The following is a 63,453-nucleotide window of genomic DNA, read 5'->3' as shown; positions in this document are numbered from 1 at the left end:
CTTTTCTGCAAAAAAAGTTGCATTCTATGCAGAAAATTGCCTTATCAATCTTCACGCTGTGCAATTCTTGTTACAATCATCCCGTTCTAGTTTCTTGCAAGCCCAATCATATCCTTTCTTAACTATGTCGATCTTTGCTTGGTCTTACCTTCATTGTAATAGGGACGACTCTCAATCATGGCTATGGAGACAACGATATGAGAATCTTGGCTATGGCTACAGAGATGACAAGATGAGGTTAATCGCCATCTCAAACAACAAGTTCATGCTCAAAGGAATGTTATATCGTGAAGCTACATGGTTATCACGAAGTTGTATGGTTAATTCATTGGATGATTAGAGTCTTCAACCAAGTGAATTCACTATTTCTCTCAGCACACTTGAATAAAGTAAATGACTTTATGCATATATAGACAAGTATGTGTTGTGCAACACACTCCTCTATGCAGCTAGATATGAGCAGATTTATTAATTATGGCTGAAGGCTTACACCAAAAAAGGTGGAATTTCTATAACTTTTCATTAAACTTTGAATCATGACTTATCATTTTATTTTCTTCAAGATTTATACTATAAAAATAAAACCTAGATTCATTCTTCATGTACCAGAGAGCAACTTCTATTTATCAGAACTATAAAGATGTTACTTCTGAAAACTGTACCTTTCTGTTTCAGCTCTAATAAATCATGCTTTGTAAATTCTAATTCTTTCATACCACAGATATATTATCAATATATACATAAATATACACACACACTAACTCCCCAGCTATGCTAAATTACCCCTAATCAACGTACAGCCCATTAAGTGAAATTTACAAAACGGAAAATATGAACATCACATATCACAAGAGAAAAAGGAGAACATAACATAAAATATATTCAAGATTAATTAATTAACTAAGCACTAAATTCTTCTCTCCTTCAGCCTTAACTATGCTTCCACCAGCTCCTCTTTCCTCTTGGATGAACTGGGCCCTATGGTTAAATAGAAAGGAGGGGTGAGATTCAAAGAATCCCAGTAGCAGCAATCATATTTTATATATTATGCATAGTATAAAACTAAGCATGCAAAACAAGCCATAGAGAACACCACCTTACAAAATAACTAAAATGAACTAAATAACTAACTGAGACATATTCGTTGCACATAACTGAATAACTAAGCAACTACGTTAACTAATTAACTAAACTGTATAACTGAGTAGCCACTGACTTATTATCTGAATTGTATAACTAAATAACTGACTAACTATGCAGCTGCTATCTGATTAACTGCTAAATGTGCATATGCTGGACAGTGAAATGCATGTATATAGCCATGACAATAACTAGTAAGGCAATTTACATGTTCTCATGCTTAACTATAGTATTATGGCACAAACATACATGCCACCAATACAAAACATACAAAATAATGATTAAAGCTACCTTTCCTCCTGCTATCCTGTGCTACTATCTTGGTCTGAGTTTCTTGTTCGTAGACCGGCCACCAATTAAATCCTAGCAGTGCATATATATATATATATATAAATAAGATAAGTCCAAACTGGATTATGGTTAACCCATAACTAACTAAATCTCTCTATGACCCCCACTTAGGCACACTCTGCTCTCAAGGTGGTTGGTCATCTTATACAAAATTCCTATGTTTCATCCTTGTATTCCAAGAGTCTCTAAAGTCTCTCCTTTTCTTATGCTGCTCTTGACTTCTTTATCCACTAGAATTCAATTAAAGAAATAAGATTCAGCATAGTTATTAACTCTTGATGCTTCTTGAATAATTGATTAGCACGGAGGAACACAAAACAAGCAAACTTAAATCATCATTCAAATTCCCTTCAATTATATAGCTATATAGAAACATTGGCCTAACCTATAGGGACATTTAAAAAGAATTTAATCAGTCCCTAATGTTTAATTTATTCTTTATGCGTTTCACACACATGGATACTTACATCAGTATCGACACATACATTTATTTCATATACACATATTCCTTTATGCACAAGCATTTCCACATTCTTCTACCTTAGCTTCTAAGTCCTGAGGCCAAAATATAAAATTTCAGTATTTTCGAAGGTCATTTCCATCCCACAACTCAACGTGAGTAACATACATAAGAAACTAAATACACACATATATACTTGATTTTAGTTAACTACATAAGCCCTCCAGCAATCCCACGGGCTCCAATAGGAAATCTAGCTTCAATTTTTCACTTTAAACATTATAAAACTGTCGCTAGCGTTCTAACCATTCAAAGCATAATTGAGATGGCTAAACAATTGACTAGTCAAAAGAGGCATCAAATAGAAATTTAAAACTGATTTTCCAGTTTCAATTTTGAACTCATAGGCTTTAAAACAAACTAATTCAAACAGCCACCATCGTAATTCAGCATAAATCAACAAGTCTTACTCAATCTCTAACTTCAATAACCATGATTTCAATCAGAAAATCAGATTATAATCATTTACTGCCTATATCTCAACAGCCCCAAAGCAACACTTGCTTATCTTTCACCTTTACTAAGTGTTTTAATCAGCTTTAGCTTTACAAACATTTAGACAGCAGCACCGTCAAATCTGAAAGCATATTTCCAGTTTTCATAACGCATACACACACATATATAGAGTTCTCAATTCCATCGTTCGAGTTTGCTTCACCAAGCTTCAGCTTCATCAATTTGTAAATATCAAGTTCCATAAACAATGACCTTCACAAACACTTGAGAGTGTAAGCTATGCAAAATAAATTGAGATATACACAATGAAATTCGAACGATTCCTCTGGACCTTATAAAAATAAGATTCGAAAATCACTATATAGCATCTTGCAATTACTTACATCTCATCATTCACAGCCATATATGCATTCTAGCCTCAAGGAAATATTCCAAACAGCAGCACCCATATTCAAGTTCAACATATGAATATACATACATATATATTTTAAGTTTCATTGAAAAGTCCTTGAGCATCCTTTTACCAAGCCTATAACAGATTCTAACTTCACAGCCCAGACACCATAGTCAAAAACTTCAACAATACCAACAACTATATATATAAGCCTCGGGTTCTTCTATGCCATCCTTCTTTAAATACAAAATTAATCATCATAAATTTAAGAACCCATTTATATGGTAGTCAAAGAACCCAAAAAAAAAAAAGACAAGGAGTTCTCGGTCTCGAATAACAAGAACATAACGAATGCATCTGTCTTGATTAGCAGCAGGCAACCACATTAATAACTACTCAAGCTTAAATCTTCACCAAATCGGCGATCTCTCCTCATTCCTTACTGTAACCCGACACTCCACAAACAGAGACAGCAACAACATGATTCAAAAGCCACAAAGCAGAACCAATAAATCATATGCAACACCAATTATTAACTTAATCTATCTCTAATTATAGTTTTAGACCCTGAACCATTATTTTCCCTAACAGTGACCTTTGGATTGACTCACTACCCCCAAATCAGCACCCCAATCGGCAAAATAAGAAATAGAGAAAGAACAATGAGATTACCTTGGTCCAAATCACCGATTAAATGCATAGTTTCCTTCTCGTACTCCCTCTTCGAGACCACCTCTCCCGGTCTCTTCTCCTTCTTCGCATCCAAGTAGTGTGGAAGAGGAAGAAATAAACAGAAGGGAAGCACAGGTGTCAGATGGTGGTTTCACCACGTGTATTTTGGGTGCTGACTAATGCTTTTATGCTTTTCGAGCTTACCCAATAAGCCTACTTGCCCAGCACTCCTCAGCTCCCATAGTCAAGGCGCACGTGTTGGGCCCCTTCCTTGCTAATTAGAGAGTCAAATCATAGTTTCAAACATGTTTTTACGGTTTACGAAATAAATATATAAATATGTGGAGAAATTTGTTTTGTTTTACGAAAAAGTGCTTGTAAAACTATGATTTGGAAGTTGTCAAACACCCCCTTAAAATGTGTCCCCCTCCATTTTGAGTTTGGAGTATTGAGTTAACTATTTTCTACTCTTTTTGTTTGATATTTCCTTATGAAGCAACTCTCAAAATTAATCTTTAATATATTAGAATAATTTTCTTCTTCATTTAGCTTCCATAGCCTGTAAAATAATTTTTTTAAAATTTTCGAGCTAAAAATTAACCTCTAGCTTCTTTCTTCTTTTTTTTTTTTGAATTTCTCAGAAAAATAAGCTTTTAATTTAAGAAATTAGCTTTTAAACTATCTTTACCCCTTTTTATTCCAGGAAATAAACTCTCGTAGACGCTTTTATTTCCCAAAGTAATTATCTACAACTTTTCCTTAATTATTCTGAGCATTTATATTATAAATAATTATTACTTTTTGATTTTTTTCTTGAATTTCTTACTCAAAAATAGGCTTTTATTGAATAATTATTTTTTAAGCCCTGACTAATTATTTAAACTACCCAGGCATCTTATAAATTTCTAACTCTAAAATTTGGGATATTACATGCTGGACAACAGAAACATGCCTATAACTGATCCAAAATAGTATAAACATGCCTCTGAAAATTGCGAGTCTGTTGGATCAGTTATGCCCATTTAGTTGTGAGAGCGATTCTAGCATAAAAGTTATACAAACCTTTGCCCATCCTTTATCTGGTTAAAGAGTGCAAGTCATTTAAAAAAAAAAAAAGGTCCATGAACAGTGAAGATCGCTTGAAGAGATGAAGGAGAATGGTTCACTGCCCATGGTATAATCTATGCAACTTCAACTATGAATGAGTTAACAATGGCAAGCTGCTTTCTATCCATCAAATTGAGGAGGCTTTGGGAAAAGATGTTGATTTCAAGGTGCTGCTGCTTTTACAATTCATGTTAAATGCAGAAGATGGATTCAGCTATACTAGCTTTGAGACAGCAAGGTATGATCTGAAAGTCTTGTATCTACTAATGGAGTTTTCAATACATGGAGATATTTAAATGGCCGGCTACAGTCACAAAGATGAGTGTCGTGAAGATTACATGAGTAGATAAATTTGTGTGAAGAGAAACTAAGAAGAAAGTTCATGAAGCCAAGAAGATGATATTGTCACAATTACCATCATTATGTTAAAGGATATGGCTAAAGCTATTTCACACAAGGTGGATTTGTATGTCGGTGAAAGTCAAAGAGGAAGTTGTCTCCATGAAAAAAAAAAAAAAAAAAAAAAGGAAGATGTCTCCATGCACGTTTTATTCACAAAGTTTAAAATCAATACAATTTTAATTCTCTTCGGCTCCCTGCTTTGTGTTGTCAAGATGAACACATGAATTAAGAGGTGTTCAACCTAAGGGGCATGTTAGAGAGAGGATAAGTGAGTCATTAGTTAAGTGAGATAGACCTATATAAAAGGTCTGGTGTGATGTGTTTAGAGTGTAGGATGTGTTATCCTCATCAACGAGAGTGAGGATAACTTGGGTCTCTGATCGGACCTAAACATTGCCTTCTAGGTCATCAAAAATATGATTGTACCAGATAATGTAGTATAGAGCACAACCTATTGTTCTTCATGAAGAGCGCTCTTATTGGAAAACCTAGACTAAATTGACTATAAAAAACATATTGACTTGGGTAAAAAAAAATCCGGGGGGTTTTAATTGATGAAAACAGTGGTGCAATAAAAGTAAAATGCAAGGCAGTAAATCTTTTTAGTCTTTTTGGATTAATAAAAGAATGCTTTGGATTAAGGGAAAAATATGATGAGATAGGCTATTGGTGATGAAAACTTTGTTATCATTGCTCTTAAAATGATATGGGAGTTATGAAAATCTCTAATTCTAGATAAAAACCACAAGCAATCATTTAGGTCTAATGTTTTAATTAATGAAAACTTACTTTGTTCAAAGTTAATTATCACCTCTCAAAACATTGTTAGAAACCACTTAGAATGTAATTAAAATAGATGATGCAAATGCCCTCAATGATTAGTAACCAACAATCATAGAAACCAAGCAAGCAAATTAACTATCAATAATCATTGACAATCAACTAACCAACAAGGAATCAAAACTAAATATATATATATTTATATAATCCAACACAAAACATCATCCAATTTAATTACAATAGTCTAATCACAAGAATTCAGAAATCAAGTCTTACACAAAGAGTAGAAATTCCTAAATCTAGAAATATCTAACACATGTTCAAGCACAAAAGTAGACTAAGAAAACTCCCATAATGTGTCCATAAGCTCAAGCTTTGTCCTCCATCACCAAGAGACTACAGATTTAGTCTCTCATAGCTTCCACTTTGCCATAATCAGTCCAAGAGATTTCTGCCATGAGGAATGCCCAAAAAAGGATTGAAAATGTGGAGAAGAAGATGATGGAAGTGGTTTAATCAATGTAGAATTGAAGGAAATGGTGGAGAAATGGAGAAAAATGAAAGATTAAGGTAAGCGTTGAGTGGAGGCTTGGGAGGGAATGTTTAAGACTTCTTTTCTACAAATTTGGAAAATGAAGGCTTCTCCATTTCATGGCTACTGGTTGCATTTCATCTAACTGCAAAATGACCTAGTTCAAAATGCATAGTTTCACTAAAAATGCATCTAAGTCACGACTTGGGAGCAGTCTACGTCGCGACTTGGGAACACAGAGGCACTTCGAGTCTTGCATTTTGGCTCTTCTCCTTTTGGCTTTTTTGAACTTGTGGCTCCTTAAATACTCCATCTTGGGTCTTTAAACCTCCTCCAAATACCTCAAATGAAAGCAAAGAACTTTGTAAAAATTAAACAAGTTAAAAATCAAGGCATTTATAAATTGGATAAGATAATTGACCCTTTTTACCCTTATATCAGTAAAATGCAATGCATCAATCAACATAATCAAAAAGGTATAAATGCATGCAAAATGAGGACAAAAGTGTTGCAAAATACTAGAAAATAATTTAAAAAACCATGTAAAGATTAGGTTCTATCAATCTCTCTCTTTAATCCTTATAGTTTTGGGTTGTTAGTTAATCTCTCAAGTGAGGAATTTGATTAACTCTAAGAGGATTCTTGTACTTTATTCATCATTAATGGCATTTCATCGCCTTTATTCTCATTTCTTTACAAATCAAAATTAAAATAAGGACATACTTGAGATACCAAAGATTATATTAATCTAATGAAAAGAAAAAATATCCTTTAGAAACCAAAATTGACGAAACTTAAACTTGCAAATATAATTTTGTTCAAACAGTCTTGCAGCTTTTGTTCCAACAATCTTTATGGACCTTTTCAAAACCATAATATAATTTATCTGAGAACTAAAATATCTCTTCCTAGAAAGATGGGTAATATTTGTATCCTAATTCTTTATCAACTGGCACGGTAATAGCTGTAAAAAATTAAAAAAAAAAAATACTTGAACGACTATTGAATTATTTGAGCTTCTTTGATCAATCTCCATGTGTACTTACTATTAAAACCAGATAAAAACGTTCAATATGCCCTCTTTTAGCTTAAGAGCAGGTATATTATATATAATAAATAAATTATAATTTAAAAGTTTTAAAATATATTTACATTTATGGGTGTGTGTTGTTTTCGATTGTTCATTTTAATATTTATTGTCGATATTTATTTTATTAAAAACCTCCATTTTAAAATATATAAGAGACAACTCGACAAATAATGAATAATTAGATTAATCAAAATGAAAATAGCGCATATATATATAAACAAATAATAGTTTGACACATTAGGAAAAAAGATAGAAAATGGGAGGCGGTTATAGGGGTTTGAAGTAGAGGCTTGGGATTTGTCTTGAAAAAAGGTTAATTTCGGACTATATTTCACAGCTTTTAATAATACTTCTTCACAAAAATGACAATATATAAGAATATATTATTCCCTCCTGCCCCTTCTGTCACGTTATCACTTTATTATAGCGTTATTTGTTATTGAGAAAATTACATTCATATCTTAAGTAAGAGATTTTATTAGAGCAAGGTTCCTTGAGATGTTCGAATTAATTTCAAGTTCCAAGGGACCTATGGGTAGGAGATTGCAATTGTAAATTGACCATCTTGCCTTCAACACTATCCTCTGTCAATTCCAACTTCTTGTTAATTGTGTCTATACTAGTTGTCATTTCGTGCTGCACCCTAATTTGTCATTTGGATCATAATAAATTGTCATTTAGAGTACCCCAACTTTTCAGGCCACAGTAAATTTTCAATGCATGTCTTTTCACTTGACAATAGAGCTGGGAATCAGGGCCGGCCCGGCCCTCCAGGGCCGGCCCTTCAGGGCTGGCGGGCTTAAAAGGGCCGGCCCTCCAGGGCTGAAATTTTAAAAATATCCCAATTTGCTAAGCCCGGCCCTTAAGCCACAGGGCCAGGGCCGGCCCACGGGCTTTTGGCCCGTTTAAGAAAAAATACTATTTTTTATATTTATCATATTTTTTTTATAAAAATATAAAAATAAACCAATGAAATTATTAATAAAAGATATAAATATGAATAAAATTAAGTCACAAATATAAAATATTATCATATATAAATATTCATCAATATCTAAGAACATCTAAAACATTCATTAACAAGATAACAACATCTAAAAGTTTTATCTATAATGCAATTGTGCAATCAATAAACACTATCATTAATATTTTGAAACTTCATCATCACTATAATTAATTATTTTTCTTCATAAGTATGCTTTTCGTTCGTAACAAAAATATCAAGTTTTTCTTCTTTATAAGAATTTTATTTTTAAATTTTGCTATCTAACTATTATTTTACTTTAATGTGAGAAACATTGTTGTTGAAACTCATGAATTTCTAATTCAAATTATAGAATCACAAGTTATATAAGTATAAAAACATTCTATTATCAAATATATATATAGTTTAAAAATATCAATGCATATAATATAAATCAAATCATTATTAAAGTCCAAATTAACCCATTTTTAAAAAATTTAATTGGATAAATTATTGTCTAAAACTAAATTTAATTTTAAAATGATAATAATAACTAAATATTTGAAATATTATTAACAATGTAAAAAATTAATAACATTAATATTATATAAAAAAATTTTAAAAATATAAAAAAATATAAAAGGGCTTAAAAGGGCCGGCCCGCGGCCCTCCAGGGCCGGCCCTTTTAAGCCCTCGGCCCTCCAGGGCCAGCCCTCCAGGGCTTATTTCTCATTTTAAGAGAAAAATATCAAGCCCGGCCCTCATAATTTCAGGGCCTAAAAGGGCCGGCCCGACGGGCTCGGCCCGTTTTCCCGGCTCTACTTGACAATTCTGCAGCATGGAGTAACAATTTATATAGGTACAGTTGATAAGTAAAAGAGTTGGAATGGATAAGGAATGGTGTTGAGAGCAACAACCTACATATGAATGAGGGCAAGTAGATGATCAATTAGGAGTGAGATTAACTTGAACATTTCAAGGGATATCTTGTGGTAATAAAATCTTTTGTTTGACATCTAATTGTAATTTTCCCGTTGTTGTTTCTCTTTCATTCACAAATTTTAATTTTAATTAAATAAATCAAAACGTGCTAATTTTAAGATTGAATATCCCACATCCTTGAATTATGATAGCTAAAGCACGAAGTCTCAAATTTAAATATGTCAAGCGTATTTTTAAAAAAAAAGATATTCGGAAGAAAGCTATTCTTATTTGGACTTAAGAATGCTTGAATTTATTCCATAATGTCATATATCATATATTGTATGAAAAATGAGACTCTTTACGGAAGTCAAAATGATATTAAAAGAGGATAAGCTTACATAATCCCTTCATAATATGAACAAACATAATTAGAAGTAATGGAATAAAAAAGGGAGGAGGGGCTAAAGAAGAGGAAGTATTAGAAAAGTTAGACAAAGCATCATTCTTTGATCTTGCCAAATGACTGATTGATGATAGAAAGATGCCAGATTAAAGCTCCTCTTATTGATGCTAATGATTTCCAAGAAACCTTGAGTAGTGCCATGAAGGCACCTTTTGCAAATAATTCAATAAAGAGCTCAATATTGATTGTCCTGAATAACAAATGATAATATGACATTGAATTTTTATGTGAACTTTGCTCTTCTAAATCAATATGGACCAATCTTTCTTTAAAGAGTTAATCATTAGGGAAGCAATTGGTCTAGTAGAAGTAAGCAGTGCCTCTGTTTTCTCGCTAGAGAAGGTTGTCGATGAAAACGCTACATGCCAACGACTTTTCTAATGACATGATGTGGTGACTGAATGATACTGTAATGAGCAACAATGTTCCTCTTATGCCAAATGACATTAAATAAGATAATTACTCCCTACATAATGCTATTAAGTAAGATAATCGTTTTGCTTGCCAACTAGGTATTCATCAGCTGGGAAAAAAAGTCTTAACAACCTGCACCAATGGTTAAATAACAGTGCTATCGCAGCTCAATTAACGATGTGTGACAACATGGTTAGTTGAAAATTATTGTGGATTGATGGACCTTTTTTCTCAAAACTGACTAATACCTTGTTGGTGTGGTAATGTGGGGCCTAAACATGATGCCACTTGTTTTAATAAGAAAAAAAGAATAAAGGTGTGGATTGCTCCACATTAATTACTGAACTTTGGAATACCAAGTGAACACTTTAGTGCAAAAATGCATTTAAACCCAAATATTTTTATATGTAAACATGACATATATAATCCAAGCCATGTTCTTTCTCACAGCTTACTGGTATAAACTTCAATGTTTGTTAGCTTAGAAGGGACATTGCAATGATTTTGACACTTGAGTAACATTGCTCTAATATGTTCTTTGGGATGACCAATATTTGGGGTAAAAATGCCCTGTAGCATCATTAAATTTTAGACTAAGTATTTTATGAAACAAAATATTATGAATAGTGTAATTTTTTTAAAACTTAATTGTAATATCACGTTTAAAAGGCTAAGATTTTCTCAAGCCAATTCATTAGGACTGGTGAGCTAGGTAGGGAGGGCTACCTAGCCCCTCATCACATAAAGAAAACATGTATTTAAATAATTTAGAATTGAGTAAATTTAAAAATGGTTTTTTTAAATTTTTTTTAAATTTCTGATAACCCACGTAAAGAATGTATATTAATTTTCATATTGATATCATTGTTGTGTCGTTGACTTTTTTGGTTGAGCTTGTTATTCGATTTTAAAATCATTTTTCATAAATGACAACGTTTTAATGTGAAAACTAACGACCAAAAACGTTGAAAACAAGTCTCAGTAATTAATCAATGTACTTTCATTAGTCTACCGAAAACTGCATCTAGCTAACCATCTCCGAAAATGATTGGTAATGCATTTATTATTACAATGTCATTCATGAAAGCTCTATATAAACGGTTCGAATTTAATTAGAAGCACAATCATATATCTCATGATATGGCTTCTCAACCAGGGATTCTCACAGATTGGCCATGGAAGCCCCTTGGGAACTTCAAGGTTTATTCTTTTCATTTGCTTTCCCCATAATTGTCTCTCAATATCTCCCTGCTTTTCTTCCTTTTTTTTCTTTGTTTTTGTGTTTTCTTTTAATACTTGAAAATTGAAATATACTCTCCTCTGTTTTTGACAGATATATACTCTCTTTTCATCTTAATACTTTGTTGTATATTATTGTTATGTCCAAGATATACCGTTTCTTTTGCCTACTTGCCTTACAGAATTTACTACTATATTTATATCAAAATCAGTATAATCTTCTAGTTTTATTTATAAGGCAAAGAGAATTTTTTTTAGTCTTTCATAAATATTACAGCATTAAATTTATTATATGAATTATACACTTTTATTCTTAATTTATTGTTTTATTGACTATTATTTTGAAAAGTATATATAAAGTAAAGTTATTAAATTTTAAAACAAAGTTGATGAAATTTAGGATTCTCTTAATTTCAATAGAATATGTTAGAAGTCTCTTATAAATAAAACTAAAGGAGAACCTCACATATTGACAAGTTATCTTGATGTAATGAGTTTTGGTAGTAAATTCAATTTGTATTCATTAAAGTTGAGTTATTAATCGGTTTCTTTTCTGTTTTTGCATGACGATGGATGAACATTGATCAGTACTTAGTATTGGCCCCATGGGTTGCCCACAACATTTATTCTGTGGTGTTCAATGATTATGTAGAAGAACCATTTTACTATTTGGTACTCCCATTTCTTTTGGCGAGAATGCTTCACAACCAAATATGGATTTCTCTTTCTCGTAATCAAATTGCTAAGGGCAAAAACAGGATTGTTGATAAAGGCCTTGAATTCGATCAAGTCGACAGAGAAAGCAACTGGTTCTCTGCTCTCTCTCTCTCTCTCTCTCTCACTTAATTATTTATATGCTCTCTCTGGTTCTTGACGAATATAACTAGGAGAATCAAGGAATTTGGATTCAATAAATATGTTATGAATATAAACTTCTACCCCAAAATAACCTCAATTAATAATTGATGGGAAGAGTAACATCTAACGCCCTGATATTATTTCTTATTAACATCTAGCAACTTAATCTTATTTATGATATATCCAGCATCTCTGATATTGTTCAATTACATTCAGCACCTTAATTTTATTTATAGTTTTGGGTGCTGGATGCACTAAAATTAATATTAGGGTGTATGATGCAATTTAAAAATAAATAACATTTGGGTACTAGATGTTACCTTACCCATAATTGATCAAATACTTCTCTTTTAGTGAGAATAAAAAAAGAAATTTTTTTATAAATGCTTTAGACAAGTGATTATTATTTCTCATAAATAGCATTAAAGTGAACCCTTGGAAAAAATTCTCTTATAAAAAAGACCAAGATGAGTAATTAAATTAATATTCGATGACTGACTTAATGATCTTCCTTCTCTTACAAATCATTATATATGTATGTATGTATGCATAATATATGGCAATCACTTGAAATCAACAGGGTTGAAACCAAATTTATTAAAAGCCTATTCCGGAGTCTTTTTTATTATAACACACTTGTTAAACAATTCTTGTAGGGATGACCAGATTTTGCTGCATGGACTCTTGTTATACATAGGGTACATGACATTACCAGGGAATAATTCTCCCATGCCTTTATGGAGAACAGATGGTGTAGTTCTCACAGCTTTATTGCATGCTGGTCCTGTGGAGTTTCTCTACTACTGGCTTCACAGAGCTCTTCACCATCATTTTCTCTATTCTCGCTACCATTCTCACCATCATTCTTCTATTGTCACTCAGCCTATAACTTGTAAGATATTTTTCTTCACTTGTACTGTCCATTTATTGATCACATATTGGGGTTCTATGCTTAATGTAAGTGCGTACATATATATATAAAGATACTTATATTAATAAGTTTTTGAAACTAAATCTTTTTTTTTTTGGCAGCTGTGACTCATCCGTTTGCTGAAATTGTAGCATATTTTCTTCTATTTGCAATACCAAATATGATAATAATAATGTTCACAAGAACTACCTCTATGGCCTCCATTTTTGGTTACGCATTTTATATCGATTTCATGAACAACTTGGGTCACTGCAACTTTGAGTTCTTCCCGAAGAAGCTCTTCTCTATCTTTCCCTTCTTCAAGTATCTCTGCTACACGCCAACGTAAGTCTCAATTATGCTACCTTCATGATATATATAATTCCTTAGTCAAAGTTCTATAATTGTAAAAATATCATCATTTTACCGATAACATCCCAAACAACTGATCATAACTGAAATATCAATTGTTAAATGATTTATATTTTATCATAATTAACTTGTAGGTACATGAAGCAAAAGGAGGATTAGGAAGTGAATATTATTTTTTTTTTAAAAATTTCGATATACGTGCCTATGCATTGGTTGAAGATAGTTAGAATATTTTCGGAGAAATAAAAGTGGAATGTAGGACAGTTAAAGCTTTCCCTCCCTTTAACCTAGTAAATATCTCTTAAGATATCATTCTAGAACCATGTCAGAAGGTTACAGTGAAACAGTGTTTAATTGCATAGACAATGTCAAACTGTCCCAAGAAATATAATATATATTGAGTCTCCATAATTGATTTTGTATGAAAGGGTGGTAACCTTGCAAACTTTACCAATTAACGGAAGTTGATAATTTTTCTCCAAATCCTCTAAATCCAAATGTGAGGTCGTTTCTTTTTCTGCCATATCTATGAATTACTTTTTTAGTCATTAACATCTGGTTCCTTAATTCTACTTCTTCACGGATTTTCATTCATATTGAATGAATATAATTCTTTCTGCTATATATTCTGTTTTCCATAGATGTGTGTGTGTGTGTGTAGAATGCAGAATAGTTAACTTAGGAAATCATTGCCGCAGGTTTCATTCACTGCATCACACCAAATTCAGAACAAATTACTCTCTTTTCATGCCAATATATGACTACGTTTATGGCACTTGGGATGAATCCACAGATGATACTTACGAAGCATCATTGAAGAAAACAAAGGACTTGCCAGATGTGGTTCACTTAACTCATTTAACAACATCAGATTCCATCTACCATCTTCAATTAGGCTTTGCTTCTTTGGCCTCAAACCCTCAAACACCAAAATGGTACCTTTATTTGATGTGGCCCTTCACATTTGTTTTTAAGCTAATGGCTTGGATCCTTGGTCGTACCTTTGTCTCAGAAAGGAATAATTTCGAAAAGCTCAATTTGCAAACATGGGTTGTAACAAGATTTACTCAAGAAGTAAGAATTTGGTTCAGCTCAACATAAACATTGTTGTAACTTATATTGCATTTTTATCATTGTGACCTTCTTAATTCCTCTTTTATAATACAGTATCTCTTGAAAAGGAAGAGCAAAAGACTTAACAAGATCATAGAAGAGGCAGTTCTTGAGGCTGACTCAATGGGCGTTAAAGTTCTTAGTCTAGGGCTTCTAAATCAGGTTACTTCACATCATTTCCCTCTTTACTTTCTTTTAATAACTTTAATTTGCTGAAATATTTAAACGCTTTTTATGCATATGCAGAAAGAAGAGCTCAATGCCTATGGCCAATTATATATTCAAAAGTTTCCAAAACTAAGGGTAAAGGTTGTAGACGGAAGTAGCTTAGCTGCTGCCATTGTTGTGAAATGCAGCATTCCCAAAGGGACGAAGCAGATTCTTCTGCGGGGAAACTTTGATAAGGTTTCTTTTGCTATAGCCAACACTTTGTGTGAAGCAAATGTTCGGGTAAGAACACACACACAGAGACAATCTTCCATGTCTTTAATTTATTTAAAATTTTAACTTCATACGGCAGTGAAACCATGTAAAGCCTAATAAACTTTATGAAAGTAATGAGATTACTTTGATTTAGCAAGATCTGAAAATTTGGTTAGCAGGTGACTACGTTATATCAAGATGAGTTAACAAAGCTTCAACTGGGACTCAACACAAACCCTAGAGCACTTTCAACAGCTTCTTATGAGAAGAAGGTAAAAGAATTCGGCAAATTTCAAAATTTGACATTTTTCACCTTATTTAATGGAATTTTTTTACTACATGATGCAACATTTTGCAGATATGGTTGGTAGGAGATGGATGGGATGAAGATGAACAAAAGAAAGCACCAAAAGGAACATTATTCATACCATTTTCTCAATTCCCTCCAAAACAAATGCGAAAAGATTGCTTGTACCACTATACTCCAGCAATGTTGGCTTCTCCTTCAATCACAAATATGTATTGTTGTGAGGTTAGCAGCTAGCCTCAAGTCTGACAGTTTTACTTTTGATTTTGTTTTCATGCTGATAATTTAAAATTGTTTAAAACTATAACACACTTCAATCCTAAATATAAGAACTAGTTGAAATGTCATAAATATAAAAGTTAATTGAAGTGTTCACTTATGTTTTTCTGACATGAGATAATTCTAATTATGTTACCACGTAATTTGTTTGTTTTTCCCATCCATTTCTAATCACAGAATTGGCTGCCAAGGAGGGCAATGAGTGCTTGGCGTATAGCAGGAATAGTGCATGCGTTGGAAGGATGGAACGTACATGAGTGTGGCTCTACCACTTTCAGTATCACTCAAGTTTGGGATGCATGTATTCGTCATGGTTTCAAACCTTTGGACGCTCCTCTTTGATCATATCATGTTTCAGTAATTATTACTACGAACTTAGACACACACATATATAGACGCGGATGCTTTGTTTTGTTATGCTGATCGTGAGTATCTTAAACTTGTACTAATTTAACATATAAAGTTGTATAATGTTCTTTGGACACTCGTCTTTGATTAAGTCACCTTTTATTAATGGTTTCAGTAGATTTAGACACGTATGAATAATTTCTCTTTGCCTGTGTTTGTTGCACGTATAATAACACACCCCACTTTTGCAATATTTAATAATGCATAGTATGTCAGGGACATTCAACTATTAGAAACGAAAACCTTTGAATAATCAGTATGAAAGAATTCATTAAATGTGTATTTACATTTCTAATACAGGGAGTACTGATCCTATGTACATTAGGGACCTCAATCTTTCAAAAAAAAAAAAAGATCGAAAATAATTCAAGGGAATGAATTGTGAATCATCTCATGTGAGAACACCTTTTGAGCTCTCCTTTCTGATAGATATCCTTCTTAGACAGACTAATAATACCCGATTGCTGCTCAACCTTTTTGATGAGAAGCTTCAGTAGTGGAACCTTTGATAGAGTTCTACAGGAACCCGCCATGATCAGCTTTTTCTGCACAAATATTTACAAGCGTACTCTCAAAACAATGAAACACAAGCCAGATACATACAATAAACATACAGCAAAAAGCATAAAATACCTTGCCACGTGTGAGAGCTACATTTATCCTATGCCAGTCTCCAAGCAGAGAAGACGCACAGCTTGATGGGTTTTCACTGGACCTCACAAAAGATACTAATATACAATCTTTATCTCTACCCTGGAGAAGGGGGGGAAACCATATGAATGACACTCGTATTTCTATAACAAAACATTTTAAAAAGAAAAAGCATAAACAATTCAGTGATGCCTGACATAAGTAGACTACTGAACTGAGAGCCTGTTTGTTTATACTTCAAAAAAAAAAAAAAAAGTGATTTTAATTAGGCTACAAGGAGTTACTGAGAGAATTCTAAGCTAAAAATAAAGGGTTATTAGAAGAAACTTCATTTTCAGCTTGTTTTAACAAGCAGAGTCAAAATCACTTGTCAAAATAAACTGACAATAGATTTTCTTCCAGTAACCCCTCGTGTTTAGCTTAAGGCTCTTTCAAAAACTCCTCGTGTAACTCCATCAAAATCACTTCTTTTTGTCAATCTAAAACAAAGAGGCTCTGAATTATGAGGAGAATTAATGATTTAAAACAGTAGAGTAATGCAAGCTAAGTAATCTTAACATGTACATAAGACGAACCTGGTATTTGTCAATTGTATGAATCTCCAACGAGGTCACGCAAGCAGCCTGGCGGATGAGGTTTGCCTGGGAATTGTAGGGGGTAATAATGCCAACTTGTTCTTCTCCAATTCCATTTTTTATCAATGCCTTTGCTATCTACATTTCAGGCAGAATAAACAATTGTTTATAACAAGTCAGATGGCTTGAAATATGAAACGAATTGCGGGCAAGAGAGCAGATTTATTATCTTGAGAGATACCTCAACAATTATGTGAGCTTCAACAGGGTTATTTATGGTCTTCTGTTCTCTCGCCTCTAAAGCGGGCAATTTATCTATGATGGAATATGATGAGATTTACATTAATTATTCTAAAACGACAATGAGCATAAAAAATTAAAGACGAAACGTCATCTTTACATACCAGTATCAATAAATATCACTGGCCTGTCTGGATTCAAAACCTGCATCATAACCCCAAAAAATGGAAATTTTACATCCTTGTAAATATAGTCAATTGTGTACGAGATAAAATTGTTTCGGTGACATCAAGTTCACACAAATCTAAAATTTTTCTAACCCAGGTGAAAGGCAATAAATATAAAATAAACCTTGCTGCAAGGTAAAGATCGAAGATCAATATTCTATATGGATCACTGGCTTGCTTAGCCAAGTCCCATGTCTTTATTTATAGCTAATAACTCAAGGATATAAAACTTCAGATAGTACAATAAAATCTAATTAGTCAACATGTTTATTGTAATCTAAATGATACACATGATTGCAACACTCCTTGAGGTTGGATAATAATCAAACTTCACCATTGCAGAGAAACACAATATAAAATGAAAATGCCAAACACAAGCCTGTTTCGGAGTTGGAGTCAAAGCCAATCCATGGAGTCTCCAAGCCCTGTTTAATTTTCTATGCGAACCCTTCATTTTAAGAAAAAATGTATTGTTGCATTCACCTTAGTATCATACTATTAGCTTCTTCTCACATGAAGTAGCCAAATTATGCTGTTTTAGATAAGCATCAGACAACCAGAATTTCAGTCAACATAATGTGCCTCACTATTGGCAAGTGAGAACTATGTAGCAAGGCAACCCTGTCACCGAATTCAATGAATTTGCATTTGCACCCACAGAAGCCCGTACACATGCAAAAACAATTGAGTAGCAGAAGGAAAATATGCGGCAAAAACCCTTGAAGATGGTTGGCATGGGGAAAAAAAAAGGTAGAATTAATGACACCAAAAATGGCATACAATCAAAATTAAAATTGCTTCCTTCAATTAGAAGCTTGTTGAATAAATAAAATTCTGTCAAAAATGGAAGTCCATTAAAAATTAAAACAATAAAAACCTGAAAGATAGTAGTCTTACATTTTTTAGCCAAGGTAAGCCCCATTTTAAGGTAGAGAACTCAAGTTTTGCATTAGCAATCTCAGTGGAACCGCAGCTTAACCTATCACCATATATCAAGGCATTTGACAGGTCCATGATGCCCTGACACATACGGTACTGTATATATTTCAAATTAGCACGTAATTAAATAGATAATGAAAGCAAACGAAACAAACATCTTTAAAATCACAAGTACCTGACTCTGTAGTGCTGAAATTGCTTGTGGATGTGCTTCTGAGAGCCTACAAAATAAACTTACACCCATTCCATTCTCTCGAGCTTCTGCACTCTAGGAATTATTTGACACAAATTTGAAAATGGTTACCCACAGTTTTATGCCAAAAAAGATGATAGTGGTTGGTAGTGATACCTGTACAAGCGGAGGAAGTTGATAGTGATCACCCACAAGTACAAACATTGAGGAAAACATGAGCGGACCCAAGGACACCTGACATAGCAACCATTTGATGCAAAGTTATATCAAATTGTTTAGTTGTTTTAACTGAACACCATCTTTTTTGCTACTACTTTGGCATTGAAACTACATGAGCATAATTTCAATGTTGAACAGAAACAAGCATGAAAAGCTTAGGTTTAATCTTCAGGCTATATTATAGACCCATTTGTCTCTCATTCCAGGTATCACACCCACGTAAGGGCAGGATCTAGTCCCTGATATCCGGTAAATTCAGGAAGGCCTAAGCACTGTTGAGGGTTGAAGAGGAAATAAAGAATACTCAATTTTAACATCTACATCAAGCTGGCTTGCCATTTTGGGTAAATTCTTTCAAGACGAATACTTTGGTTCAGGGACAGAGGGGACACAAATCAATTCCAGGATTAAAATATCCTGCAGGATCCTTTTCTGCTGATGGGTTCGTCTGAACAAAATTTTTAAAACTACAGTTGTACATTTGTACATACCATGACAAGTATCGCAAGTATTTCAAAAATACAAGAAGGTAAGAAGTAACATACTGGTAGAGTTGTCTGCCCAGCTTCGTCCATAATGCATACATCAAAAGTCCTGTTGGCAAGCAAGGGACTGGTGATGCCCAGACATGTAACTGCAACTACTTTAACTTGTTCTAACCTTACTTTGATCTCATCAACATTTTGTACATTCGTTGCTGTCAATTGTGACAAGATTGAGTAAAACTACTCCCCCAAATCAAAAGGAAGATTGAAAAGAACTAATCAGCCAACCTGAAAGGCAGTGTTCTCTAACCTCCTCATGCACAGCTTCATGTCTTCCAATACGTACAAAATCAATTCCCTACAATTTAAATTTCAGCATGCTATGAATCTTATACTTGAATTACAAGGAACCACACTGTAATACAGTGAATTGGATGTTTTTAGAATACAATGTTCAGGAGTGTGCACTATAGTGGTAGGATTGTGAATCTAGAAAGTAATCAACAAACTTATTTCAATGACCCAAGGGTTTTCAAGAAAATAAATTTATCTAGCAATGCATAGGTGAACGTATAATTTCAACATAGGCTTGTCCTTAGCCCTGGATCCAAACCCAGGGGACTTTTCTTGTTTTTGGTGACAAAACCCAGGGGACTTTAACATGGAGTGTATTAGAGATATAGTATTTAAACCCGTGATGGCCTTCTAATAAGATCACATGCTTTAAGAAGCTACAACCAACAAGAAAACGAAAGCAAATACCTGAGCTTTTAATTTGATAAGTAAATTATCTACAGCTGAGTTTGTATAGGCTGTCAGCAAAATAGATGTGCCTCTGATTAATAATGCTTTGACAGCATGAACCATGGTTGATGTCTTCCCTGTTCCAGGCATTCCTAGTATGAGTGCGTAATCCTTTGCTGTAAGAATCTGATAATGAGTAGCAAAGCAGATTCACAAAGAAAGGTCAATTCCAGGTAAAACTGTGAATAAAAGTTGCTGAATAAATCCGGGACATTAATGAAAGAAATTCAGATTCGATTGGAACCTTGAGGATTGATCTACGCTGATCATCATTCAAACTCTTCTCTGACCACACATATGATATTGCTGGGTCCTGACTGACCATAGATCCACTGTCAAATTTGGGAGCCTATAGGCAACAAAGCAGCAGGACAGAATAAGATGATGTAGCTTGTAAGGAAGACAAAGTTGGGAGCCTGAACATGATAGCAAGCAACTCACCTCAAGATCAACAATCATTTTCCTCAGATGAGCACTTTGATCATTTTGTAGGAAAAGTTGTACTAGATTAAACCTTTTATGGGGGAAAAAGTCACAAATGAATCATATAAGTAAATAAATTTGAACACTGGCAGATGTCTTGAAAACCGAGGTTTGAATTAAGCAATAACCAGACAAGCACCTCATAACAGCAAATGAAGTCACAGTTTCATCTTTATCAATCCTCCAAACCTGTTTATAAAGATCTTGGCTAGTGGAGAGGCTTCCAGGAATCCGCAGTCGCTTTGAAAAGGAAGCCTAGAAGATTGAAAGATAAACAGTTATCATCTTGGTAAGACAACCATATCAGCAAGGATTCTGCTTCTTCTAATCCTTGGCAATATAGCTTTAATAGATGAGCAAAGGAAGTAAAATGCCCAATGCAAGAGCGTAAAGAGTGTAAATAACAGAAACCGAATGAAAGAAATTAATATACTCACAGAAACATGGGCATGACTAATGTCTGTAATCACCCCACTAGCAATAGCTTGACGGCTAGATTCAGTGCTCAATATCTAAAATGTTACACAAAATAAACAATAATTAATTAGTAGTATGAGACAATTAGTGAAAAACAATAATATGGATAATCCTTTGCAAAGTAAGTTGATATACTTAATATTTTATGGGAATAAAACAACAATCACACGATGGTTAAACCATGAACGACAAAATTATAGCCAATCAAAATACAACCCGAGGTAAAAGAATAAGTATAACATAACATGAAACTGTGGGGTAAGAGCAAAAGAGGGAAAAATCATTTCCAGGTTTCTGTTTGAGCTTGGATTTGATTATACTTCACTGCTTCATGCATGTTCAATGTTACTTTTCTTAAAATAAAGATGTGAGTCTCATTAAATCATCGAAATAATAACAACAACAACAGTAATGATAGAGACAAATCTCAATTGTAACTGAACATCACATTAAAAAAGCACAAGCGCTCATGTCAAATATTAATTTTCCTGAAGCTATTTCAAGACAAATTGTATACCATATATCTCAATTCAGTTGATTAAAAGTAAGAAAATGACTCGTACCACGTAGTCTCCACTTCTTAGTTTGATATCCAAATAGTTTGTTGAAGCAATAGAAGGATCACCATCAGACACTTCAGATAGAGAAGATGGATTACATCGTACAAAACGATAAATGAAACAATTATCTTTAAGAGATTTCGGACATGGAATCTTATTTGAAGCATCAAGGATAACAGAAGAAAGGCCAGTACTATTCTGACTTTTAAAAGTATGTGATCGCCACATCTCTTTCTTCACAAGCTGCAAAGGTAAAGAAAGTGAAGAATAGACATTAAAAAAAACTAATATAAAGAACACTGCTAATATAAACATAGAAGAAACCTCAGTGGGGGCTAATATAAAGAACCCTGCCTTAAAAATTATACCTCAGTCTCTTTTGCTTCTAAGTCAATCAGCCGATCCCAATGGCAGAGGAACTTACTATAAGTAGATGAAAGGTGATTAGTATGTGAGTCAAACAAATCTCCCAATCCACTACTCTTCGCACTTCCTCCTTGAACCTAAAGCATTTCAATAGATCACACAAAAAGATTAACAAATAAAAGCTTTAACAAGATATAAAACTCAAGATATGCTAAAGTTCATGGAAATCTTGGAATAAAAACACTGTCTACAAGATCAGAATATTGTAACTCAACACAAGCCATTTTGATTTTATTGGAATAGTATTAATTTGTATCCCACATCAACTCTGTCATAACCAACAAGCTTAAATCTATTTTGCAATGTTAAGAAAATAAAAGTATATTGCAACTTAGTTTATCTCTTAATTTGCATGCGACAGCATTTTCCAAATTTCATATACCCGTGCAACAAAATCCACAGGTACATCCTAGTTATTCTAAATTCCAAAACATTCATGGTTGGATATTTGCATCTTTTTATGATTAAGGCATAAACAATTGACTCGTCTGGAAAACAATTAAATTTTCTACAACTTTTGAGGTCCAACGCCCTGATTTTAAAAAAAAAAAAATGAAGGAAAGTGGAAATAGAGGTATTTATATCTTAACTGAAAAGATTCTAGAAAATGAGGGGGGGGCCACCGATGAGATTTCCAACTTTTCTAACAATCTAGCATCTTATTATCAAGAATAAGGCATAAATATAAGATAAATGATACTGAATTACACACAATAGTTGCAATGATCATGATCAGGAACGGAAACACTCAGCAACAGGCATTGTTGTGCTTTTTAAATAGCATGATAGTCATGAAGGTTCCTTAGATTTAAGACAAAAAAATCATACTTTAATGTTATTGTTTGTTTATATTAGAAACATAGTATTTAAGTTGGCAACTCAGAAAAGATCATGTTATTTAAATTTAAGACAATCAGGAGAAAGCAAATTCAAGTATAGCTTATCATGAGTGAACAGGTCAAAAACAGTTATAGCAATTTTCTAAACCCCTTGAACAAGTACCTTATGATAAATGCTGCAAACATTAAGATGGCGACAACCTCTGCAAATGCTTGGACTCTGCAATAGAAAGATGAAGAAATGGGTAGCGACATCTGATAAAATTATAAACACCGTGTAAAAATGTGGAATAAGCACATGCCTGTAACATTGGAGGCAGTTGTTGTGTGGTTAACGCCCTCAGAATATCACTTGCAAGTTCATTTCGTCGCATGATTAGCCCAACTAAGTCAGATCTTTGAACCACAATGCCCTTCATACAAAATAAAAATGATCAGACTGCTCGTCTTATTAAAAAGATATAGCTAATTAGTATCAAAATAACCTTACTTCTGTCTGATCTGAGCGGAGATAATATAGAAGACCAGAATCAATATTCTTCAGGTACCTATCAAATTAAACCATGCAAAATAAATAAAAGAATGTTTTCTAAAATATTTTAGCATAGATATACTGCTAGAAAAAGATTATGCACCTTTCAGACATCAGAAGAGTGTACAAGATCACTTGGGCACGATGTTCTATAGATGACTGCATATATCAAATGCAATTGTCATAAGAAGAAATATCATACAAGAAAACTCGAAGTGAGTGATGTTTTATGCATTCTCGTAAGGATATAAATCCAAACCAACATTTTATGACATCTATTAGTAGTATGAACCAGAATATTGCCTGGCCAGACATTGCCTTCCCTGTTTTGAACTCTAATGGCATGACCTTCTCATCTTCATTTCCCTTTGGTAGAACCTTCACACTGACAGAAGCATCAATCATCCCTTTCAAACCATATTTAGGAGCCCATGCCATCTCCTCAATATCAATTACCTGCATTTGCCACAGAAGCTCACATTTGAAGAAAGCAAACCAAAGAAGGAACAACAAAATTTTGTTAGACATGTGGACAAAGCTTTGGTCCCAACATCTCGCAAAGCTTATTTCTCTCTCCAACAAACATTAAATATCATGACAAAAAGTCTGAACATCCCATCTTTATTATTTTTAGATTGAGACAATTACATGAGTATGTACAAACATAAGGTGGGCTACTCTAGGGACAAATTACAATTAGGGACACCAGAAAATAATGAAATATCACAAATAGAAATAACTATAAACTACATTATTTTTAATTTTAATTCTATACTGATAAATGAACATATGCACATGAACTTATTGGATGGAAAACTTTAAAATTTACAAAATCAAGAATAAGTCAACATTTACACCTAGTCATTTATCCAACAATTTCAACAGTTTACTTACAATCATATTTCATATACAAGATTACACATGGATCCATAATGATATGCGATTCATCAGAAGGTTAAGCACAGAGTAATCAAGTTTGGTGCTTGCCTCAGATATTTCGACTTTCTTTATCCCATTATCACATCCAAAATCAACATAAGCATCTTTCTTTTCCTGTCAAAACCCGAAGTCATCAGTCATCATTCCAAATAAATAAAGGATCAAAAACATACTCATATAGATGTATAGATATATATATAAATATAAATTAGGGAAAATTACACTTGGGTCCCAAGTATGACCTTTACACGTTGCATAAGTTTAAATTCATTTATTTATTTTCTCTATACATGTACAATAGGCAGTCTTCCTGCTTTCTACTTCTCATCCCATCTTCTTTTCCTTTAATCCCCATGCGCATGTGCATAGGCAAGGATCACACACACATTTGTGTGCATGTTGAGATTTTAGAATAAGAGAAACTTAGAATATCTTGATTTATTTGGATGAAATGGAAGGGCATTTAAGAAGACCCTGGCAACAAATTTGCCATGCTAGAATCCCATGAAATCAGCAAACAAAACATAACTCGTGGGAACATGTTTGCGACTATAACTCAACTAATCAAGCCATAAATAAAAAGAAGCTAGTACTCAAGAAGATTCTCCCCATAATCAGCAAGTAATCAATGGAAAGGTGGTGGTTGGACAAAATGAAACAATTAGGAGATAAATTATTAATAATTAATGCAGGTCCCACGTGTTGCAGAATCTAAGGAGTAAGGGTTGAACTTTTTATGGCTCAAGAATAGTGTAGCTTGTTAGAATTTTTATACTTTCTACATGAACTATTTAGGAGAAATCATGGTCTCCAATAATAAAAGTTAAAAAGATAGACGAGCATTTTAAGCCATACAATTCAATACTTTAAGAGCCTTAGAGTTATGCAAATAAGGAAGCTCAATAACACAGACTTTGAAATGTACCAATGAAATTTTAAATTTTTCTTGTATAGATGTTTGAAACTTGACAGCAAGGATCGTTTCAAATGAGGGAGTGTTGTTAAATGGAATTCGGTAGGATTAGTCATTCATCAATAGATGTTATTCTTTGAGGTAACTTATATCACAATGGCAGCCTATGAATAAGGGATGAGGCCCTCTAAATGAGTGAATGAATCGAACTAGTGCTGTATGTTTAAGTTTGTAATATATCACTTCTAGCAAATTATAGCTTAAATGATCTTTTGTCAATATTCCCTTTTCTTTCTTTCCTTTTTAGGCTGATGTGTGTCGATAAGGCTCATAGGAATCACAAAATAACCATCCTTTATTCTTCAAGACACTTTATGATTCTTGCCAATAAATCCCAATCTCATAAGACTTCAAATTATTGATAAGATAGGCTAAATAATAAGCATATCCATATCAAAAAGATCACAAAGCTATGCAGTAGTATTGTGACTTACATTTGGCAGCAAAAGGCAATGACATGCACTCCAAACGGTAACAGCTAATGACAGTTGATAGTTTATGGACAAAAGCTAGAGCTATTTTAACGCACCTCTGAATTCTTGAAGAGTTTGATCCAATTTAACATCCGTGGGATAGCATCTATCAAGGTTTTGTGTACATCATTTTCATTTACTGAAATATTCACAAAGGCTAAATCAATACTCCTGAGGGTGACACAGAACACAGAGGATCAAAAATTTCTTTTGAACAAGTTAGGAGGAAAATGTTAAGAATCAACCACAAGAAGAATAAATTTAATCCAGCCTTTTGATGCTTATGGTTGCAAACGAAAATTGGAAAAAACTCCTAGCTCACAGTGAGAACTAACTTTGTATGAGACACACACATAAGCACAATAATATAAATACACAGACAAAACCTTACCTCCACATGCATACAAGCTTTCGATGTTTCTCTGGAGCACCAATCGTGCATATTCCTCTAAGAAGTTTATTGTAGGACTATCCTTGATAAGTCCAGCCTGTCATACCCATCAAATCCCGATCCCATTAAAAAGCCAAAGAATGAAAAGAAAAATGGATTTGACATTCAATATTTGCTTCATCACAGTATAATAATTATAAAGATGCAATAACCACTTTATAGGGTAGAGAAGCTTTAGAGACCTGAAAAATTTGGTGAAGTAAGGTTCCATTTAATGCAGCAATTGAGTACTCATTATATTTTAGCCTCTCATCTAAAACCGTCCTCCTTGGACAAGTAAAACTAGCAGCTACCTGGAATAATTCTGTATATCAGAAGAAACATAAAATAAAAAACAGTAAAATGAACATCTAAAAAAAAATCAGGAAATGGGATTCAGAAAAGATCCAATGAATCTCTTTGTTTGGAAATAACAAGAACATATATAGGGAAGAGAAGGCAACAATTCTACAATAGCAAATATTGGCATTCTCATTTCATAAATGAAATTCTCACAAGATAAAAGATATGTAATTAGAGAAAGGATAAGATGCTTAAATACCCCAGAAGTATCTATGAAGGGGCACCCAGCACTTAGAATTTTTTTTTTTTTTTTTTTGGCATACCCTGAAAGTTTATTCTCACAGTAAAAATACCCTTACCATTATCCGCTAAATTTGACCTGTCTTTAATAGTCAAAGTTAACGACAGATAAAGGTTCAAAGTAGAAATGCTACAAAATAAAAACTTCAGGGCATATAAAAGCCAAAAAAAAAAAATTTCAGGTATTAGGTGCTCCTTCATGAATATATGCCTTCGAGAAAATCAGAAAATATTGCTCCTGTAAAATTACAACATCAAATAAAAAAATCTAATGGAGTATATACAAGAGGGAAAAGTCACAAAAAGAAATAAGTGAATAAATATAGTTTTAAGATAGAAAACTATAAATACCCGTGATCCAGACACCAGAATATCTGGGTGTACGATCAAAAAATTATTATCATGATCTACACCACAAAGCCCCTGATCATCAAATTGACCAATTATATTCACAGTATCTCCAGGTGCAACAACACTGTAAGACCTGCAGGAATTTTAAACAATTAGACAAGCCAAAATATAATTAGTCAAGATAATATTATTAACATACAGAATAATTAAAAACTCAAAATTCAATAATTCGCTTGAATTCAAAGACAAATTACTTAGTCAGGAGTTCTAACCCGAGTCAACAGATAACAAAACTACTTGACATACCAAATAATGCCTTGTTTTGAACTATTACATATATATACGATCAACTCTACTAAGATACAATCATAGACTTTAGCACACCAACTTACCACTCTTCCAACAAGTTTACAGCCTTCTCTTCTCCAGTTTGTTCATTTATTAAACGAAGCACCTAGAAAGCAATTGATCAAGTAGATGAATTACCAAGCCTATATTAAGCCTTAATATATTAATGTGTTATAGCAATGAGCCTTACTAAACCTTGCATGGGCTTTGCAGAGCAGATGAATTAGCAAGCTGATGTTTTTCAGATACCTAAAACAAAACATACAAGTGGTAAGTCTACAAGAACATAAATTGTGTTGATTGAAAATTTAATCACAACAGACCATAATTTCAAAGAAAAAATACCTCCAACACCAAATAATTAGAATTGGACCCACTGATGGCCTCTCTAGGTGTATGAATAATAGTGCTTTCCGCTGCACAGTCAACTCTGATGGGCAGATTATCAGCTATTGCATCTTGAGGCTTAATGTAATTTGCATTTTTATCACAAATTGTAGCATTTTCAACACATATAGCATCTTCAACTTGATCTAACAGTTCCAGCAATGCCTATAGAAATAAAGGGGAAAAAACAAATACTCAAATGAATGCGCGGCTTCCACATGCATAATAACTCCTGAGGTTTACCCGCTAATAACCTGTCATGTAAAAGGTCACTAGCCCCTTTTCATGAAACAGAAGAGATATGTGAAATTGGTAGGACAAGAACAGAATAAAGTTTTGAAAATTTTGTGCATGCAATCATCACACAGGAAACTGTAATTATTTCTCTCCATATGCACATAGCTTGGGATGCATTTCCTTTGTCATGTGTTTCCTGTCATCTCACTCTAAAGCCAAAATATTTTATTTTCCTTGCTATTCTAACTCTAACTCGTTCCTCTATATCTTCTTTTTCAAAATGAATATAGTAGAATAGCAGAGGAGGAAAAAGTGTTAAGGTCATTGTCACTACAGGTACAGGGTGTTGCAATTTACAGATTAGAACTGGAATTAATTAATATGGCATATTCACATGCCTCGGATTTACGAATTACAGTGAACTAGATCTGAATGAATTAATATTGCAAAAGCAAGTCCAAAGGCCTGACCTTTTTATGCTGTCTTAAATAAAGCTGGTCAGATAGCCCATTGTTCTCAACATCCCTAATTACCTGCATATTCAAATGCAACATGAAATAAAGATGGTACTAAAGCATTATTTGAAAAACAGGAAGGTGACCAGTACAATATAAACATGTTGAAAAATAAAATAAGGATTTAGGTGCAAATTTGCCTCGAAAGTTTAAAATCGTAACAATGTTTCCCTTTACCATTAAAAAAATAACATTGATTATATTAACATTTTCAGCAGTAGGAAGCAACAGTAGTGCTATGGTTTTAAACCTTTACGGCAAATTTGCACCCAAACTTCCAGGTGCACCTAAGTGAAAACTTTCTTCGAAAATTGACACCCTAACCCTCAAAATAAATAAAAACTAAAACTAGAAAAAACTTTTCCATGAATTTTATATTGATGTCTTACATTGTTGGAGAACTTTTGGCTATTCCATATTTTTATACTCGAAAATTGATGAAGTAAAAGATCAAAAGAACCAAGAAACTATGAAGATTAAAATACTTTGTCAGAGCAATAGGATAAAGAGGGTGGAGTTCTGAAGGGGCTCTGTCCAGTAATTACTCCGGAATCATTCGCAGTAGTTGAACTGACATCAAAAACCATGTCTTGGTCTGGTTTTATACGTTTCAAGCCTTTTTCATACTTAGACACCGTTGACCTCTCAGCAGCCTTTGTAACTGGTGAAGCAAGTAACTTTTCAAATTTGCCACCTTTAGTAAGAGAAGTCTGCAACATGCATCGGTAATCTGTAACCATATCAAGTGATAAAACATCAAATTAAAAGTGAGTGCTTCTCAGAAGCTTGCCTGATTCTCTGAGGAAATCCCAACGGGCAATAAGTTGATTCTAGAAGATTCAGCCAAAGCTTGAATTATCTGAGGCGTGTGTTTTGAAACTGCTTGAAGTCTTTCATTCACAGGAGATATCTTCCATGTAACTTCGTCAACCCCATCATCCTGGCTCTGTTTTATGAACTAACCACAAGCATATTTTTGCAAAGATATAATTAGAAACATTGAAGGAAACAAGCAAGACGCAAACTTGCAATTCAATCAACAACTTGCATTAGAATGTAGTCACGAAGAAAGTGTGCCATTAGCACTTCCAAGTTATAAGATTAAAATTGTTCTTGCAATTCAGGTGCAATTGAAGCATTGCCAAAACTGTATTCTCGGAAAATAAAAATTTCCATAATTGATTAGCTATCCGACCGGACTAATAACCTGTGGGATTTAAGTGCTACTTTTGAATAGCTGAGAATTGACAATCAGTTTGATAATTAAAAGAAAGGAACGCACTGATCAATTATTATTTAAGAAAAGTATGCATCATTTAAAACAAATACCATCCCAGGTGAGAACTTAGAGCGCTTATGGGACACAATCTTAGAAATTCCCGGAGACGCCTCAAGGAGATTTTCCACAGCATCAAACCCTGGTATTAACAAGTTCTCTGAAGGAGTATTCTGCGACACGTTATTGAATTCATTTGCTCCTGCTGGGAGGATGTCTTTACGCGTTTGCAATTCTGAACTCCCCATTTTTGGCCCCCCCATGTCTGAGTTCAAATTATAGTCAGCTCTGGGTAGAACGGAATCTAGATTGTTTGGAGCAACAGCTTGTGACCCAGTAACAGATGGCATACGATAGTTAAGAGGTGCAACAGATTTGGAATCTTGAGGGGCAGAAACGGGACGGTCCGCAGATTCATCATTTGTTGGCTGCTTTTGAGAGGCCAGAAGAGCATTCTGGGTGTGGCGCTCAAAAAAACGTTGAATCCCGAACTTGGAAGGTTGAGCCTCGCTGATTGGATTCGATTTCTTGGAAGAAGAGCTGGGTTTCTTCCTCGGAGGCATGTGGGTGCGTCAGTGGACAGATACCAGAAGTTTTTGCACTATCAAAAACAAAAACAGAACATCAGATTATTCGGCAGGAATGGCATACAACCAAGAAACAAATAAAATAAATTAAAGAAGTACTGGTTCTACTTATGAGCAAGCAAGGCCACCATAAGACGAGTCAAATTGCAAAAGGAATGAACAAAACAAGACTAAAAAGAGAAGAATCAGAAGAAGGAAGCAACTCAGAAACAAATATTTACAAAGAAGCAGAATTAAACAACTTCAGAAACGTAAAGACATGAAAACAAAAACTGGGTTCCCCATCCGTGCAAAGACGCCACCTTGTAGAGGGAGCACAGAGCAGTCACTTTATTAAATTGGAGGGCTTATCACCAAAGGGAACGGGAGTGACGCAAAGCCACCATCACTAGTATGAAAATTAACAGCAATGGAGGCGACGGTGGTGTAAATGGCAGAAGAACCACCTGTGCGATCTTCAACCCCACTGAACCAGTAGCTCGGGTAGACGGCAGTACGACTAATGCAGGCAAGGAATTCAAAAAAAAACGTCGAAGGGAAATTAGGGATTTGAAGATAGTTCTTCATGAAAGATAAGCTCCAGGTTTACGCATCAAAGCACTTGGATTCCCCATCTTCACTCTCTTCCCGTTCAAAAACATCTCACCATGAACTTGCTCTGTTCTTCGAAATCTGATAGAAAAGAAGAATAGGTAGACTTCATCGCTGCCTCCTGAATGTCGATTTACAGACCCACCAATACACCAAGACCTTGAAATTTCACTGAACAAGAGAAGAATGAGAAAGCAAAGAGAGCAAATTTCAGACACAAAAGGAGGTGGCAGAAAGAAATCGACATCTAATAACCTGAGAAGCTTCACGGGAGTAAATCAGAAGAACGACCACAGGAAAAACCAATGAGTAAGCAAATGGCCCTTTCCATTCGTTGGGTAACGATGCTGACAGCTTATTGCAACTAAGGTTGAAGAAGACAGAGTTCGTCGCTGGCGGAGGCCGTCGTCGTAGAGGTGGGAAGAGATGGCGGAGGAGGCTGAAAGGAAGGAAGGAGTAAGAGCACAAGGGCTAATGGGAGCCGCCGACGAACTCGTCCTCTTTTGCCGTCGCCGCAAGAGAGGGAGAGGGAGAGGGAGGCTCAGAGGGAAGAGCGAGACATATTTGCAAGAAAATGGGAGGGAAGAGAATGAAACTTTCAAGGTTTCCCGCGTAAACTACCGGAGCATCTCGCAGAATGAGCCCATAACTTTTGATGGGCCTACGTTTCTGTTGTTGCCGACAAATTGGCCTACCTCACGCATGAATTACTCACGGCTCCTCTTCATTTCTCTTTTTCGCTCCACCTGTAGTTTTCAATCCTTCAGATTTAATATTTATATATATCATTTTTTATCAATTATAGTTCTCAACTATTTAAATTAATTTTTCATAATTTAAATTTATTTATTTAGTTTCATATATTACATTTTAATAATAATTTGTTGAATGTTAGATCCTAACTAATCAAAATTTAATACAAAGGTCGAGGTGGAAAGTGGAGAGAAAGTGGGGGGAAAAAGAACGCGAGAGAAGCCAATCTAATAAGCAGCGTGTGTGTATGGGATATAGAGCTAGGAAAAGGGGCCGTGCCCATGGGGCCGACCTGTTTAGGCCCTGAAATTATGAGGGTCGGGCTTGATATTTTTCTCTTAAAATGAGAAATAAGCCCTGGAGGGCCGAGGGCTTAAAAGGGCCGGCCCGCGTTTAAGCCCTTTTATAATTTTTTTATTTTTTAAATTTTTTTATATGATATTAATGTTATTAATTTTTTACATTGTTAATAATATTTCAAATATTTAGTTATTATTATCATTTTAAAATTAAATTTAGTTTTAGACAATAATTTATCCAATTATAGATAAAACTTTTAGATGTTGTTATCTTGTTAATGAATATTTTAGATGTTCTTAGATGTTGATGAATATTTACATATGATGATATTTTATATTTGTGACTTAATTTTATTCATATTTATGTCTTTTATTAATAATTTTATTGGTTTATTTTTATATTTTTATAAAAAAATATGATAAATATAAAAAATAGTATTTTTCTTAAACGAGCTAAAAGCCCGCGGGCCGGTCCTGGCCCTGTAGCTTAAGGGCCGAGCTAGCAAATTGGGATATTTTTAAAATTTCAGCCCTGGAGGGCCGGCCTTTTAAGCCCGCCAGCCCTGAAGGGCCGGCCTTGATTCCCAGCTCTAATGGGATACGATACAACATGACATGTTAGGAAAACTTAAATTTTAGAAATATGGGCCTAGAAATATTATATGCTAGGATATGTATTCTGACTGAAATTTAATAAAGCAGGACGAGATAGGAACAAGAACACTCCACTCTCTTCCTCACTAAGTATCTCACTATGACTAGAGAAAATAACCCGAAAGAATCTCTAAATTGTTGACTCAATTTTTTTTTTTTGATAAACTAATGTTGACTCAATTATAATTCACTCATATGCTAGCTAATAAGGAGGCTAACATATTTTTAGAGTTGAGTCACACTGCAACAAACATGAAATAATTAAATATCCCTATATTACAGGGATCACAATGAAATAGGAAATGTGACAAACTTGGGGATGTTTGGTTTTCCTAAGAAAATACTTTTTAAAAGTATTTTTATATATGTCAAAATAAAACTCATATCACATACTTATTTTGTATACTATAAAATCACTTTTAAAACTATAATTTAATTTCCACCCAAATATCTTTTTAGTCTACTATGACTGACCTAGTAGTCTTCTTATTTTGCCAAGTGACGCCACTAAAACGAATTTAAATAACTAAATAAAGCAAGATCAAGTCAAACTTCAACTGAACGTCTCTTATGTCGCCCCTGGTACATCAAGGTTGGCTTATTAGGAGTCATATCATGTTATTGGGTCCGTTTAGATTAATGGTAGAAAAAGTAACTCATTTTTAATCTAAGTTTTAGAAAAGTAAGATTGGGTAATGTGATTTATATTTGGATTGACTTTTATAAAAGTTGGTTTGTGAAGTAAAGAAGTTATTTGGACTGTGATTAAATAAATAAGTTTATTTTGTAGAGTAACCAAAATGAGTATGACTTTTATTAAATAATAAAAAATAATTAAAAATATGAATTTACAAAATATAATAATTTTAAATCCATATAACTAAAAGAAGTTTGATCTGAATGTTACTATTTCTGTAAACAGTACCATCCTCCTATCCGTCCACACTCTCTACTTGTTGGGATCAGTGTGTGGACCTTATATATCACATGCCAACCTGTTACCTTATCCGACTCTGTTTTTTCTTCTCTCTAATGCACACAGGTGAAACATGGGCTATTGTTGCAACTTTTTGAAATGTTTTTGTCAAGGCGGGAGCTCTTTCAACAGGTTTCGTGTTAGGCCCATCCATTATATAACACTAATAATTTCTTTGTTGTCACTCTCTTTACCTTCTACCACTTCTCATTCCCACCTTTGTGCATCATATCCATGCTCTGTCTAACATCCTATGGCTTTTGAGTATGATAAGCTCAACAAAGTAGCACCTTTTGCAGAGACGTAGAAGTTTATAGTGAAAGTCGATAGGGTGTTCACAAGGACTGACTATGACATAACTAGAGGGATTTTGGTCACTTAAAGAGGCTTATTTCTCTGGACACGATAGTTTTTGACGAGCAGGTATTCCAGCCTTATTTATGTTTCATATCTGAGTGTTTTTGTATATATGTTTTTTGCACATGTTGTTTATATTCTTCTGTCTGTATGAACAAAACATACTAGGATGCTTGTGAGGATTGAAGGGGATGAGCTTATAGCCCACTTATGCAATGTCATTTTGGAGGGGAAGGTTTACCTCATTCAGTACTTCTCTGTTGGGGTTGGTGGTGATGGTATCCATTTAAAGCATCATATAGTTCTTCTTCATAGCACATTGGTGTAGGAACAAAATTTTCTGTCCCCCCCCTAATTGTTTGAAGCTCTAGTTTGTTGATGCCTTAAGTAAGGAGTCATCTTTTGGTTTCAAAGTGAGAGGTATGTGGGTGTGAGAATTTATAATATAAACCAGTGTGCTTAATATATCACTATCTTTTCCGGTTAAAATATATATCACTATCTGTTATAACTCAACTGCCTTTTTTTTTGTTCCATTTCAAATGCAGATGTATGTGGACTGTTAGTTAGCATTGAGGAGGGTAAGTGGGTTACAATAAAGGGTATGCTCACACGTGTTTTGACTTTCGTTACAAGAGACTCGCAGTGAGTGGAAATCATATTTCTTTTGAAGCTTCTTTTTTTGTTATTGTTTACTTCCATACATATCAGTGTTCTTTGGACACTCTAAAGGAGACAGGGTGCGCTGTGTTCTTTTTGGTGACTCAGCTAAGGAATCTTAGAAGAGTTATCTTCCTCTAAAGAGCATGCATAAACTCATCGCTCTCATCAAGTATGTTATGGTCAAGAGGCATCAAGGTATGATGAGGGTCGAAATCTTTCTCTTCATGTTGTTCAACTACTTCAACGTTAAATATATAGATTCTTATGCTTATCTTGCTTTTCCCAGGAAAGTTCTATCTACAGAACTATCCAAGCACAATAAAGGTTTTGTGGAACCTGATTTTCACAAAGATAATGCCTGTCAAGAGAGCTTTGCTCTAGATGGTGTTGCTTGAGAAGCTAGGTGGTTGCATGGAGTTAGTCAGCTAGTGTTATTTTGTTTGATGCCTGGCGATGGTTAACTTAGTGTAGGACCAAACTCATTATTGTTTATTGCTACAATCCACTTATGGAATTGTTATCGTAGTAGAAGTAGTTTGGACTTTGGACTATTGTCCATAGATATGTTCAACAAGGTCACTTTTAAGGATTTTTCACTCCCCATCGCAGTGTAATGTTACTTTTGTATCAACCACAATCAAAGTTGATGTATTTTGAACTAGTAAGACTAAAGATAATATATTTTGGCAACGTGTGAATACGTATAAGTGATTCATAAACATATCTGTAGCTAATGTATTGATCAGCTCGTAATAAATAACACCAACTAATTTATTACATGTTAAGAAGTTTAAATTATAGTGGCAAAAATGAAATACTTATATAGATTGGTTATATTGGTCATAGTTAGAAACTTCTGAACATCCACGTAGTGGCTCCAAAAACGCTTCTCTAGAATCAGGAATACTCACTTCATTTCAAAAAACCATGATTTAATTAGTACGATGTGAAAAAATTTATTAACAAAAAGTAATGGGTTTCATCACTTTAAATTACTTGATTTTTAAGTTTTGATGTACTTATACTAATTCAATGAAATAACACTTCAACAAAATGAAAAAGGCTCACTTCATAACAGTGATTAGATTAATAGTTCACGAAAAAAAAATTGAGGAAAAATTAATCTAAAAATCCTTATAGTTTGGCTTGATTTTGAATTAGGTCCCTAAAGTTTCTTTTCCTTTTATGAGATCCTTCAACTTTTTACTGTTAGCACCATCCATCCTTGAAATTAAAAATCATTAACGAAGTTAAACGTTCTTGTCAGACCGAGCTTTTACCTCTGGGTTCATTTAACGTCTTCTCCTTCCTCGCTAATAAATGGCTTACCATTCTTGCCACAACGTACATACCATTCGTGAGCTCGACTTTCTGATTACACTACTACTACTTTTTCAAACAAGGATTATAATTACTAGAACCACTAGTCACTAGCAATGGAGGTTACCATGGTATCAAAATATGATTGTGAACCACACATCAAAGTAGCAAGCTAAGGAAGAACGAGAGAGAGAGAGAGAGAGAGAGAGAGTGTGTGTGTGTGTGTGTGTGTGCATGCACGCGCGCGCGCGCTACAATCAGTTCCTTTAAAACCTGTTCATGAAGTTGAATGCACATTAAAGTACTAGTTTTTTTTCATGCTAACCAAAGTACTGGTATTTTATACTTTAATATAACACTAATATTTACTTCACTTGATTTATAATCTCAAATTAAGTTCAAGGTATGTGGCTTCTTGCATACTACGATGAAATAACATGCAATTTCTTGAAGCAACAGGTCATGCAAGTTCTATCAAATAAAATGAGGAGAGAAATTTTTTAACGCATGCATCTTCATTGCCATGGCACTCTTACGTGACTATCAAAGACTACGAACTTAAGTCATATATACAATGAAATAACTCTGTAAGTTGAAGCAACAGATCATACAAGATTGAATAAAACATGGAAAATTTCTTAAACGCAAACATCTCTAATGCACTTATTCTTTGATGGTTCTCTCATGTTTGCAATATAGCTCTGTTTTTGTATTACTAAAATAGAGGAGGGCCTCTTAATATACATGTCATGCGTAGATATATAAACGACAGCTACATGATGGAGGATGCCCCTCGTCTAGGCATTGTTCCTTATTTTCTTATGTTTTCTGTGTATGGGTCTACTTTGGAAACACTGTCTATACAAACAAAGGTGATATATAGCAAGTTCGAATCATATCCCTACTGCTTTTTATGCCTCACATATCCTTTGCGCTGATCACAATGCCAGCTTAGGGAAGGAACGGGGAGCCATTTATTAGTGAGGAAGAAGAAGATGGTGAACGGACCAGGGAGAAAAGCTTGTTCTAACAGAAATGTTTTGACGCCGTTAATCAAGGATTATCAACTTTTAGCTTCAAGGACCAACAACACTAATAATAGAAAGTTGAAGGACTTAATAAAAAGAAGAAAAAAATTAGGGACCTAATTCAAAATGGAGCAAAACTATAAGGATTTCCAGATTAATTTTCCCAAAAATTAATTATAAAGGTTGTAGCCTTCATTACCTTAAATTAGTTAATTTTTAACTTAAGGTCGACTTATTGATGAATGGTATAAGCTTTTTTTTCTTTTTTGTTTCTTAGTGTAATTAATGTGTCAGGATTGTATTGTAGTCATATGAAAATATTACTTCTACTTATTGAATGAAGCAACAAGTTTAAATATCATTCAGACAAGTATGGGCTTATACCTAACATTTTGTTCTATATATATAAAAGGCATGGGACCCACAGATCTTTATGTGTCATTTGGAAATCAACCATAATTTATTTTGAAGTGATCCCTTGAATAGTAGGTACCCATTTAAATAAGTTTTGTTCAATCAACCATTTTGTCATTTTTCCTTACCCACAAATCTTTATGTGTCATCTGTAGATCAATCATAATTTATTTTGAAATGATCCCTTGAATAGTGGGTATATTGTTTTACATAGGGTGATTGTAGCTATATGCTATCCCTTGAATTGAGGATATAGTGCTAAATATTTTATCATTTCTTTAATCTGATGTGCTACAATATTTTAACTATTCATGACTGTCAAATTTTTGAAATAGTCATCCAGATCACATATTGTAGTAATAGGGAGTTGACTATTACGCAATGGTTGCCAAACCTAAACTTTTTACACGAACTCATAAATAACTGCAAACTTAAGTCGTGGAGTGGACTAGTATGCTGATTTTTAATTCCTTGTGTGTATGTAGACTAAGTTAAGCTTAACAGTATACACAATTGTTGTAATTTGTTTATGACTCATCTTTCTTAATAGTGCTAACAATTAAAAGGTTATTATATTCTGTAAGTACATGCCATATGACCTTATATATTAAAGACCACAAACACATGGATTTCCCTGATTTTCAAAAGTGTTCTTTCAAATATTACTGGTTTATTGGACTTTCTAGCTATGTTCAGTTTTCAAATGACTAATTTATTGAAAATGCAAGATTTGCTTGTCAACTACATATGTGAGGCCATCATGAAGATTTGGTGTATTATTTTTCTCAGTACACAATCCTCCTTTGTTTATGTTGTTGCTACTTGTGTCAGAGTTTTCCATCTCTCACAGTGCTCTAAGAAAAATATTGTGAGCTGTGAAGATGTGATGTTAGCTTACTGTCAAGATGGTAAAATTTTTTTTACCTCCCCAAAGGTGTTGCCAACTTCCTATAGATTTGAAGTAGATACACTTGCAAGTACTATGTAGGATTAGTTCCTACCTGTGCTTTTTATCTGATGAATTGCTTTTGATGCCTTCTTCATAAATGGTGCAAACTTGCTACTATCTGTGTCATCAAGAGATGATCTTCATAGAAGATTTAGTTTACAAAATCTAGATTGCAAATCATATCCTCTGCAGTAGAAAACCATAGGATCATCCACAATTACCTCTTCCCTCCAAAAAGGTTTTACGTTCATTGGGATATACAATAGTAATGGTAGATATTAATTATTTGCAGCTTGCAGAAGTTCCTTCATATATATGAATTTCAATACTTAATTAATTAAGTGCCTAACTACTCACACTATCACATTTGTAGTAATAGCTAATAGTTAATAATGGGTGTAAGAAACCTGCCATTGAAATATTGCATGTGTATTTATTTCATAGCTATGACCCATTCTATGGTAACATCATGAGAAAGTATTTCAACGGATAAGGTGGTTGGAAAAGTATAATTTCTAGCATAAAAACTCACTTCCCATCACAAAACATAATAACTGCGAAATATTAATGGAGAGTTTAGAAGGCTATAAATAATTCTATTCCCATCACTCAAACAACTCAACTTAAATACTGATGCAACAAAGGACTAGCACATATGGGTCACTATCTCTATAGCTTAAAAGATACAGCGTATCAATGCAAATTCAACCAGTTTTGGGAGCTGGAATATTGAGGGACTATTTCCAGCATAATAATTAAGTAGCCACCCTAAGTTCAGTGTCTCAATTCTTAACCCAAGACAACTTTAACTTGCATCCCTACCAATTGGCAATTCCTCTTGCTTATAAAGTCATATCCGCTTCATCTATTTCATTTACTCAAGCCTAAGCATATTCTATGTAATCAATCAGCAATTTAAGCAATTCAACGTTGTTTCAAATGGCTGCCAAGAGGTGTTCCCTTCTCAAGGATGTCAATGACTCAACTAATAGGTGGAGAGTATTGGTTTGTGTGATCAAGCAGTGGAATGTCTATAAGAAAAAGTCCCTTACTGAGCTTTTTTGTGTGTATATTTTTATTTTCGTTGCACTTGTTGAAGGGGGAGTATTTTTAGTAATCTTGTATCAATAATACTTGCAAATTATATTGATATAAGTGACCGTACATTTAAATGCCAATCACATGGTGTGATCATGTGGTTTAATGAAAAGGTTGGATCAAACAAGTATGCCAGGAAGCCATTATTCTCAATGTGTTGCTTACAAGGAAAAGTTTAACTCCCTCCTCTAGCTACTCCCCCGATCTATTTCTCAAATTATTTTTTGACAAGAAGGCAACATCTTCAAGAAACTTCCTCTCAAATATCAGAACTTATAACAATATGTTCTCTTTCACTTCTACGGGTAGTAAAGTGGATTATTCTAAGAACTCTTGGTGGTGGTCCTTATTCTTTTGTGTTATTCAGCATAAACTACCATAGGATTGGAAGTTTATTACCTCCTGAAGGATCAAAGCCTGTTTACTAATAGCTGTATATATATGATACTGATAATGAAGTATCTAATCGTATATCTACTGCAAGGTAATTATATGGTTATAATATTAACTATTCGCTATATACATCTCATGTTTTTAATTACTTTTATTCATACATGATTAAATTTATTTTGGCAGCAAGCATACAAAAGGGTTTGTCATCGATAATGATATTATTGATTGGATTAAGAAAACCCTTGATGAGGTCAATCCCTTCGTCAAACAATATCGAGTAGCATCATTGATTATAAAGAATGACCACCATGCCAATGTGAAAATTTGTTTAATCAATACAAGAAGGTATGATGGGCATAACTACAACTTGCCATCTGCTTCTGAGGTTGCTGCTTTAATTATTGGTGACATCGATATTAATTTCAACAGAAGAGATGTTATAGTTCACAAGTTATCAGGCTTGCCACAACGTATTGATGAATTGCATGCATCTTACCTTCCACTCCAATACCCAATATTGTTTCCCAAAGGTGAAGATGGTTATCATGATAATATTGAACATCGTGAACAGACTCTTTCTAGTACTAAAAAGAAAAAAAGGCTTACTATTAGAGAGTACTTTGCATACAGATTGATGATGAGGGACAATGAGTTTTCAACCATACTTCATGTAGAGAAATTATTTCAATAATTTATGGTTGATGGTTACGCCATAATTGAAGCTCAGTGGCTGCTATGAGTGAGAATGCACCAGAAAGAACTAAGGGCGGATTTGCACTAAGGATTAACAAATGCAATGTTAACTGAGGAAAGAAGTACATCATCCATAGGGAAACAAATAATTCTCCCATCTTCCTTCACTGGAGGGGTACCATATATGATTGGAAACTATAAGCATGTAATGGCTATTTATAGATGGGCAAGTTATCCAAGCATTTTTATTACATTTACATTCAATTTATCACATCCTGCAAAATTTACCCCTGGTAATTGATATGAAAAATTAAGTCAAAGGCCAATACGAAAGGTAGACTGGTTGACAAAGCCAGGCATGTCATAAAATTCGGATAGGGTCTGGACTAACTTTTTGAAATTATCGGTCCAAGAAGGACAAAATGAGAAAATTTGTGAAAAATTCCCAGAAAATGGTAAAAAAGTAAATTAGAGGTTTTGAAATCTCAATAGAGCCCCTAAAGGTAAAATTGGTATGAAAATAGTTATTTAAAGAATTTCCTGAAAATGGAGGTTTTTTAGAAAAAATAGTGAAAATTGAGTGAAAATAATTATTTTAATTATTTAGAGGCCTTAATGATTTTGGAAAAAATATGGAATAATTATCTAAATATTTATTGGAATTTTTAAAATTGGTTTCAGGCCCTGGAAGTACAGGAAATTATTTTAGAAAATTTATTTTTAAAAGTTTTACTAATTAAGGGCCTATTCGGGGAAAATTCAAAATAAATAGTTAGAGGTGGAGAAAAATACTAAAAATTTTCAGATCATATTCTTATATTAAAATAGGATTTTTTTATGGAGAAAAATGTGATTTTGGAGGTCTAGAAAAATAATGAAAAATTACTAGTGGATAGTAACCAATAAGCTTTGTTTTTATTTGGAATTACTATTTACGAGTAGGCCCCACTTTTTCTTTCATTTTGAGTTACAATTGGACTTCATTTTGGGCCAAGAAAATCCCAAAATTTTGTGCAAAATGGTGGCCCAATAATTAAATAGATTTAAGCCCAATTTCAGTTAAAATATCAGTAGGAATGTTCTGGAGACTAGACAGATGGTATTAGATGGTAGCCACATGAACATTTTGTTGGCAAAATTTCATGCCACAAGTGAAGGGGGAGAGGGCAGCAAATTTTTCTATAAATAGCCCCTTAAAATACACTACAATAGGTGAAAAATTGACAAAAGAGGTGAGATGCTGTCCAAGTGTTCTCTTGAGCTATGAAATTGATTTTAGTGAGTGTATTTGAAGGAGAAATCACCAAGCTTTAGTCAAGGATTCATCAAGATATGTTTAGGTTTCATTATGATTAAGATTAAAACTTGTTTTGGTTGAAAGTTTAAGTTGTTTTCTAAGAGGAAATTGCTGTCCATTTTCGGTCTACATGAGTTTGTGTTAGGGAAGGATAAAAGCCTTAATGATGAGTTGGAATCATTATGCCTAAGTGATGTTTGGATTGATTTTTGAAAGAAAACCAAGTTAGGGTTAGTAAGGAATCAATTCAGCCAACACATGTTCTTGGGGTAGGAGTTTGTTTTGATGTATTTTGATGGTTCCAATAAGTTTAAAAGATGTTTTTGTGTAGAAAAACACCAAGAAAAATTGTTTAAAATCATTGGAATCAAAAAGGGGAAGAAATGTGATTTTGTAAGATCTGATTTGATATTTGGATTCTACATGAAAATTTGTGTAGGAATGGACTAAGAGATTGATGGAAACAAAGAGGAATTAATTATGTCAAAAATCAAGAAAAAAGAGGGTTAATTGAACTTAATGTCAAGCAATTGTGTTTATACTTGAATTATTGATAATTTGATGTGTGTTTATGCATGAATTGATAGGTTTTGTGGAGAAAGATCAAGGGGAACACTAGCCTCTTGAGAAGGCTGAATTATGTCAAGTAAAAGAGATAGCACTGAATATACAATTTGATTGTTTTTCCTTGCTTGCTAAATGTATTTATGTTGCTTGCTTTGTGTTAATTGGATTACATTATGGAAATGGTTGATTTTATGATGCATGATATGTTTTGGCCAAATGCATAATGACATACCAAGATGATTATATGCTTGTTTTCTTTCATGGCATAATGCATGACAAATGACTTGGGAATATTTTGAAGTAATGTGACATAATACATTATGCAAAGCTTGATTAACATGATGATTATGATTCATTGCTACTGAGATTTCTATGAAATCTCATTTCTTTATATTCCAATATTCATCAACTAGGAATTGGATCAAGTAAAGAGAAAGGAAAGGGATTCATTTTGGAGGTTGATTGAGCTTAATGTTATTGGAGTTATGTTTTGTAATTATTACACATTATTATGTACATTTATGAACTATGTTGGAATATTGTATCAATGATAAGGATGCTTTATATTTGAACAATTGGTCAAGGAATCATGGTTAAGTATGTGTTATATGATTGGAAAGGTTAGGTGAAAGGAAAGGAAAAGAAAAAGCAAGAATTGTATGTAATAGGTATAAAAGTTAACTTTTTAAGGTCAAGTTTGACCAACATGATTTTGAGCAATTGGATGAGCATTGAGATGAAATTTGGCATGCTTATAGATCTCATTTTTAGCTTTAAAATAAGTGGTAATACACTAAATTTGGAGTTTTGTACAGAAAGTGGTCATAAATCTTGGAAAATTGAAAAATGATCAAATGAACAGTACCATTTTGAATAAAATTTGGGATTGAAGCATGAGTTTTGGATGCCAGTGAGTATTTTTCTTTTAAGGAGCATGCCAAGAGCTTTCCATAGAACTTGCAACCATCTCATTTTGATTTTCTGAGAATTAATCATGAATTTTCAAAGTTTGACCTTTTCTAAGTGTTGCAATGAATAGTAACCCGACTTTAAGGAAATTTAAGGTTTAAATTTTTCCAACTTAAGACCGTGGTAAATGATTCCAAATGGTTCTAAATGAGATAAAATGAGGTATAAAAGTAAGGTGTGACACAATCTAGCCTGGCCAGAGGTCACACAATTGTTGGGGAATGAATCATTATCTAGTGCTGACAGGCCAAAAATATTGTGTCAAGTGTTCCACATGAAACTTAGAGTTGTTATGGATACTGTCAAGAAGAAGAAGATTTTCGATACAGTTATTGCAGGTGTGTACAACTACTTCTACTTGTTATTGTTAATCAACAGTTGTCCTAATAATAATATCACACCTTACTATCGAATCCACTTAGGGTTTAATTAAAACTATTTTAGGCCACATTGGATGGTCTTGGGCTAAAAAATCCATGAAAAATGCTGATTTTCAGATTTTTACTATTTATCGAGTAAAATTCAGTTTTCTGATGCAACTTCAAAAATTCATAACTTAATCTAGAAAAATCAAAATGGAGTGGTTCAAAATTCTATAAAAAGCTCTTTGAATGCTATTTCAAGAAAAAAATAATCTTATGAACCAATTCCTTTTGAAAAAGTGTCAGGTTTTTGTGAAAGTCACCTCTGTCTATTGGACAAAAATCTTTTTTTCAGATTTTGAACCTTAACCTTGAAAAATCATTAAAAATCGTGTAGTTGGCCATTTTTAACATGCTTCCTATCTATTTGAAGCTTCTAACGTCAACTTTAAGCATATAAAATTTTATGCAAAAATTCATTCGGTAACTTGATAAAATGTGGCTCTAAATTGGCATCCTACTTAGGGATTACAACTCCAATCATACATGCTTATACATAACTAAATATAAATATTTCCTCATGGTTCATCACCATATTTATCCTTAAATTTGCAGCCTCCCTTTTGATGATTCAGTCCCTAAAATGTTAAGTTACATATGGGGGATGAGATTTCAATGAAATCCCAGTAGCAAGATCAATCAACCAAAACATCAACATGCATCAATTACAAGCATTCCAACCTCTTGCTATTAATAGGGAACTATTTTACCTCATACATATAGCACTCTAACATGCAATAGCCAAGGCACATAAAGCAAGGAGTATAGCTACACAATCATCATCATCATTTAGTTCAACCACATAATAGCATATGAAATTGTATAGTAATCAATGCAACACTCAACATTAAGGTTAATTAAATCTTACTACCTTAATCCAATGCTCCTTGATTTTCTTATTCTTCTTTCTTGCTTCTACAAATGCCAAACCCTAATATGGCAATCCACAAAAAGGGCAACAAGAATCATCAACAATTCCGCATAAAAATCAATAACATAACTCAAGGACAACCTTTGTACCTTAAAGCTTCTACCTTTGTTCTTTAAATTTTAGAGTTGGTTTCCATAAACCCTAAAAATCCCCTCTTGACTTATGCCTACATGATTTTTCATGTAGATTCCAAATATCTACTTGGATTCAACAAAATAAAATTCCTTCTTTCAGTTTTGAACTGACCGAATCATTAGGGTTTATTAGCCAAAAATTTCAACTTTGATTCTATGGCCTCCAACACTTGTTCTTTAGGTCTACCCTACACTATTTTCCATTTTGAACATAATAGAAGCCTCAAAACTTTGAAAAAAAATTCCTAAGGTTCATTTTTGGTCTTGGCCGAATCATACCTATTGGAGTTCAACCATGAAAAACTTTTCAAAACAACACTAAACCACTTGAAACCACCTTGATTCATAGTATCCTAACTATGTTTAACAACAAAACCTCCTTCCCTACACTGTACCCATTTCAGCTAGCAACAAGAAGGGACAAGAAGTGATTTTTTGTAACATCCTAAGTTTTTATTGGGTTTTAATAGCCTCTTTTGGTTGATTTTGAGGATAGATTAGCAATTTAATCTTGATCTGGGTGTTTGGGTTGAATTTGAGGTATGTTGGAGGAATAGGTGAACGTACCCCTCTCAGGGTATGTTCGCCGCGGCGAAGTAAACTTCGCCGCGGCGCACTGGGAGTTTCAAAAGGGAGTGTCTTCTTGGGAAGGTTTGGCCGCGGCGAAGTCTTGGGGACGCCGCGGTGAAGTTATTCTGGTGAGTGAGGCTTCCCTTTTGGGAAGGTTTCGCCGCGGTGAATGTTTTCTGGGCGAGTGAGAGTTTCCTCTCGGGAAGCTTTCGCCGCGGCGAAGATTGGGGTTGGCCGCGGCGAAGACGGGTTTTCAGGCGAGTAATCCCTCTCGGGATTAGTTCGCCGCGGCAAAGATTGGGGTTCGCCGTGGCGAAAGGTCGCGAATCTATATATTCGCGGGAGGAGTTCATCGTGCGGAAATTAGAAAAATCTGAGGTAGAGAGAGAGGCTCTGCTAGGGTTTCGGTATATTGGCTTGGAGGGGGCATTTCTAAGGATCCATTACCTCAAGTAAGTGATCTTAACCTCTAATCTTCTTTCTTTCTGGGAATTTCTTAGAATTTCTGAGGATTTTTGGTGGAACCCTAGGATTTTCTAAGTTGTGATGAAATTGAGGTTTTTGACCGATTGTTTTGAGTTTAATTGATTGCATTGGGTTAGTTTAAGTATTTAATCGGTGTAGTTTCCTTGGATTTAAAGAATCTTGAATTTTTGGAGTTAGGGTTTATGGAAATAGGTGATTTGGGATTGAGGATGACAATGTAGAGGTTGATTCTGAGTTTTGTGATTTGGGTTATGTTAAGGAGGGTTAAATTGGATGTTTAATCGGTTTAGATTTGTTGTTAGAACCTTAATTGTTCAAATGGGATGTTTGGGTGTTGAATTCTTATAGTGGGTCCTTGAGGTTATGAAGTTTAATTGATGTTGGAAAAGAATTAAGATTTTAATGGATTGGTATGACTTTGGAGTGTTGCCTTGATAGATATACCCTTGAGTTGGGTAGAGTTTTGATGGGAGATAGGAATTTTGTGTCCCCAAGTGTTGTTTTGGCCACATTATTAGTTTGAAAGCTAATATATGTTGGTTGTGTGTTTGTGTGCTTGTGTAGACCGGTTGTGAGTCTTGGTGGTGCACGGGGTCACATTGTCGGTTTGTTATTCCTTGCTCAGGCGAGAGGTAACCACTTTCCAATCCTTAGTACTTGCTTCTGTGGTATTGTGAGTAGATTTGTGTTTGTGCTCCAAGTAGTAATTGTGTTCAAACTATATGTTGTATATAAAAAGGGAAAACCGTCTTGTGGGGTTTTTGATTGATGATGAATAAAATCTTGAAATTGTGAAGGATATGCCACTGAATGAAGTTACTTATGAGATGTTCAATTACTATTTGATTATGATTTGAGCATGATGCATGATTTGGGAATTGGTGAGAGTTTTTGATAGTTACTACCACATGGTAAGACCTCCATTAATGCATGATGGTTGGCTTAGTACGTCCCCCATAGTGAGGGATAGGCCTTTTGGCTCCTTACGTCCCCCAAAGTGAGGGATAGGCCTTTTATGACTCCTTACGTCCCCCATAATGAGGGATAGGCTGGCTTCGGCTCCTGAAAATCCCCTAAAGTGAGGGATTTGGTTGTTGGGATTGCATCATTGCTCTTGCATAACTTGTTGTGGCTATCTTGTTATTATACTATTTGTGAACTGCCCCACTTGACACCTCACGAGCACCTATTTAGTAGTACCTAGTATTGAAAAGGTTGGTTACTGGGACTTTGTCTCACCCCGTGGTTTACAATGTTTTCAGGTGAAGGTTCCGGGCGTGGGCCATCGGGAAGAGACGCAGAGGCTTGAGCTTGGTTAACTTTAGGCCTCTAGCATTTGTATATGTATGGCTAGTATATATTGCCACATTTAGGACTGCTTTTGAATTATTTGATTACCCGGCCTTGTTGTAAACTGGAGAGAATGTATCTCCTTATTTTGGTTGGCCGGAGGCCATTGTTGGTGTCTTATGAAACTCTGGATTATTTTGTTGGGAATCTTTTAGATGGGCTGATGTGATGTGTTTTGTTACCCGGGCCGGAGGCTCGGAGGCCCAGTAGATGTAAATGAATGATTTCAGTTGCATGCAACGGATTACGGGTTGACCCGAGTTTGAAAGCCAATTTCTAAAAATATGAAATTTTCCTTCTACTATGGTAGCTCATTTTAACAGCTTTCCTTTTCTACCATAGTAGAGGTTTTATGGCCAGGTTATAATGTTTTTAAGGTTAAGGGTCTTTACATTTTTCCAACCATATAACTCAAGACAACAAAGCAAGGAACATCTTAGAACAGCTTACCAAGCTTGAATCTTAGTTGGAAGATCAAAGTAGCTTGCTTTTCTCTTGATTTCCCTTCAAGCTCTCTTTTTCCCTCTCTTCTTGCCTTGGCCGAAACTCCATCTGAAAATGAGGGGAGGAGTGTGTTGATTAAGGCTAAAACTATCTCACCAAATTAACATTAATGATTTGCCAAGTGTCATCTTCCTATTACCTCTTGTAACCTCTCTCCTAATTAACTTAAATCATAATATAATTAAATTCCAAAGTCAAGATCCTCTCCACTTAGTTCTTGACACTTGGAAAGCTTTAATTACCATCCATTAAAGGCTTGACAAGTGGCAACTTGTAGGCCAAGTAAAGTGCAAAACTCTACTTCTTGCTTTATCAGTGCACTTTCGCTCCGGGTTTAATTTCCTTTCTATCATTACAGTGCTCTAGCCTCTGTAATTTTTTTTTTCAGATCCATAAATTATTCTCCTCATTTTTATCTTTCCAAATTGCCCTCTTTGTCTCCAATTTAATTTCTCAATAATGAAATAAAAAGAAAACTAATTTGCTTCTCTTTAATGATTTTTCCATTTTTTAGAGGAATTGGAAAAAATCTTGGATACTTGAAGGTTTTCTTTTAATTCCATAATCTCTTATAATTTCTTGGGATATCATAGGAATTTTCTTAGAATTTTATTCTCCTTCCCAATATTTATTTGGAATTTTCCAATTAAAAGACCTTAAACTAGCATAAATCACCCTTAAATTCCTTTATAATTTCTGTAAGAGTAATTTGGTCATAATACCAATTTTATAATCCCATATAATTCTCAAGGAATATTATCCTTATTTTTTCTTAATTTTATGAGGCTTGGAAATATTTTTCCATAATTATTCTTAACCAATTTTCCTTAATTAGTCAAACTTTTCATAATTGGCTTAGAAAACTATAATGATTATTTTCCACCAAAATTCTTCTATTTCTCCTTGTCATTTTTTGCCTTTAAATATTTAAGAATATCCCTATTTCTAAAAGCCATATTACTGGATGTGACAAATAACATGCTGAATCATTACTTTACGATGCAGATGTTTACACAATTGAGTTCCAAAAAAGAGGATTCCCACACGCACACATTTTATTGTTCCTTAATCAACATGATAAGCTAATAGAACCTGAAGATGTGGATAGGGTAATCTCATAGAAATCCCTGACTTCCATGAAAACCCACAGTTATATGATTTAGTTAAGAGATTCATGATACATGGCCCATGTGGACATTCAAATCCTAAGTCTCCTTGCATGAAGGACAATAAGCGTAGCACATATTTTCCTAAGAAATTTGTCAAGCATACAATTCTTGATGATGATGGATATCCTACTTATAACAGAAGAGATTATGGGAGGACAATAGATGTCAAAGGCATTCCTTTAGACAATCATTTTGTCTTGCCATGCAACCCCACATTCTTATCCATGCTTCAAGCTCATGTTAATGTTGAGAAGTGTAATCAATCATCTGCAATCAAATACTTATTCAAGTACATTAGTAAGAGTAACGATAGGGTTGTAGCCTCTATTTATGAGAATATAGAAGATGGAAACTTAGGCCGTACTGTTGATGAAATCTAGCAATATCACAGCTTCAGGTATATATTTGCTTGTGAAGCAGCTTGACGCATATTTGCCTTTGATATACATCATCAATATCCTGTTGTCGAGTGGCTGAGCTTCCATTTACCTAACTGGCTTTGTGTTCTTTATTCTAATGCTGACGATGTTACAGACCTACTTGATAAGCCGCGTGTATGTGAATCTATGTTCCTTGCTTGGATGAAAATGAACTATAACAATGATTTGGCTAAATCACTTACTTATTTAGAGTTTCCATAACACTTTGTTTATCAAAGGAGCAAACAATGCTGGAAAATTAGAGAGAAGGGTTTTGCAATTGGAAGGATTACTCATGTTCCTCCTTCATCTAGGGAACTTTATTATCTAAGAATCCTTTTGACCAAGGTTAGAGGGCCTACCTACTTCGAAGCAATTAGAACAGTAGATGGAGTTTTTCATCCGACTTTCAGAGCTACATGTTTTGCACTTGGACTACTAGACAAGGATAGTGAATACATAAATGCCATCAAGGAGGCATCAGTCTAGGCATCCGGTAGATCATTACGGAAGATGTTTGTTAATATGCTTCTTTGTTCATTGCTAAGTTATCCTGAATTTATTTGGAAGGAAACTTTAAAGATATTGTCGGAAGATCTATTATATATACTATATAGAAATCCTATGTCATCAAGTAAGTCTACTTTATCATAGGCACATACACCATATTTTCATTCAATTCATATGAATTACTAATTTTCGTCTACTAATTGTTGTTTCTTTTCTGTCATATTTGCAGGGATACAAATTTCTTAGGTTGATAAAGAAGAAGCTACCTTGAACAAGATTGAAACCCTGTTGCAAGGAAATGGGAAGAGCCTACATGATTTCCCAATATTGCAGACACCATCATTAGGTCTTACACTTGATCTCAGGAATCATCTTATTTTAAAAGAGCTTAGTTATGATTGGAGATCCATGCAACAAGAGTCAGATGCATTGACTAGTTCCTTGAATACAGAGTAGAGGCATATTTTTGACTGTGTCATGTCTTCTCTGCATTGCAACATTAGTTCATTCTTCTTTGTTTATGGATATGGAGGTACAAGCAAGACATTTCTATAGAATGCTCTAGCATCTACTCTTCAAGCTAGAGGGGATATCATTATTGCTGTTGCATCTAGTGGTATTACCGCTACATTATTGCCATTTGGAAGGATAGCACATTTAAGGTTTGCCATTCCTATTCAAGTTAATGAAGATTCCGTTTGCAATATCACACAAAACTCTACCTTAGCCAATCTGATTATCCATACTAAGCTTATTATATGGGATGAGGTCCCTATGGTTCAACGCTACTGTATTGAAGAATTTGATCATATGTTGAAGGATATTATGCATGCTAATCTCCTGTTCAGTGGGAAATCGATTCTAATGGGTAGTATTTTTGCCAAATTCTCCCAGTCATACTAAAAGGATCTAGAGCAAATATAGTCAATGCGTGTATTAGTTCTTCCTATATGTGGGATTATTACACCATTTTTAAGTTGACATGAAACATATGCTTATCATCTACTTTTTCGGTTGAAGGACAACACATCTTGTAGAAATTCTTGAAGTGGATTCTAGATGTGGGTGACGGTAATCTTGTTATGCCTCATGATAGCACAACAGTAATTAAAATTCTCGATGATCTATTGCTAAGTGATTACGATGATCCTGTCAATGCCATTATGTTAGCAACTTACCCTAATCTCTTGCAAAATTTGTCAAATACTGAGTACTTCAACGATAGGGCTATCCTTACGCCAACAATCGAGATTGTTAATCATGTTAATGATTATATGTGTTCTCTTCTTCCTGATGAGCAGGCTGAGTACTTAAGTTGCAACTCCATTTGCAAGACCTCCACTGATAATGATTCCTTTGAAGATTTATACACTACTGATTTCTTGAATACCATTAATAGCTCTGGTATGCCATTACATAGGTTATGCCTTAAGGTGGGAGCATCAGTGATGTTGCTTAGGAACATTGACCAGGCATCTAGGTTATACAATAGAACAAGGTTGCGTATTACACAGCTAGGCAAATCTATAATTGAGGCAATCACATTAAATAGATCTAAACCCAATTAGAAAGTGCTCATTCATCACATGGACATGAATCCTTCTGAGAGTCATTTGCCTTTTTGAATGAGGAGGAGACATTTCCTAATAACATTGTCATTCACAATGGCTATAAATAAGAGCCCATGGCAATCTTTACATTATGTGGGATTATATCTTCCGAAGCCTGTCTTCTTGCATGGTTAGTTGTATGTTGCCCTATCAAGGGTGAGGAGCATGAGTGGTCTTAAAAGTCTGATTCACAGTGATGGTTACAATACAAGCAACTTGACTATGAATGTTGTTTTTAGGGAGATTTTTCGTAATGTTGATCTAGTCACATAGTATTTTTTGTGTTCATTTTTTATGGAGAACCTTTTTCTCTCATTTACATCCTTCTTCCACATATAAAGCGGCATCATATAATCCAACTTTGAATTTAATTAGGTGTTTGGTTATCATAAGAAATTGTGATTTTATTTATGATTAACGATATCGCTAGCAAATATTGCACCCGCGCATTGCGCAGCTAGTTATTATAATAAAAACAAGTTGTATTTATAATTTAATGAATAAAATATATTTAAATTAGAAATCACACTATTACATAATTCATTGGATGATATACCCCACATAATTGATGCAAATATAAAATGAAAAATAATATTAAAAATTAAAAATATTATAAAAACTGTTAAAAATTATTTTTACTTAAGAGAATATTAAAAATAAATAAGTAAAAACTGATTGGGAAGCACAAGAAATGTATAGAGAGAAGCATAAGAACAACATAAAGTCGTAAACATAAAGAAAAACATGTCTTTTAATTCCAAAAAGCTGCTTTTGTATAAGTAATTAGTAAGTTTTAGGTGCTTTTGCCATTATGTTTAAAAAACAACTTTTGATTCATAAATCAAATTGTTCAAAAGCTGTGACAAACAACTCCTAAATTTGCAAATTTACTTATCACATTTATAAATTACTTTTTACTCCTCAAACGGGCTACCAAACAAACACACTAATGTGTCCTACATGCCTATCTTTAAGTACTTTTCATATAATATAATTGGTTATATTATAAAAAAAATATTTCAATATTTTAGGATTTGAATTAAAAAGAATCTTTTGATCAAAAAAATCTAGTACACAAAGGACAAAACATGCCATGTGTCCAATGAGGTAGAATATAATTTTTCATAATAGATAGTAGATACATTCAATTTGTAAATGAAGCATAATTTTCTCAAATTATATAAACTCATGTTGAATTAAATATTACCTCTAGATACTTGCATTCAATAAAAACATAAAAATAATGGAAAAGAAACCAAAGTGCCTTAATGTCTTACATAACTTTGGTTATTTACTATATTAAACATAAACTTCTAACCAAATACTACAATACTATCAATTTTACAATTTTGCTCATAATATTTGAGTAATGCTAGATTTGAAGAGGAATTGGCCTATGATGAGCACCAAAGCCTTTTCCCATCTCTACTTCTATCTATTATGCTAGTCTTAAATCATAAATCACTATATCATATCTTGATTTTACTCTGATGAAATGAGCATGAAGAGAATTGAAATAGTTGTGAATTCAATTTACTACACAAGTAACTATTATCTTGCACTGAAAACCCGTTCTGCATTGGGAGTTGGTTGTGTTCTTCGAGTGTATTTGAGATTTTGATTTTATTATATAATGCCAAGTTTTTTTTAAAATTTTTATATAATTCTAATATTATTAGTTTCTTTCAATCGTTAATAATATTTCAAATATTTAGTTATTATTATCATTTTGAAATTAAAGTTCATAACATGGTTTGATTTATTTGGTAGCTAGATTGCAAAATTTAAAAGTGAAATTTTTATTGGAAAAAAGTTTATATTTTGCCACCAAAGAAAAGCATACTCATGATGATGATAGTGATGACGAAGTTTTAGGATGGTTTTAGAAACCTACAAAGGCTCCCTAATTGCCCTTACCTATAAGGTGAAGACCCTCTTTAGCAAGTTTAATCCTTTGAGAACTCTATAATTGTACAAGAATTATAGAGTGATACTCTATATAATTGTAAAAAGGCTCCCTAATTGCCCTTACCTATAAGCCTATTGAAAGTTTTTTTTATGTGATACTCCTTTATTTGAGGGGATAAAAAATAGTATAAAACATATAATAACAACGTGAAATAGCAAAAATGTGATCTTGAAACTTTGGTGGGCTATAAAGATTACTGTTAGGGTATATTTAGATGTAATGGAAGAGAAGTGAAAACCTGGCTCTAATGCTAATTGATGTAGGATAGGGAAGGGAAAGGAAAAAATGGTAGAAAAAGAAGGGGAAGGGAGAGTAGAAGAGGGAGGATAATAAGAAAGGAAGGAGAAATTAGACAAATAAAGAGGAAAGAAACTCAAAAGAGGAGAAACTCAATAATATTTTATTCAAATTAGCTTGAGGTGCTATTCATAGACCCCGAGACAAACCTAGAAATTAATGATAGAAAGTTCTAGAATCTTAAACTTGAAACAATAATTAAAAGATAACAACCAAATTAAAATTAAAGCTAAATATTTCCTAATAATAATAGACATTCTAAATATCTAAAAATCCTAATCACACATGGCCATGTCTCTCTTTTTTTTAATTTCATTTGTATTTACAGTTAAATGCTATTAAATACTAATATTTCAAAAATAAGACACATGGTTATGTGTGACTAGTAAACTTGACATAATGGATATAATTAACTTGATATAAGTATTGTATTTTTAAATTTAACATAATTTCCAGACCATATATTTATAAGAGAATATAACAGATAAAAAATTTTCAAGGAAAAAAAAAGATATGTTGGAGAGTTATCTCTGTTTGGAATTCAACAATATATGAATCTTTATTACTACCCTCAATCTTTAATATAAGAGTTAATTGACTAATTTGAGTAAAATAATAAAATTAGTTAAGTTAGTTATTAATAATAAATAGGTATTGTTTTTTCTAAAATATCTTTGCTAATCAAGTGCATTCAATGTTGTTAAAAACAAGATTTAACTCGTGAAATCGTCCGTTTTTGCGTGCTTAGGTGTCTATATCGCGTTAACTCTTAAACAAAATTGGAGATCAACAAACTCGGATGAAACTCGCATGGAATCATAGTTGGACAGTCAAATCGAGAGTTATTTGGCGCGTCTGCAAGTTATATTCCCACATTAGTATGCTGCGGTTTGTAAACGATTTTATTAACTAGAGGATGGCTTTAAATTTTTAATCATAGGATAGGCATTGGATGCCACATGTTTGTAGTGTCTAGTAAACTTTTTTATTTTAAAACAATTTGTTCAAGTACTTTAATTGTAAAAATTTTAATTTATTTAAATAAATAACTAAATATTAAATTTATTTTAACAAATCTCACTTATCAGACACATGTTGGCTCAGCATTAAAATATTCATTTATATTTTTATCATAATCAGCTAATTATAAACTGATTATATGTATGGTGGTAATCAGTATTTAATAATATGATAATATTTTTATGCTAATTTTTAACAAGAGATAAATTCTTACAATTTCATGTTATGAGTTTGCATTATAAATTTATCCCTTCATTATCAATTTATTTAAACTCATGAGTCGTGAGTTTGATAATCATTGTTGATGGATTTAATTTTAATGATTTGAATTTGATATATATATTTAAAATAAATTATTGTCTTCTTATTTTAATCATTTAATTATATAATTTTAATAATTATTTATTAATAGAAGTAAACTCTTACGAGTTTACAATCCGAGTTCAAAATCTGAGTTTACATTCTTCTCATGAGTTTACTTAAACTCGTGAGTTTGACAATCTTGAGTGTATTGGTTAGAACTACTATTATTATAAGGACTAACTTGGAAAAAAATAGATAAATATGAGAGACAAAATGAATTGGGATTTTATATTTAAAATCAAAATAAAAATAAATGAGCTCTTATATTAAGGACCGGAGATAGTATATAAAAGTAGAGTTGAAGGCAAACCCCACAGCATGCCACATCAACAACTATTGTGAATCAAATCACAGCATACCACGTTGCTGAGTGTGCCATATTGATCACTCGAGTGGGAGGGGTTCATGTGTACGATCATAGGCAGTTTCATGCGAACGCTCAAGTATGATGGAGTTTTTGTTTCATGTTGAAGGGATCTTGAGTTTGAATCGATAGCTTAATTAAATCTAGATCAGAAACTAAATCAACTCATTCATAATTGAGTTTCATTTGATAAGAACTTATAGTAATCATTAATCCTTATCAACACCTTAATTAAACTATATGAGCGATTCTTGAATCAATTAGGTTGCTCATCGCTTTGATAAGTACCTTATTATTATCAAGTAGTGCTCTGGAGTCACGATCATATTGGGTTTAGCAACCTTTTCAGCGATGTGTGATTGTTTCTAGCAATAATTCTATTCAGATAACTATGAGGGTTAAGGTGTAAATTTATTTTGAAAGTTTTACTCAAGAGTACTAGGTATCTAAAATATTTTTAGAGCAAATTTACCCCAAAAGTTTAAAATTGCAGCAATATGATCCCCTACCATTGAAAACTTGCGTTGATCATTAAAATAGTTATATTAACCATTGATATTTTTAATAGTAGAGAAAATATTGCTACGATTTTAAATTTTCAGGGCATATCAGCTCTCAAAAATACTTTCAAATACCCAAAGCTCTTAAGTGAAAACTTTCGGGGTGAATTTACACCTTAATCCAAATTATTAAAAAGGTAGGCAAAAGAGAAATTAATATCTCTACCACTTTTGAATGGAATTTAGGATTTAAACACGGTATTCACATAATTATAAAAGAAAATTTTATTTAAGGACTACCGTAGCTAATTAATTGCCAAAAACCTTTTTATAATTTTGAAACCCTATTGTATGACTATAGGAGCCAAATGAAATTAACTTCGATTACTAATCACTTGTAGATAGATCTATCTTGCTTAGGTGCTTATTCATATTAACTTAAATTTATACTTATACTTACTTTTACAATTTAGAATGTTGGAATATGTGTATATATAAATTGGAAACGATTTATACATACTCAAGATTAGTAAAATTATTGTATTAATCATGATATTGTGAATGGTATTATAATTATTATGTCAGGGGTTCATTTATATGTTTTAATAAGGCTTCAGGAATGAGAGTTATTTTTTTATATTTCATACCTGTTATCTTTTGGTTTTTGTGGTTTGATAATGGGCTTCAAGGCCCAATATCACATCCAGCATTTTGCTCCAATTTGCTCCGAGGCCATATGCAATGCAAAATATATAAAATGTATCATCATAAAGTCCAAGAAATTAATTAATTGAGGGAAATCACAATTAATTAAAAAATTTTCCCTTTTAATGCTAAATCCATCTATATAAAATAATATAGTAAAATATGATTCCATCAGAAAGTCATTGTTAATTCTAAGTCTTAATTATTATATTCTTTCTTGCATCACTAGAAGATTAACATTGATTTGGAGCTAAAGAGAAATTCAAAGAGTAAAGCCAACCCAATCCGCTTCTAATTACGCATACAATCATCATTTAAGTCAATTTAGTAAATGGCTTTTAAATTTTGTCTCTACAAAAGTAACTAAGTTATATAACGAAAATGTTTCTACACAGGTCAAAATCAACTGATGTACGTAGACGTTCATTGATAATAAGAAATGACCAATGGTATTTAAACAGCAGTATGTTATATTAGAATTCCGTGTTCCCTCATTGAATTTTCGCTTCAAATTCTTACTGTTTTATAATCAAACTAACCTTTGATATTATTTGGAGGAAAAGAGAACCTAGCTTTTCATGCCATTTTTGGGGCCAACACAGTCATTTTTAATTGGGAAAACCATATTGGAGGTACTTATACTTTCTCTCAATTTTTAATTTGGTACCTATATGTTTTTTTTCCCTTTAATTAAACATTTAATTTTATCTTTTTAGCAACATTAGCTCTTATAACTTTGTTCTATTGATATTTTTAGTCTCTACATAAGGATTAATAATGTTAATAGAGCAAAATTAAAGATTTAGTTAAGAACAAAAAACACATAGATACCAAATTGAAAATTGAGAGAAAGTATAGGTACCTCCAATATGGTTTTCCCTTTTTAATTTGACCTTGAAAATTCTAGCCACTATCTATGATTGCTATAAAAGCAAAGATATGCATAAATTTGTTCACTTAAATAAGTTAGACATATATTAATTTGATTTTTATATGTCAATAAAATATCTACATCAATGATTAAATCTTGCAAAGGTTAGTCAAAAAATATAAAAAAATGAATACAACAAAAGGGGGATTTCCATCACAATCATTTACATCAAATGAAGTTTAGCGGGAAGGAAAAGTCAGAGAACGTGCACAACACTGGTTTGAAAGTGAGGAAAAGGTGCTGGTTTGAAAGTGTAAATATTTTTTTAAAATCATATGACTCTTTCATGCTCATAGTATTACTGTGATGTTCTATTTTTTTTATTTTTTTATTTTGGTGGTTTTGGGTTCTGCATAAGTTGAAGGTTCAGAGGAGGTGAGGTACAACATTACGTAAGTCAAATGTTGCTCATATTGGGGTGTTGGTTCTTCTTGTTTTTTTTTTTTAGGTGTCAGAATGGTCAAAAATTTGAACATATAAGTTGGTTAGTGTTGGATAGGGTTTGGGTTTTGGGCAAGTGATGATGCCTCAGTCGTTAAAGCATTCGATTATACTAGGTCCCTATTAATCTATAGTTTAAAGATCAACCTAGCTCATCACTTCTAAAGAGCAAATTATAGATTTCTTTAGATAAAAATTTAGGTGATGAAAATTGCAATAAAATGGATCTAAACTAAAATAAAAAATTCTAATTCTAAATATAAGATGTAAACGTCCTAAAATCTATATCAAAATTAAATTAAACTAAATGAATGAAAATATAATTTTTGGGGGGATTTTTAGAAGGAAAAATTAAAATGATAAATAAAAAAAATTTAACTAGAAAGCAAAGAAAATTAACAAGTAAAGTAAGAGGTTTCTTTTCTGGTTCTGTAGAGGGAACAACTTAGGATTCATATAGATTTAACCTTCATAACCTAAATCAATTAATTAGACCAAAGGGAAGTGATAAGAGAGTAGAATTAATAAGTTTAATTACCTATTTGAAATAAAAGAAACCCTCAATTTTAAAAATCCTTAAACCATTAGAGAACTCATAATGGTATAAGGTTAGTTAATTAAACTCATTAAAACAAATAATAAATATTTCAAATTAATTTTGGAAATTATGCTTAAAATTATCCAATCAAACAATTAGATAATTTACCAACTCAATTAAACAATCAAGAGGCAAAAGAACTCAAATTTACAATTCAAACCACATTGATAATAAAATCAATAATAAAAACTCAATTATAAATTTAATTAACAGTGCAAAGATTCATAAACATTAATTCCAACAAGCATCTCAACACAAATATAATCCAAATATCAATCTAATCCAAAAACAAAAACGACAATCTAAAGCTAAATTATCTAACAAAAATACAACTCAAAATTATTTAAAACTAAATAATCCCAAGTCTTTGAATTAAAAAGATAAATACAATATCACTTCCTTATAGTCTTCAAGTGTTAATCTAAGACTTAAGCCTTCTTTATACTCCTTACAAATTGTCTCCCAATAGGCTCTAGCTTCTATCAAAATAATCTTCTCTCCAAGCTCCATAAAACTCGTGGTCATAGTCAACAAAGAATGAAAAAAAAGAATGATGACTCTAAGGGCACGTGGAATGGAGGAATTGGCGATGATGACTAATGGGCTATTTTGTGCGTGGAGTAAGAAGGGAGAGGATGTGAATTCATGATGGTGAGAGAGGATAATGGGGAATCAAAGAACACGTTGGTCTCTTTTTTGGTGACTATGAAATGAGGGAAATATTTTAATGAGAGAAAAAAAAATTCTTTTTGGATCCAAAATTCAAGCCCATTAGTAATTAGTTAACCCACTTGATATTAGCTATTGGATTATACCTGAATTACAAGAAATAATCTTGTACCATTAGATTTCCTATATGCTGTTCCTTGACTTACAAGAATTTAAGTGTATACATTAATGTAGATTGTATCCAAATATAATATAATCTATATTAAAATTAAATATTAGATATGCACAAAAATTAGGCAAGAAATTGCAAAACTTTTCAAAAATCAATCTTTCTAAAAATATGAGGCTTGTTTTCAAAGAAATAGGCAATATTAATTTCAAGCTGAAAATAGGAAATCACAAAATATTCATATTTTCAATCCAAAATCCCTTTTGTATGAAAAATCCAACAATCAATCAATTAATCCAATAATGCATAGAATTCCACTTAAACTCAAAATTATCATTTCAATCCTAGATTAATATGTTGTAAAATGTATAAAAAAATTAGGCTTTATCAGCAAGTTAGTTCTTTTAGCTTGAGAGGGAGATGAGGGTGTGGTAATAAGGAAGTCGAGATTCTTCATGTTGGAGTGTTGGTCCTTGTTTTTAACTTGTGAGAATGGTTAGATATTACAATGTATGAGTTGGTTAGTATGGGATAGGGTTTAGAATAATTTGTTTGTGGGGATACCAAATTGTAGTTTAGGAAAATTTGAAAAAGGTCTGTGATGAATATGTAGATAGGAAGACTGAATATCAGCAATAATGATATTATGAAGTGTGTTGTTAATAGAGAAAGTGGAGTTATGAAATGCTATATTGAATATGTTAACACTGGAAGTGATTGTGTTAGGTTGATATAATATCTTTGTTAGAGAATTGACATTGTGATAGAATTTTTTTTTTGTTTATTGCAAAGTAGAATGCAAAATGACATGCAATATTGGGTCAACATCCTTGAAAACACTTGCTTTGATTTTTCATATTGGTGGAAATAAGAATTTTGAAGGTGAAGTGAAATACAATGGTGGGAGTGTGAGAGTTAAAATGATAAAAAAGGAGATAAGACTTGAAGACTTGAGGTCAATGCTATTGAAACGGTTTGATATAAATGTTAATAGTTGTGACATGAAATATATGGTCAGCTTTGATAATAAGACATTAGTAGATTTGATTGATGATAATGAAGTTGATAATCTTTTTCAGCATAATGATAGTAGCACACATATGTATGTAGCATCGAAGGAGAATGCACTAGAATTAATGGATGATCACAAATGTGAGTCATAATTTTTTATGGTTATTCCAGTTGTTGTTTATTATATTAGTGTTGTTAATTTCTTAACAAAACTTATAATTATACATGCAGTATTGACAAATTCTTGGGACTATCACAACAAAGGTGTTTTTTTATCAAGTAGTTGGAATAATATGGATGATACAATTCATGACAAAAATGGGGGTGACTCGGAGAAGGGCAATCACTCATTCTTAAAACCAGCATTCTTAAGACCAAAGAGTCGGGCGGAAAGGGGGGGAAAGCTCTCCGTTCCCGGTTCTCCTGTAGCTGGATCCTCCAGAACCACAAGAATCCTTAGTTAGAATAGGATTCCAACTTAGCACTTTTTGAGATTTTGAGAAGAGTTGCTCTTTGGAGAGCATAGTACGATGAAAGTTATAAGCTGTGTTCGGGGGGGAGTTATTGTCTATCGTTGGCCTCTATGGTAGAATCAGTCGGGGGCCTGAGAGACTGTATAGGAGAAGGCAGTGGGGGATCTCATGTAAGGCTAATAAGTGTAATAGAGATTGTGCCAATACTCATGCTTAAAATGAATATTGTGAAGTGAAAGGAATTATTGTTAGAAAAGAAGCAAACTTTTCCAAATGCTACAGCTTTGAAAGAGACGCTGTAAAGTTTAATATTGCAGAAAAGTTTGAGTATAAATATATCAGAAATACTCAGGACAATATGTATGTGAAATGCAAGGTTGAAGGTTGTCCTTAGTGGATGATAGGAGGAGTAGTTGGCAAGAGAAATCCTTTACTATTTGTAACTCAATTTAGAAAAGAACATGTGCATAATGCCCAAGAGATTATAGAAGTTACAAATGGTGGAAAAGCTTCTTTGACATCATCAATTATAATTGAGGAGGTAAGGGATCACATAGATATTATCTAAATGAAATAAAAAGGACCTTGGCAAGGGACTATGGTGTGAAGTTGACATGCAAACAAGCACACAGGGCTAAGAAAAAAACATTAGAGGAAATACAAGGTAGGCCTGAGCAGTCATACATGTTGATACCATGAATATATCAACGATTGAAGGAAACCGATGAGAATACAGTAGCTGAATGGGTAGATGTAACATCCCAAATTTTGGCTCATAGATACAAGTAATAGCACAAGGAAAGGATGATTGCTAAGTCCAATGCAACGAAAGTCTCAGAGATTCCTTGGAAGGAAAAAGAGATTTTCCAAGGGCAAATATGTAAAACAATAGTGTTCGGAGACTAAAAAATGAGGAACTAGAAGCGACTAAGGGCCAGAGGTTATGCCAAAAACTTGCAAGAGATGGTTCTGAAGGTTAAGCCTAAGGAGGGACCAAATTGCAAAGAAATGATTCCTAGGCCAAGTAGGGACCTAATTCTAAATAATAAAAGTTCTGGTCGGCCAATGCTCAGAGCTAGCAAAAAGGGCCCAAATGACTTAGAAAAATTCCAGAAAAATGAGAATAGGATCCCAAAGTCGATATAAGGCTAGAAATGACGGAAATGTCCTGAAGTCATTCTAGGGTTTTGGACAATTTGAGATAGTAACTCAAATTGAATTATTTAAGCTATGAGACGGCCTCAAATAACTAGGAAAAACTGGGGAATAGTAGTTGAAGAATTTACACAGATTGTAAAATTAATTCCGTCCCCAGAAACTGACAAGGTTAGCTTTAATTAAATTTAAAGCCTATTTATACCATACCTGGGGAAAGTCAAAATAGCTGTCTAGAGTTTGACTTTTGACCCGAGAAAAATTAGAGAAATTTCCTGTGATAAAAAGGAAAGAATGAAACCTAGAGACAGATTAATGGAGTTACGAGCGATAGAAAGAATTCGAAGAAGGTAACCCCGATTAAATATTATTTAATGACATTTCTGAGAAAAGGAGAAACAAAATATCTAAAGGTCATCATGACAGCGCTGAGTCAGCATGTTGAGTCACTAAATGCAATCATGACACTTACGAGTCATTATGCTGAGTCACCAAATGCAATCATGACACCTACGAGTCATCATGCTGAGTTAAGAGAAGATATTTATGGACAGCATAAAAATCAGAATGCAGTATGGGAATATTTTAGACAGTCCTTTGTCTACCCGTTATAGTGAAATCTCTACTGCATGACTCAGTAAGGTTAAGTAGCGTGTCAGTAGAGCTAATTATTTCTATCTATGCTCCTCTAAGATGGTGCCATATATGTATTTAATTAAGATGAGAAAATGGTGCAGAACATGTCCCAGTGGTACCGGGTAAGTCAGGACTAAAA

The 63,453-nt window shown here is 33.4% G+C and overlaps 2 protein-coding genes and 1 long non-coding RNA gene across 5 annotated transcripts; 1 reads left to right on the top strand and 2 right to left on the bottom strand.

The window, feature by feature from the left end:
* Positions 1-652: 652 nt before the first annotated feature.
* Positions 653-3,740, bottom strand: LOC114754252 (uncharacterized). The gene is made up of 2 exons (XR_003741138.1): positions 3,534-3,740; positions 653-978 (listed from the first exon to the last, which is right to left on the bottom strand). It is a non-coding gene; the product is annotated as an uncharacterized LOC114754252 (long non-coding RNA).
* A 7,609-nt stretch (positions 3,741-11,349) lies between these two features.
* Positions 11,350-16,052, top strand: LOC114754235 (very-long-chain aldehyde decarbonylase CER1-like). Its single transcript, XM_028943025.1, has 10 exons — positions 11,350-11,409; positions 12,037-12,257; positions 12,963-13,198; positions 13,339-13,561; positions 14,287-14,662; positions 14,756-14,863; positions 14,948-15,151; positions 15,304-15,396; positions 15,483-15,656; positions 15,888-16,052. Exons 1-10 carry the CDS (start codon positions 11,350-11,352, stop codon positions 16,050-16,052), a joined length of 1,860 nt encoding a protein of 619 aa, XP_028798858.1.
* A 418-nt stretch (positions 16,053-16,470) lies between these two features.
* LOC114754234 (DNA replication ATP-dependent helicase/nuclease DNA2) lies at positions 16,471-31,960 on the bottom strand. 3 transcript variants are annotated; one of them, XM_028943023.1, is made up of 37 exons: positions 31,734-31,960; positions 31,190-31,649; positions 30,354-30,901; positions 29,815-29,982; positions 29,510-29,734; positions 28,980-29,042; positions 28,231-28,437; positions 28,081-28,134; positions 27,930-27,991; positions 27,538-27,670; positions 26,787-26,897; positions 26,545-26,641; positions 26,210-26,292; positions 24,756-24,821; positions 24,072-24,224; positions 23,872-23,927; positions 23,727-23,784; positions 23,539-23,649; positions 23,400-23,456; positions 22,340-22,474; positions 22,175-22,214; positions 21,975-22,045; positions 21,372-21,446; positions 21,074-21,189; positions 20,893-20,965; positions 20,696-20,800; positions 20,410-20,577; positions 19,936-20,005; positions 19,708-19,859; positions 19,100-19,177; positions 18,926-19,018; positions 18,709-18,846; positions 17,749-17,788; positions 17,586-17,659; positions 17,345-17,482; positions 16,752-16,871; positions 16,471-16,663 (listed from the first exon to the last, which is right to left on the bottom strand). In XM_028943023.1, exons 3-37 carry the CDS (start codon positions 30,861-30,863, stop codon positions 16,505-16,507), a joined length of 4,059 nt encoding a protein of 1,352 aa, XP_028798856.1. In that variant the 5' UTR covers positions 30,864-30,901; positions 31,190-31,649; positions 31,734-31,960; the 3' UTR covers positions 16,471-16,504. The 3 variants fall into 3 exon arrangements, 2 of the variants coding, with proteins under 2 accessions (XP_028798856.1, XP_028798855.1); XM_028943022.1 differs by having other exon boundaries at positions 21,975-22,214; XR_003741137.1 differs by lacking the exons at positions 16,471-16,663; positions 16,752-16,871; positions 17,345-17,482; positions 17,586-17,659; positions 17,749-17,788 and having other exon boundaries at positions 18,761-18,846; positions 18,926-19,011; positions 21,975-22,214.
* Positions 31,961-63,453: the final 31,493 nt, after the last annotated feature.

This window comes from Neltuma alba, unplaced genomic scaffold (genome assembly GCF_004799145.2).
Source record: "Neltuma alba isolate B1F8T4 unplaced genomic scaffold, ASM479914v2 tig00010124_pilon, whole genome shotgun sequence".
Taxonomy (NCBI): domain Eukaryota; kingdom Viridiplantae; phylum Streptophyta; class Magnoliopsida; order Fabales; family Fabaceae; genus Neltuma; species Neltuma alba.
Note: the sequence above shows the minus strand (reverse complement) of the source record. Positions and strands in the feature narration are given on the sequence as shown.

Bases quoted from the DNA above. Each gene is read 5' to 3' on its own strand.
- LOC114754235 (XM_028943025.1), top strand. From the start codon at position 11,350: ATGGCTTCTCAACCAGGGATTCTCACAGATTGGCCATGGAAGCCCCTT. The intron at 14,663-14,755 runs GTAAGAATTTGG...TTTATAATACAG, and splicing joins TAACAAGATTTACTCAAGAA to TATCTCTTGAAAAGGAAGAG. The intron at 15,657-15,887 runs GTTAGCAGCTAG...TTCTAATCACAG, and splicing joins CAAATATGTATTGTTGTGAG to AATTGGCTGCCAAGGAGGGC.
- LOC114754234 (XM_028943022.1), bottom strand. From the start codon at position 30,863: ATGCCTCCGAGGAAGAAACCCAGCTCTTCTTCCAAGAAATCGAATCCA. The intron at 28,438-28,979 runs GTCAGGCCTTTG...TTATTTCTATAG, and splicing joins ATTTAAGACAGCATAAAAAG to GCATTGCTGGAACTGTTAGA. The intron at 26,642-26,786 runs GTCTCTAAAGCT...TGGGTATGACAG, and splicing joins TACTTCACCAAATTTTTCAG to GCTGGACTTATCAAGGATAG.